At 40.5% G+C, this 72089-nt stretch overlaps 5 protein-coding genes across 5 annotated transcripts in view; 3 read left to right on the top strand and 2 right to left on the bottom strand.

The window, feature by feature from the left end:
* LOC109157868 (ribulose bisphosphate carboxylase/oxygenase activase 2, chloroplastic-like) overlaps positions 1-912 on the top strand; it is a 4089-nt gene extending 3177 nt beyond the window's left edge. The window contains exons 6-7 of the mRNA XM_019305716.1: positions 209-490; positions 574-912. Of these exons, the coding sequence (XP_019161261.1) occupies positions 209-490; positions 574-689 (398 nt within the window). The 3' untranslated portion in view covers positions 690-912. The remainder of the gene's footprint in view (positions 1-208; positions 491-573) is intronic.
* A 2705-nt stretch (positions 913-3617) lies between these two features.
* Positions 3618-4697, top strand: LOC109157755. The gene has a single exon (XM_019305594.1). It carries the CDS (start codon positions 3618-3620, stop codon positions 4695-4697), a length of 1080 nt encoding a protein of 359 aa, XP_019161139.1.
* A 15303-nt stretch (positions 4698-20000) lies between these two features.
* Positions 20001-22196, top strand: LOC109157728 (L-type lectin-domain containing receptor kinase IV.2-like). Its single transcript, XM_019305568.1, has one exon. It carries the CDS (start codon positions 20033-20035, stop codon positions 22043-22045), a length of 2013 nt encoding a protein of 670 aa, XP_019161113.1. The 5' UTR covers positions 20001-20032; the 3' UTR covers positions 22046-22196.
* A 29047-nt stretch (positions 22197-51243) lies between these two features.
* Positions 51244-52005, bottom strand: LOC109157754. The gene has a single exon (XM_019305592.1). The coding sequence runs from the start codon at positions 52003-52005 to the stop codon at positions 51244-51246; it is 762 nt and encodes a 253-aa protein (XP_019161137.1).
* A 19992-nt stretch (positions 52006-71997) lies between these two features.
* Positions 71998-72089, bottom strand: part of LOC109157753 — a 668-nt gene continuing 576 nt past the window's right edge. The window contains exon 2 of the mRNA XM_019305591.1: positions 71998-72089. This exon is cut by the window's right edge and continues 232 nt beyond it. Coding sequence (XP_019161136.1) covers positions 71998-72089 — 92 coding nt within the window.

Genomic DNA, 72089 nt, shown 5'->3' with positions numbered 1-72089 from the left:
ACTTATAGAAAATGTTATAGCGGTATAAGGAAATAAAATTGTGCATTTACTATTAGCTATAACTTTTGGCGTAGTGGCAAGGGCTTGATCCTAACAAAAAACATATGTGATTTGGTTGACTCAATATAATGTTGGGCATTTCCTAACAAAAACATATGGCTAATTGGTTGATTCAATATAATGTTGGTTTTATTTGAGTGGTCTGCAGATTTCTTTGGTGCCCTGAGAGCAAGAGTGTATGATGATGAAGTGAGGAAGTTCATAGCATCCATTGGTGTAGATGCCGTGAATGAAAGACTGCTGAACTCTAGGGACGGCCCACCCAAATTCGATCAGCCAAAGATGACAATTGAGAAGCTTCTTCAATATGGATACATGCTTGTACAAGAACAAGAGAATGTTAAGAGAGTTCAATTAGCCGACAAGTACCTCAAAGAGGCTGCCCTTGGAGATGCAAACGAAGATTCAATCAAGAATGGAAACTTCTATGGTAATTAATAATCCATCATTTTAACATCTGTTGTGAAGAGATTGTTTGTTTCTTAAAAGTTGTTTGCTGGTCGGATAATGCAGGACAAGGAGCCCAGAGTGGTAATCTTAAGGTTCCTGAAGGCTGCACTGATCCTCAAGCAAAAAACTTTGATCCAACGGCTAGGAGCGATGATGGAACCTGCACGTACCAGGTTTAAGGTTACGACATCTGCGAAATCGTGTGTTAGAACCCAAGATGTCAGACTGAAATACTACTCAGCGGACACATGCAAGAGTATAATGTTTTGTGTCAATTGTATCATCTATCGGTTACTTTTCATAACAATTACTCTCCAGGTGTGGGACCTAGAAGCTAAAGATTTGTCTTTTATGGACAAAATTAAAGAATACAATGAAAGGGTTGGGTTGGGTTTGCCGAAATTATTAGTGCCATCGTCTTATATTTTTCAATTCGTTTGCACTTTTGAGGGCAAAAAGTGGCAAAATCTTGCAATGTTGAGGGTCCATTGTGTAACTTTGGACAAAAATGACGAATCAAAAATAAATAAGAACATAACTAAAGGACTAAAAACATTAATATTCATTAATTATGTGCACGCGATCTAATGTAGAGTGATGGATAAGAATTTAGAATTGTGAGGTCGTTTATTGCAATTGAGCTTACGAAATTAGGAGTTAATTTCATTGACTGATTGATTTAGTTATGAAATATTTTAGTAAAATACTGAAGTTTATACCATGTGCCACCAATTGGTTTTAAGGGGTGATATTGTTGGAAAAATAGGCTAATAAAGTGAAAACTCAATAACTGCTGTGCCGTGGTATAATCACTGACATAGAAGCGAATTCTTCGCTACCGGTGCAGGCTCACAACAACGGCGTCGAACTCGAAAGTTAACACAACAATCCCTGTCTCCATGCACCTAGAGCCGGGATTGGAACATACACAACATTCTCAGAGTGGAAAGGGGACAAACGAGTTAACAAGACAATGTTTGTCTTTGTGTCTGAACTCAAGAATACCTCACTTAAATAGTAGAAGCCAAATGATTATGGCCACTTACTAACTAACAAATATTGACTACTCACCAAACTTGTGGTGAATATTAATCAAGACTAAATCACCAGGGTAATGAGGTCCACAAAAATTATCCATTAACTTGCATTTTCCCAACATATGGATGTATACATATGTATGTAGTAAGCGTGTACAAGTAATTAGTCCATTAAGTCCAATTTGGAATACTAATTGGACCAAATTTGGGGCATAGTTAATTGGCCAAAATTGAGAAAATTATGTCAACATAATATACTCCATGTAGCAATTCCTCAGAGGATAAGATTGATTTATCCTTTGAATTTGTTTTCAAATGTTTGAAACTTTCTTATCCAAATGCAGTTGGCATTTTAACTTCTTAAATTGCCATGTTTTTTTTTTTTTTTTTTGAACAAAAAATTGCCATGTTTATTTGTTCCATGGTACTCAAAAAAAAAAAAAAAAAAAAAAAAAAAAAAAAGATCAGAAGCTCTTCATGCATGCATAAAACACACGGCAAAAACAAATTAGGATATGGTATATGGGAAATTAGTTTCCTTATTTCCTAAATATGAAATGGCTAAAGGAGAATATGTTTTCTTATTTCCTAGTTTTGCCGATATCGTTCAAATTAAAGTCTTAGTACTTCTATCATGGTCAAAATTAATTATTAGAAAGGATGCTATTTTTGAATGACACCTCGTACTCTCGTAGTCTTTCATGGACTACAATACATTATCACAAGCTAGCATTAAGATATATTATCAGTACGATCTGTTCACATGCAATTAAGAAGGTGGTTCCATCCCGTCGTCGTTGCGATCGTGACTTTCCGATCGTGATTGTGGGCAAGAGATCGTGGCTTCCTCTCTTAGCGGTGGCTGAGGGAGTGTCTCCCTGGTAGATCTAGGGTCTATATATCAATGGCGTTGATAGTTATGCATTCAGGTACCCAAAATCGTGATTCTCTGGCTTACGTAAATTTAGTGTGGTTGCTGTGTTTCATTCTGATCATCATGGCATCGGATCCGGTTCCTGCGATGAATTTCATTGAAGGCCGATGGGCTGATTTGTCTCTAGCGGATGAAGAGTGTGGCGGACTGGAAGCGCCGGATACTCAGATCACGGGTGAGGTTGGCCAACAATTGGAACTGGTTGGTCGCTTCCTCACGGACAGGCCGGTGAAATTCGAACACATGCAACAGGTATTGGCGTCGGTCTGGAGACCAGTTATGGGAATGCACGTGGATCTGTTGGACGAGAATCTGTTCCTATTCAATTTTCCCCATCCTAAGGACATGCAGCGGGTCCTTGATGACGGTCCATGGTCCTACGAAAATAATCTTCTCATCTGTACGCAGCTCAAGCCAGGCATGAGACCGGAGGAGGCTGATCTAAACGCCGTTCCTTGTTGGATCCAAATTCACGGACTGCCAACCGTTTATGCCTCGCAGGAATTCATCGCCCAGATTGGCAATCATGTGGGCAGATTTCTGACGATCGATCCTAACAATTTTGGTGGATCGTGGAAAAGCTATCTTTGGATTCGGGTCTTGCTAGACGTCAATACGCCACTCAAACAGCGTATGAAGCTGTTCAAAAGGGATGGTACATCCCAGTGGATAACGTTCAGGTACGAAAGGATCAATATGTTTTGTTTTTGCTGTGGACTTTTGGGACACACAGACAAGTTTTGCAAGAAGGTGTATGAAGAGGGTGTGGAACCGGATGCTTTCCCATACGGGGCTTGGATGAAAGCAGGACCGAGGAGACAAGTTAGGCCGGTAGGAGTGCGATGGTTGCTGCCATCGAGATCCGCGGCTATGGTGGCCAAGTCTGGGACGATTTCCCGGTCCTTGATTCTAGCAGAGGTGGAAGAGGGTGGCGGGCTGCAAGGTGAACTGAAAAGGCGGAGGGAGAATGAAGAGGAGGTTGGCAGCAATGGGGGGAAGGATGTGATTATGGAGGAACAAGTGAAAGCTAGTTTATCGGCTGGACTGGGGCCTCAGTCCTGCCCGGATCAATGAGCACTTTGAGTTGGAACTGCCGGGGTTTGGGGGGCACCCGGACAGTTCGAGAGTTAACGGGCATGGTGTCCCGTTTGCAACCCAACTTCGTTTTCTTGATGGAAACGAAGACGAATGCGACTCAGATTGAGAAATTGAGGGTGAGTTGGGGTTTTGAAGGGAAGTTGAGTGTAGATAGTGATGGTAGGAGCGGAGGCTTGGCGTTGCTATGGCGAATTCCCGGGACGGCGAATCTGTTAAGCTACTCTGCAAATCATGTTGACTTTGAGATTATTCTGCCAGGGATTCCTATGTGGCGTCTAACTGGATTTTACGGGAATCCGGACCAAGCTCAACGTCTGGAAACCTGGGACTTACTGAGACAGTTGCGAGATCGGTCAAATCTCCCGTGGGTGATTCTTGGGGACTTCAACGACATCACGTGTCAAGCAGAAAAGCGCGGTGTGAGGGGGCAACCGGAACGACTGATCGATGGCTTTACCGAAGCCTTGCATGACTGCTCCCTAGTAGACTTGGGTATGCTGGGATCCCGGTTTACTTGGGAACGCGGTCGCGGCACAGACAGGTGGGTCGAAGAGAGGCTCGACCGCGTAGTGGCTACTATGGAGTGGCTGGACCTTTATGAGGGAGCTGAGGTTCATAATATTATCACACTGGAATCGGACCATAATGCTCTTATGTTACAATTGGAGCCGAGGCCGCTGCAACATAACGCTAAAACTTTCCGTTTCGAGTCGGCTTGGGTACTGGAGGAAGGATGTGGCAGAGTGGTTGACACGGCTTGGCGACAAACTGTGGGTCTTGATTTCCAGGAGCGTATAGCTATATGTGCGCAGCAATTGGGGCGGTGGGGAGGTGAGTATAAGCGAAGATTCGGACGGCGTATTTCGAGTTTACGCAGAACTTTAGACCGTTTCCGCGATGATAGAGGTCAGGATACTGTGCGACAGTACTTGGAAGCCGAAGAGGAGCTAAAATCTTTATTATGTCAAGAAGAAATTTTCTGGCGACAGCGTTCTAAGAAAATGTGGCTTAAGCATGGTGACTCCAACACCAAATACTTCCACAAAATGGCCTCATCCAGGAAGCGACGTAACACCCTGGAACGATTGAAAGACCAACACGGATCTTGGCAGGATTGAGAGCGCATGAGGACCGAAATAATGAGGTATTACAATTATATTTTTCAGTTCGATTACCCCTCAGCTAGTATGTTTGACTGGGTTAATCGTAGAGTATCCGATTGACATGAATACGTTATTGCGGCAACCATTCATAGTGGCTGACGTTAAGGTAGCTCTTTTTGCTATAGCCCCGGACAAAGCGCCGGGACCTGACGGAATGACGCCCTCCTTTTTTCAACATTTCTGGTCTATAGTGGGTCATGATCTGTCAATGTTCGTCCTACAGTGCATTAATACGGGATCCTTTCCGCTGGGACTTAACGATTCTAATATCGTTTTGATTCCGAAGAAATTAAGCCCGGAGAGGGTTACGAACCTTCGTCCAATTGCACTCTGCAATGTGGCCTACAAGGTTATAGCGAAAGTTCTGGCTAATAGACTCAAAGGGGTCCTAGATTCGGTGGTATCGCTTTCACAAAGCACGTTTGTCCCCGATAGGTTACTTACGGACAATATTATTGTGGCCGGGGAAGTTGGTCATTTTCTTCGCAGAAAAACGACCGGTGTTAAGGGTTGGGCGGCCCTTAAGCTTGATATGGCCAAAGCCTACGATAGAATGGAGTGGCCATATCTGGAAGGAATGCTGACTGCTTTTGGCTTTGATCAGAACTGGATTAATCTTTTGATGCTGTGTGTTTCTACGGTCAGGTATTCCATACAGGTAAACGGAGAAGGAATAGGGGTAGTATGTCCTACCCGGGGTATTCGTCAGGGGGACCCGCTATCTCCGTATCTCTTCATAATTTGTGCAGAAGGTTTGTCCATCCTTCTTCAACAGGCAGAGGGGAGTGGCAATATTCACGGCGTACGTATTGCACGAGGGGCCCCTCCGGTGTCCCATCTGTTTTTCGCAGACGATAGTCTGCTCTTTTTCCGGGCTTCGAATGAGGAGGCGCAATCGGTTAAGGAGTTTCTAGATTGTTACAGCTCAGTCTCAGGACAGTTAATCAATTACGACAAGTCAAGTGTCATGTTCAGTGCGAACACTAAAGCGGAGGTGAGAGAACAGGTGTCTGCGTGTATAGGCGTTCGGGAAACGACAGATTTCGGCAAGTATCTTGGATTGCCGTCGGTCCTTGGGCGTAATAAATCCGCTACTTTTCAGTATATAGAAGATACGGTCCGGGCAAGGTTGAGTTCGTGGGATCAACGCTTACTCTCCAAAGCAGGTAAAGAAATAATGCTTAAAAGCGTTGCACAGGCCCTCCCTATATTTACTATGTCTGTTTTCTTGCTGCCAGTTCGGCTTTGTGACAGATTGGAAAAATTGTTTAATCGTTATTGGTGGGGTGGAGGCAATTCGAATAATAAAGGAGTGCATTGGATGAGTTGGAGCCGATTAAGTGTCCCGAAATATCACGGTGGGCTAGGATTTCGAAGATTACATGAATTCAATGTCGCGTTGCTAGCTAAACAAGGATGGAGACTACTGACGACACCGCAGTCACTGGTTAGTCAATTACTGAAAGCTAAATATTTCCCGAATTGTGATTTCACTGATGCCGTACTGGGTAATAACCCGAGTTACATGTGGCGTAGTATCCTGGCGGGTCAACATGTTTTGAAGGCGGGTTTGGCTCGCCGAATTGGGAATGGCAGGGACACGAAAATTTGGGATTGGCCTTGGTTGGCCGATCGCGTTAACACTACTCTTACTACTGTGCCTTTGGATCACTTACGTGACGAGAGAGTCAGCGAGTTGTTGAACGAGGATGGACAGTGGGATGCCGATCTCATTTGGGACCTGTTTAATGCCGATGATGTGCGCAGAATCCTAGCCACTCCAACGGCCGCCCACGTATCTGATTCGTGGCGCTGGGTGGGGGATACTCATGGGCTCTATTCGGTGAAACACGGCTACAAGTTATTGACGGCACAGTCTACGTTGAATAGCAATCCTGACAACTTTGACACATGGGACAAATTATGGAAGTTGCCAGTTCCTCCCAAGGTACGTCATTTGTTATGGCGGTGTGTCCGAGGCATTCTCCCGGTGCGAGAGAATCTTAAATTAAAACATGTTTGGATTGGGGGTGGTTGCCCACTCTGTATCAGTGATGTGGAAACGGCGGAACATTTGATTGGTGAATGTTGTTTCGCAAAACAGGTCTGGGCGAGTGATGCAAGTTGGCAGGGTGAGTCGATTCAGACTTTCATAGCTTCAAAGATCAAGGATGCGCGTGAAGAGACGGTGGTCCGTATGGCGGCAGTAATCTGGGTGGTTTGGATGGTGCGGAACGATATGGTGTGGCGAAACAAATCATGGACCGTGGAAGCAGCGCACCGTCAGATTGATTTGTGGATTCAGTCGTGGAAGGTAGCCTATAAGCGGGAACACACTTCTGGCAATTTAAGTGATGAAGTTGCGTCATGGGATCCTCCTCCACGGTGCTGGGTAAAGTGTAACGTCGATGCTGCTCTCACGTCGTCAGGGGCGGGATTTGGGGCTGTGCTCCGGGATCATGTTGGGCGTTTCGTGGCGGCAAGGAGTGGTCGTTTAAACTGCGATCGTGATCCGTTAATGGCAGAGGCATGCGCGGCTAGAGAGGCGTTATTGTGGCTTCGTAATAATGGTCGTAATCATGTGATTATCGAATCTGATTGTTTGGTTTTTTGTAATGCGTTCAATTCTTCCAAATTAGATTTATCTTGTGTAGGGTTAGTAGTGAAGCAATGTACACAAATTGCTAGGGACATTGGGGACGTTGTCGTTCGCCATGTCAGGAGATCAGCGAATCGTGTGGCTCATGCCCTTGCACGGGTAACCGATTCTATGACTGACTCAGAGTCGTGGTCTGATGTACCACCTGATTGTATTTCTGGCCTTTTGGTTTAGTAATGATATTTACGTTGTTTGTTTCAAAAAAAAAAAAAAAAAGTCTTAGTACTTCTTCGTAGAACATACATTGACAAATGTTATCCTCTCGTATTTACTCTCGTAATTGAATTTGTTAAGCAGTCAAATTCAATTATTACACCCTTCATAGTATTTCAAAAATTCTTATCTAAAAAGTTATGAACTTGGCCAAACAGTTAGGGCCATATTATTATACTCCGTACTAAACTAAAACAGTCAAACTCAATATCTCTAGTTAATAATTTATAAACTAACATTAAGTTAAAATTATTAATTATTATTAAAAATGCAAATTATCCAATTGGTGAATAATTTATAATTATATATTTCTGAAAAAAAATTTATAATCATATATTTAAATATATTATATGGAATTATTTTTATCTTTAACTTATTAACGTATAATATACCTTTGATGTTACGGAACATGTTATAATTTCGCCTCCTTAGAGTCTTCGACTTAATACTCAAAATTTCGAGTCGCTATGTTGTGCATGGTGCACACGGACGCAAAAACGACATCGTTTTAACGTCGACTTAAAAAAAAATCATAATTGCATAGCTACACATCCATAATTTCATAACTATACATCCAGAATTGCATAACTATACATCTAGAATTGCATAACTACAGATCCATAACTTCATTACTATACATCCAGAATAGCATAACTACACATCCATAACTTCATAACTATAAATCCAGAATTGCATAACTTCATAACTATACATTCAGAATTGCATAACTACACATCCATAATTTCATAACTATAAATCCAGAATTGCATAACTATACATCCATAATTTCATAACTATATATACATTCAAAAGTTATGCACAACATAATGTTGTTGACGGGAATCCAAACTGATTTTTTTTTTTTAAAGTTGGATGCACGTTTTTAGTCAAAACGACGTCGTTTTTGCATCCGTGTGCACCATGCATGGTGCACACGGATGCACAGCATAATTTGCCCAAAATTTCCAATCGTTATGCCGCATGGAACCGTGTTCACCATTCATGGTGAACACGGTCCCAAATGGTAACGGTGCCTATGGGCACCGTTATCTTCCACCAATCTTTCTTTTGTTTTTGTTTTTCTTTTTTTTTTTTTTTTTTTTTTTTTTTTTTTTTTTTTAAATTAACAGTGCGACTTTTCTTCTTCATATTCACATTTTGCGATTTCACTTTCTCTTCGTGCAAGTTTCTTCAACACTCATAAATTATGAATGTGCAGGCATGGATTTATGAATGTGCAGTTATGAAATTATGAATTTTCTTTTATAAGATTTATAATTTTCTGTTATGAAATTATAATTTTCTATTATGAGATTATGAATGTACAGAAAATTCATAATTACATAACTGTAAATTCATAATCTCATAACAGAAAATTCATAATTTAATAAATGTTTTTCTTTTATGAGATTATGAATTTTCTGTTATGAAATTATGAATTTTCTATTATGAGATTATGAATTTTCTGTTATGAGATTATGAATGTACAGAAAATTCATAATTACATAACTGTAAATTCATAATCTCATAACAGAAAATTCATAATTTAATAAATGTAAATTCATAATCTGAATATAGAATGTAAAACGCCGTTAACAGCACATTAACTATTTTTTTTGGTAAAAATGATGCCGTTTGAGACCGTGTTCACCAAGCATGGTGAACACGTTTCTACGGCATAATTTGCGAAAATTTCAGGTTAGGCTACTGTCCTTGACGAATCCGAAATGCAAGTCTTTGAGACTTTGACCACATGACAGTTTCCTCGACACTAATTAGTGAGAAGTTGTTAAACGCAAATTATGCTGTGGCACCATGTATGAAGGGACGGAACCAGGACGGAATAGCGCGGGGGGCCAACTATGATTGAAGTATTAAATCAAATACATCGATATCCCGTTAACATATATCTCAAAATAATCATTACATTACAAATTTAATAAAATAATTTAGAATAAATCATTTATAATTGAATCTATATTAAATTATTTTGCAATATGCTTTTCAATGCACATGGCTTTGTATGGTTGAAAGAATGAAAACATTCACGCATGTTTTAAAAGACTATTGATGATTTATTGGAAAACCCTATTCACAACATAACATAATAGCAATTGTTTTCTCAAATACATATACTACAAAATTGTTACATTATAATGCATTTTAAATTAAATACAAAATTTATCACACAACTACAAATTTACATAATTAACCAAACAAATGTACCTTGATATCCATGATTTAGAATCAAACAAAACAATTATTTAAGATAAACAATAGAATATGAAACAAAAATTAACCAAAAAAGTAATTAGAAACAAAAAAAAAAAAAATTAATTTGAAAAATATGCATAGATTTTGTTAATGACAAATTATCTTATTATAATGTATATGCCGCATATATGCATGGTTCTAGAGACAGAAACTAGTAAGTATGTTAAATGAGGTTTAATTTGAATGTGAGTCAACAATATATAGGGAATACATCATTTGAAATAGGAGAGAACTGAAAAAGTCGAGAAGATGAAGAAATTTATAACTTTACCTCTAAGATTAATTAAGTGGAGGGGGGCCAAATATTTTGAAAAAACAACAAAATTTTAAAAGTTTATATAATATTTTTTAAAATTTTTTTATACATATATAATATTAAAAAAATTTAGAGTGGGGGAGGAAGGCCCCCCTAAATATGCATTTGCCTCCGTCCCTGCATGTATGGTGCACACGGTTGCAAAAACGACATCATTTTGACTAAAAACGCGCATCTCACTTTAAAAAAAAAATAAAAAAATTCAGGTTTGATTCCCGGTAATAGCATTTTTTTGTGCATAATTTGAATTATATCCACAAATTCATAACTATATATCCACAAATTCATAACTATATATCCACAGCGAATGAATAACACAAAATCCAGAATGAATGAACTAAATATCCACAATAAATTAACTAAATATCCACAATGAATGAACTAAAAATCCACAATGAATGAACAATATAATGCTGTTGAGGGGAATCGAAACTGAATTTTTTAATTTAAATGGGACGCACGTTTTTAGTCAAAACGACATCGTTCTGTAACCGTGTGCACCATGTACAGCATAACTATTGATTGTTAAAGGCATTATGCAAGGCAGAAAGTGTGGTGATTAGATTAGCATCAAATTAACTAAAAGCCCAACAACCTCACTTAGCTTTGTCGAAACTCAAAAGAATAGTCATCCCAAAACAAAGCAAATGTGAAATGACTTTCTTTTCCCATATGCTTTTCCGTTTAATTTGTGAACAGAAAGACCACCCGGTCAAGCTAGAATTTAATTTGTACGGAGAATAATTTTAATTAAAAATTTTGATCTCGATATTTGTAGACAATTTAATTCACATAATCTAGAACTTGATATAATGATTTATTGTAGTTGAAATTACTTGTCATTAACTAATTAATGAGATATATATGTGCTTAGGATCCAATGAGAACACGCCCCGAAGAAAAATTTAAAAATCAATCTCAGCTTTACATCTGTAAAAAAAACAGACGGATCATATCAAATTAAAAAAAAAAAAACAATTACGTTTTCGTAATTATCATCAACTTTACTTTGAAAACCTGAACATTTAATTATGTAATATGTAACAACTAAATATGCAAGCCTGGATAAATTTTAAAAAATCAATGAAAAAACTAAATTTTAAATCTTAACCATAAATGTAAAAACCTAAGCAGTAAAACCTGAACCACTAAACCAAATAAAATAAAATAAAAACTCAGTCATAAACTCTAAAATCGAAAGCCTAAGTGCAATATAATGTGCTTTCACATTTTTACAAGTGCAATCTTTTAATATGAAATGTACAAAATGTTAAAATTAAATGTGCAAACTAGGAAAATTCAGAGAAGTGTAGATTTTTAGTGTTCTAGTTTGCCTAGTAAAGTTGATAATAATTACGAAATTGTCATCGTATTTTTTTAAATCTGATCTGGTTCGTCCGTTTTTTCGAGATGTAAGGGTGAGAGTACAGTGGTTCTTAGTTTTCCTCTAAGGACTTGTTCTCATATGATATAATGCGCACACACACACACGTGCGCACATACACACACACACACACACACACACACACACACACATAGAGGCAAGATTCGATGTGACTACTGCTTTCAGTGCGATCGTGTGACTTTACACCACAATGTATGCACAAATGCATCATCACGTGTTCAGAAGTACACCAGAGTTTGGTGCATTTACAAATGCACCAAACCCTGGTGCATTTCTAGACATGTGTTGGTGCATTTGTGCATACGACGTGGTGTAAAGCCGCACGACCGCACGGGAAGCAATATATGAACCAACTTATATATATATATATATATATATATATATATATATATATATATATATATATATATATATATATATATATATATAATTAAGTTCTAGTGCGGGTAAGTGTCTCCCATGCGGTTGTGCAGGTGATTAATGTGCGTAAGTTTTGAACTTAAGGTGCATGAGACTTGTGCTTAAGGTGCGTGAGGTTTGTCCTTAATGTGCGTGAGTGTGTACTGAGTTTTGTGTTTAATGTGCGTGAGTTTTGTACTTAAGGTGCGTGAGTTTTGTACTTAACATGTGTGAGTGTGTACTTAACGTGAGTTGTTGTTGAAACTTTAAGGTGCAGAAGTTTTATGCTTATTAATGTGCGTGAGTTTTGTGCTTAAGGTGCGTGAGTCTTGTGCTTAAGGTGCATGAGTTTTGTACTTAATGTGCGTGAGCGTGTATTTAATGTGAGTTGTTGTTAAAACTTAAGGTGCGTGTGTTTTTGTGCTTAAGGTGCGTGAGTTTTGTGCTTAACATGCGTGAGGCTTGCGCTTAACATGCGTGAGACTTGTGCTTAACGTGCGTGTGGTTGTGTTCTTAAGGTGTTTTGTTTGTGTGCTTAATGTGCGTGTGTTTTGTACTTTAAGTGAATGCTTCAGATTAATGCTTAGCGTGCGTCCACCCGCACAACCAGACGGGAATCCCCACCCGCACCTGATCCCTTATATATATATATATATATATATATATATACATACTTGTTCAATTGTTTCCTGTGCGGTCGGTGCGGAGTCACTATTAGGTATGCAAAAATGCACCGCACCTAATGGTGCATTTCCGAACAATTTGTGGTGCATTTATGTTTATCTAATGGTGAGTGACAATACCGACGTACGGGAAACATTGTCCGCACGGGAACCTGACCCTATATATATATGTGTGTGTGTGTGTGTGTGTGTGTGAGAGAGAGAGAGAGAGAGAGAGAGAGAGAGAGAGATCAGGTGCGGTAATAGACTTCAGGTAAAAGATGAGGTTTAATCTCAGCACTTGATCTAATCAAAATCAATAGCTTAGATTGAAGAAAACTTAAAAAAAATCGCGATGGCAATTTTGTCATTTTCCGTATTGTTGAAAGTTAAGGTGCGTGATTTTTGTGCTTAAGGTGCGTGATTTCTGTGTGTTTAAGGTGCGTTTTTTGTTGAAACTTAATGTGCGTCAGTCTAAAGTTTTAAGTGCGTCTTTCCATAGCTTAAGGTGCGTCTTTGTAACACTTAAGGTGCACCATGTTTAACACTAAAGGTGCATCAATTTAATAGTTAATGTGCGTCATTTTAATACTTAAGGTGCGTCCTCCTACAACTTGAGGTGTGTCTTTATAACACTTAAAGTGCGTCACTTTTTCACTTTGCTTCTTTCAAGTTAGGACGCGACTTTTTTTATTTTAAAAAAATCATTAATTTAAACCGTTGATATAGATTTGATAACTGCTCAGATTTCACCCAAACTTTCACCCCATATGAAATCGTAAGGATGGGAGAAATACAAAAGCAAATAAACTAACTACAGCTATTTACAACTAACTCTTCAAAGTCGGGGAGGGCCAAAGTGGTCTTCAAACAAGAGCTATGGGGCGGGCAGGCAGACATACAGTGCATTTCCTTCCCATAACGTAGAGACATCTTTGCAAGGAAATCTGCCGCTGCTATGTAGTGACTAACTGACTTATAATAGTAATAATAGTATCGGAAAAAAAATGAAAATAAGAATTATTTTAAAAAATGATACCAGCTTTAGTTACTTTGCAAATTGATTCAAGTCTTCGCTCCGATACTTTCCAACAGTTGTCTTAAGAAATAATCTTTGCAAGTCTTCGTCTTTTTATTTATTTATTTATTTGAAGAAATCGATCATATATACGTGAAAGTGTGTATAACGACCACAACAACAACAATAATAATAATTGATGATTTTTAATGGATAGACTTACCATAAAATAGAGTTTATGTAGGATGGGTAAAAATGTAAAATAGTATTAAATTAATATAGCCTAAGATCCTTGGAATGAAGTATTTGGACTACAATGAAATAAATAATTACAAAATGATAAACATAGGTCCAATGGCTCAGTACACTAGCCAATTGTCTGACTAACTGACTAGTATAGAAGTCGGTTAGGGGTCGCTAACAAACAAGATAGACTGCACTACAGGCTAGGTGAAAAAGTCAAAGCAAAGAAGAGGTTGAAGGAGAGGTGCCTTATACTATTCCTAAGGCTGTAGGTCATGAGAAAACAAGTGGACTAGAGTGCTCACCATCCACTTAGGCATGATCACGGTTCGGTTCGAACCGAACTGTACACTGTTGAACTGGAATCGGAATCGAACCGTCCGTACGGTTCCGGTTCCGGTTCCTAATCGGAACTAATATAGTTCTGGTTAAGGTGCGAGATGAAGAGGAACCGGAACCGCCAGGTTCTAAATCGGAAAACATTAAAAATTATAGTTATTTTTTTATTTTTTTTTTAAAAATAAATCCAGTTAGAACCGGAACCGGAACCGGAACTTTACTATAAGGTTCCGGTTCCGGTTTGTCCATTTGCGGAACCAGAACCGACGGTTTCGAACCGGAACTGGAACCGCGGTCATGCCTACATCCACTACTGCACGTGTGTCTTGCTAGGTGCAAAGATTTCCTACCAAACCATCATCTACGCAACACATCGCAAGACACACCCGAGGACCACACATCAACCAACCTCATAGTTGACCCACCTCACCCGAATTGAATGTGCTATCCACCTATCAGATCGACCTGGCTACTCACCACGATCGACCATACCTAGTGAAAGTCGACTAGACGGTGGCGTATGGCCTTGCTGGCTGGGCGAGGGGTCGACGCAAACACCTTAATTACCCAAACTGGTCCGCGATTGGCTGGTACTAGTTTGCAGTGGCAAGTCGCCATACGGCACACCCTTAGCCAAATCAGGGGCCAGTGTTGAGGTGCCGACCGGCAAACCACCTTCACGTTCCTTGGTATTTTTCTAGCGTTTACTCCAGTCATGCTACCAAACACACCCTTAGACCATTTCCATGCTTGCCAAACACACCTTTACCTTGAATGCTTATATGTAGCCATCCTCGGTGGTAAGCTGCAATTAGTTGTGGTTGGCAGGGTAAACAACGACTGTTTGCATCTATGGTTGGGCGTAGGGACATTAGCGAGCGCCTCTACTTGCGCGACCAATTGAAAAATAACATCCACCATCTTGTTCACCAAAATTGACTCTATTTTTCCTCACATTTGCCAAAAAATCCTTAAGCACTTTCCTTTCATAGGCTTGTGCTATGACAATAGGGGTGTAAATAAGCAGAGCCGAGCTCGAATCTTGTTGGAGGATGAAACGTGCAAGAAGGAGGGCACTTAAGTAAATACTCAAGCCAAAGTAACTGGCTAGATATTTTTGCATATTTCCCATTCCTTTCCCGGCTTTGTATATAAACTCTTCATCTTCTCTGTAATGACTTACGCTTTTAATCATAATAACAATCTTTCTTCTTCATGTTCTGTACCTCTCGTTTCTCTCTGCTTCTCCGATGTAGTCCATATTCCGACATGGTATCAGAGCCGCGATCCTACACCACCGCCGCCGCCGTCTCTACCGTCGCCGGCGTGAAGCAGGAGACGCTGGCTACCACTCCGATCGCACAATCTCCAGCCGCACAATCTCTATTCATGCGATTCCTTACTGGTGTTGTTCCAGAGTTAGTTCCGCAGAGGAACTTGATCAACCGTGTTCGCGCATCGCCTAGCAATCCGCAAAGGATCGTTGTTATGCAGAGTAACAACAATGCCGTCGCTGGATCTCCAATCCGATCAGCAATAGCAACGATTCCACAGAGGAATCTGAGTTCGGAGAAGCAAAATTCCGTAGCCGTTCCGCAGCGGAAGGGAGGAGCTCCGTCGATTCCGATCAATCCGCAGAGGATTCCGATCAGTCCGGACGGCAATTTGGCCAATGTGCTTGATTCGCGCAGTGCGATTTTCAAGGACCGTAGTTTGAGCTTTCCTGAGAAGAATCAGTTGATGTGGTTCTTCAAGCTGGTGCAGGCGCATTGGGGGGGCGATGACACTCAAAGTAACAAGATATCCGAGGAATATCTGGAAAAGTCTGATCTGAAGAAGATGGAACACCAGCAGTCCTCCGACTCAGCCACAGTGGCGTCAAGTGCTCGTGCAAAGAGCAAAGAGAACGAGATTGAGAAAAAGGACGTTCAAATGGAGTCGTCTCAATGCTCGTGTGTGGAGTCCAGTTCTGGAGTTTTCGAAAGTGCGATCGAGATGAAGTTGTCTATAAACTATGAGGTTTTCGATGACTACTCGTCGGCATACTCTGAGCTTCAGTCGGATGTTCTCCAAGAGAGTTCCGATTTGGATTTCTCCGATTATAATCCGTCAATGTGTGAAGAACACAACAGTTGTGATAAAATTTCATTGGAGTTGGAAGGAGAGGTTGGAGAGCGCTACCGGATGTTATGGAAGAAAAATGTAGCTCTGCTGCTCTTTGCTTTGTGGCATTTCTTCCTGACATTTCGGACTCCAAGGCAGAGGGAAGGAACAAATACCTTGAGACACTGTTATCTGTTGCTGAGAAGCTCAAATCTGCGATCTGAATCCAATCGATCACCAGAGAGACAGAGAAGCAGATTAACAATGGCAGTTGCAGGGCCCGACCCGTTGTTTGGACTGAGAAACAAATTCTACTTGGGAGCATACCAAGCCGCCATCAACAACAGCGAAGTCCCTAATCTCTCCCCGGACAACGTCGTTGAGAGAGACGCTCTCGTCTTCAGATCCTACATTGCCCTCGGCAGCTACCAGCTCGTCATCAGTGAGATCGATGCCTCAGCCTCTACTCCTCTCCAAGCCGTCAAATTGCTCGCTATTTACCTTTCCGACCCCGAGGAGAAGGAAATGGTGATTTCAAGTCTCCATGAGTTGCTAGGGGATGACACACAAAACATTGATAACAATATGGATAACCTGCAGGGAATTGATGAAATAAACAACATAGATAAATTGAACAGCATGGAAAATGTGCAAGGCATGCTTGGTATCCATGATTTTGATAGTATGCAGGGCATAGATAATGCTGATGATGCAGATAATGTGCAGAACACTGATAACAATCCTGAGCTAGATAATGTGCAGGATGAGACTAACTCGCAGGATGCAGACACTGTACCTGAGTACTCACATCCTTCACAGAAGTTACAAGGCACACAGAATGATGTTGGAAGCAATCCCATCTTGCGCCTTATTGCTGGGATCATCTTCATGCATGAGCAGGATTACAATGAAGCTTTGAAGCATACAAATGCTGGAGGAACTATGGAATTGCATGCTTTGAATGTCCAGATCTTTATTAAGATGCATAGATCAGATTATGTAGGGAGCAATGTTATGGTTGCTTCAGTCCACCATCCTTGGTGGACTCAATGAGAAGCCTTGATGGTTGAAAAGAATTTCATCGCTCTTTTGTGTTTAAGTTGGGCATGTAGAATCTACACGCTCCAACTTACGGGGGGGTGTTGGAGGATGAAACGTGCAAGAAGGAGGGCACTTAAGTAAATACTCAAGCCAAAGTAACTGGCTAGATATTTTTGCATATTTCCCATTCCTTTCCCGGCTTTGTATATAAACTCTTCATCTTCTCTGTAATGACTTACGCTTTTAATCATAATAACAATCTTTCTTCTTCATGTTCTGTACCTCTCGTTTCTCTCTGCTTCTCCGATGTAGTCCATATTCCGACAAATCTGGATAGGCTCGAGCTTGTGCTCGTTAATGGAGGCTCGGCTCAAGTTCGAGCTCGAGCTCGGTAATTTTCGGGTTGCTCGAGCTCGGCTCGAGCAGCTTGATTGTTCGAGTTCGAACTTGAGCTCGAGTTCAAGCTCGATTTTGACATTGAATTTGACCTATTTAATACTTTTGATTTAAAATTCAAACTACTTTGTTCTACCCATACATAATTAATAGAAATCTTTTAGGGATTTTGAGTTTAAAATTTTAATTTCTAATTTTTCTTTTTATACATTATTATTATATTATATTATGTATAATATATATATATATATATATATATATATATATATATATATATATATATATATATGGCTCGCGAGCGGCTCGACAGTCACGAACCTAGAATATTTAGGCTCGGCTCGAGCTCGATTACTAAACGAGCCGTTCGAGCTCGGTTCGAGCTCGATTTTGACCGAACTCGATCAGAGCTTTGACCGAGCCGCTCGCAAGCGGCTCGCGAACTGCTCGGCTCTTTTACACCCCTATATGACACCTAGTACTTTACGTCTTATCGCACTTTGACCCCAAACTTCCTCCTCGACTTTATACTCCATCCCTCTAGAATTTACACCTCAGGCCCATAACTCTACTTTGTTCTCAGCAAGGCCGTCCCTGGGCAAGTCTGCCCCGGCCCCAAAATTTTAGGGGTCCCTTAATTAAAAAAAATATATAGTATGATAGTGTGTGTATATATATATATATATATATATATATATATATATATATATATATATATATATATATATATATATATATATATATATATATATATGCAGTTTAGGCTTCAAGGTCTTCAACGCGCAAAACTACAAATTAAACAAAGTCCAAAGCTGATGAAGACTACAAATTAAACAAAGCCAACCTTTCTTCAAAAAAATTAAGCCGACATACACAACAACGGCAAATTATTGTGTGGACCATGGTCCACACAATGTTACGTGGACCATAACAAAAAGTACATTTTTAATATACTAAATGTACATTATACAATATAATGTACACTCAGAACAAAAATAATATACATCCCTTGAATACAATGTACATTATTTTTGTACTGAATGTACATTATTTTACAGTAGACAAAATATGGTCCACACAATAATGATTGCACAATAACAAATACCTATTAAATATTACTATACTAGCCTAAATGCCTAAGAGAGATGAACAAATACCTTTTTTCTTGCATTTGTTTAGAAGCATCTCTTAAGAGAGATGAACAGTGTGGTGATATTGACAGAAATGAATTGTATATTGAGCTAAAATTGCTTAGAAGGATTTTATCAAAAGAAAATATAGGAGCAGTGAGTATACTGAATTCATTGAAACAGTTGGGTTGTTTTCCCAATGATTCTATTGCATATCGAATATTATTGACTATCCCAATTACTGTTGCCTCTGCAGAAAGGAGTTTTTCAAAGTTGAAATTGTTGAAATCGTACTTACGATCAAGTATGTTGCAAGAGAGACTCAATGAATTAGCTTTAATCTCTGTTAAAAATAACATTTTGGAAGAAGTTGATATCAAAAGTTTGGTGGATGATTTTGCGTCTAAATGTGCACGAGGCATGTCACTTTTTAAATGAAATTTTAGATGTATTTTTTTTTATATACAATATTTATATTTTAAATTTTTGAAAACAGCTTTTTGAACAAGTATTATTTATATATAAAAATTAGTTGAAAAAGGGGACCCAAATCAAAATATTTCACAGGATCTCAATTTTTATTGAAATGACCCTGGTTCTCCGTCCAATTTACACCACAAGTGTACTTTCTATTCTTCCAATTTAAGTATTAAAAACCTTGCCCATGAGCCTCACTATTTCTTAAAGGAAAATACTACCTGTACTCTCACTTCTTACTCCAACTTCTACTTCCTCTCACAAATTTATGATACAAACACTATTTCTTCGGACCCACATAATGAAAATATCTCATTCTTATTTGTTGAAATAAAAGTGAAGGGTAGAATTTGGAAGTATAGAATTCTACGAGTAAACTACATTAGACCCCACTACTTCATTACTTTTCCAAAAGAAGGTCGTCTCTTCGCAATAAAGCAAAGGAATGATGACTTAATTGTTTTTCCAGGTGCGTTATGCTTTTTCTGCCTTAGTTCAAACGGCAATTGTGTATCCATTTAACTATAATCGTCCGATGCATACGTCTCTGCCCCACTTAGCATAGATAAATACTATGAGTTTGCCAAGAATTAGGCACCAACCCAACCAGTCTTAGCAATGTTTGTCACCTGGCTACTCATCTCTGCTACTCTTTTAGGCTTCGTGACCGCCGACAATGGTGGATTCACATACAACGGCTTCCACTCCGCCAATCTGAGCCTAGACGGATCAGCAGAGGTTACCCCCAATGGCCTATTGAAGCTAACAAAACCCACTCGCCTGCTACAAGGCCACGCCTTCTATCCTTTCCCAATAGATTTCAAGACTTCCCCCAAAGATTCTGTTCTCTCTTTCTCCACAAACTTTGTGTTCGCTATTGTGCCCGAGAATTCCATGTTGAATGGCCATGGCATCACGTTTGCCATCACGCCGGCGAGAGGCGTTCCGGGTGCCCGACCGAGCATATATCTCGGCCTTTTCAATGACTCCAACAATGGGAACGATACCAACCATATCGTGGCGGTGGAGTTCGATACTCTCCAGAGTATCGAATTCAACGACATTGATGATAACCATGTAGGGATCGACATCAATGGCCTCACATCTTTGGTGTCCAAGTCGGCAGGCTATTACGAAAAGAGTGATTCGTTTCGGAATTTGAGTCTTGTGAGTGGAAAACCGACCAAAGTTTGGATAGAGTATGATGGCATGGCTAAGCAAATGAATGTCACAATTGCTCCCCTGAACTCCGGCAAGCCAAACCGGCCGATTTTGTCTTTGCGCCGTGACCTTTCGACGGTCCTACACGAGGCCATGTTCGTTGGTTTCACATCATCCACCGGGACACCGGCGATATCAACGCATTATATTCTGGGCTGGAGTTTCACCATGAATGGAACTTCTCAAGAAATTGACCCATCTAAGCTTCCCAGGCTTCCCCGCGTTGGGCCTAAGAAGAAATCCAAGCTTCTGGTGATTGGTTTGCCTATCATTTTCATAGTTTCAGTAGTGGTACTTGTTTTAGGATTGGGTTATTGTGCATTGAGGAAGAGGATGTTCAAAGAGTTGCTTGAGGACTGGGAGCTCGAGTATGGGCCTCATAGGTTCAAGTACAAAGAATTGTACACCGCAACCAATGGGTTTTCAGAGAAGGAGGTGCTGGGTGCAGGGGGGTTTGGTAGAGTCTACAAAGGAACACTGCATAGCTCAAGAAGAGAGATCGCTGTAAAGAAAGTTTCTCATGAAACAAGAAATGGGTTGAGGGCTTTCATTACTGAAGTTGTTAGTTTGGGGCAACTGTGCCATAGGAATTTAGTTCCTCTTCTGGGCTATTGTAGGCGTAAAGGAGAGTTGCTGTTGGTTTACGAGTACATGTCGAATGGAAGTCTAGACAAGTATTTGCACGGCGAACCAAAGTGTTCCCTGCCCTGGAGGCAAAGATTTCAAGTGATCAAAGGAGTCGCATCGGCGCTAGTTTATCTTCACGAAGAGTGGGAGCAGTTAGTGGTTCATAGAGATATAAAGGCGAGTAACGTGTTGTTAGATAGTGAATGGAATGGAAGGTTAGGAGATTTCGGGTTAGCAAAGTTGTATGACCATGGAACAGATCCTCAAACTACACATATAGTTGGAACTCTTGGGTACCTTGCCCCAGAACACATCAGAACAGGCAAGGGCACAACATACACGGATGTTTTCGCCTTCGGGGCATTCTTACTCGAAGTTGCATGTGGCAGAAGGCCTATAGAGCCGAAAGGGCCAAGCGAGAATTTCGTTTTGGTAGAATGGGTATTCTCTTGTTGGAGCAAAGGTGAGATTCTAAACGTTGTTGATCCTAAGCTGGGGATGGATTATGTTGTGGAAGAAGCTGACTTGGTTTTAAAGCTTGGGCTATTGTGTTCTCTATTGGAGCCAACATTTAGGCCAAGCATGAGACAAGTTGTGTTGTACTTGGAAGGCTCTATGGCTCCACCAGAGTTATCAGCCCTCAATCTCTCCACGGCAGGACTAACCATTCCTCAAAATAGCGGCTTTGATGGTTTTCTTGGGTCATCAGCTTCATTTTCTGGGTGCAAGTCATGCTCATATTGTACCTCAGTTGAAAACTCTGTTCTCTCTGGAGGTCGATGATTTGATAGAATTGTAGTATACTTTTTTTCTTGTTAGTCTAAAGTCTTGTGGTGTATTTTATATTTTGATGCAATCATTATACATCGATCATTGTCTACTTTACAACATATGATATTAACAATGTATTAAACTATTAATAAAACTAGTTGGGTTATAAATTTTTTGATACATTAAATTTTTGAGCTTAGGCTTGACTCATTATAATTCTTTCGACCCCTTCCCAAGGGCAACAATGAAGGAGGTACTCGCGAGTCGTCCAATCAGTTCTCAATTTTCACGCGTGTCTTTACATTCTGCGCATAAGGGGTCTTTTGTCTTCATTATCTCCGATAAGTTATTTAGACTTTAGGTCTCCCAATAACTTCTATATCTTCAGTTGGAATTGAACCCCATCCTATTGGGGGCTATAATTTGAAAAGACTATAACAGATTGAGTGTCCATTCTTATTTATTTCTCTTTTTTTTTTTTTTTTTTTTTTTTTTTAACTTCCAACTTAAAAATTATTTATTTACATTTTCAGCTAGTATTGTTAATTTTTTTTGAAAGCAACCAAATAGGCATGTATTAAAGACAAGTCGAAACAGCGTCAGGAGGGAGAGCATCCTAATACAAAGCAGAAGACTGTTCAAAAGCTGTAGAAGCTAAAGTGTGAGCTAATAAATTAACAGATCTAGGAATAAATTTAATAAAACAATAATCAATAGAAAATATGAATCATCTGCAATTGTCAATAGCATAGCTGACGTAAGATCGAATTGGGCATGCGCCCGATGACAAGTGATGCTTAGGCTCAAACAATCTGTGCAAAGCTCTACCGACTGCTCCCCGCGATCCCTTAGCTAAGACAAGGCTTCCTTGCATGCGAAGGCCTCGGCCATCAAAGGTGAGAAACAATCTGGGAGAAGAGCATTGAAGGCCGCAATGTAGCCTCCACTTTTGTCGAAGAGAACTGCTCCAACGGTAGCTTTGTTCGTGGTAGGGTGGTATCCGGCGTCGAAACGGCAGCTCCGAACTGTGGCAGTAGCTCTCGAGGCCGTTGCAACGGACGTGACAGCAGGAGTATCGTCGGCCGAGGATGGTTGCGGGCTGTCGTCCGGGTGAACTCGTCTCCACACTTGCATGTCGGCAGTACTAGTCGCCACAAGCTTTCTCGGCGTCGGTAAGCATGTATCCCAAACCGCACCGTTCCTTGCCCTCCAAATATAATATAGAAAAGCAGCTGTGTGCAATATTTCATTAGTGTCTAGAATATTCAACACTCCATCAAACCAAGTATGAAAAACATTTGTCACAACTCACAATATTGGGGATCGGAAGGTGGGAATCTTGCCAAATGGAGCGTGCAAAATCACATAAAACCAAAGCATCCATAGTGTCTTCATGGATGATACCACACATGGCACAAGTAGGATCAACCTCGACCCTCCTTATAATTTGTAGGCGCCAAAAACTTGATTGATATAATCTGCAAGCGCACAGAGTCAATCACAGTATAAATTCTTGGAGTATTCCAGGGTCGATCCCACGAAGAACACTATTAACTGTTATCCTAAATAATCAAATTGTTGATATGGAAAAATGCAAATAAATAGAACTAATGTAATTAAAAAGAATATTTATGAATTTTAAGCAAAGAAAATTCCAACCGAGAGAAGACTAGGGATTTGCGGTTCACCTATTAGGTAATTAACTAACTCTTCTATATATTGATTCTTATGATTATAGTGACAATTGCTCCGTATATATCCTAATACTCCGCCGAGCTGCTAGGTTGTATTCAATTAACTGTGATCATCCGTCGATATCTCACCAACATTAATTGAACCCATTAAGCAACAATCAAATATCACCACAAATACCTAAAGCTATGTCTAATTTAGGTCAATTGTGTTTATCTTATGAGTTCTAGGTTCATAATTCACCTGTCTGTGACACCCCAAAATCCAAATCCAATTAAGGGATTAATTGAGTAATTAATCCTATTTCAATTTGTAATTTAATTCCTTAAATTCCTGAAATTTAATAGTTGGGGATTAGTAATTGACTAGTCAACCCCAAAGTCAAAGTTGTACCTTGAGCTTTGTAAGGAGTTCCCTTGTTCCTTACACTTCCTTATGTTAGTAAGGGTATTCTTGACCTTTCACTTGTTGTTGGTAATGTAACCTAACCTAGTGAGACCACTTTCATTCTCTCCTTACACCTTTCTAAAAATCTAGCTCCACCTTCTCTCTAAAAGGTGAGTAGCTTTTCTTCCAAGCCAAGTTGGAACCTTGCCAAAACTTCAAGAGTTGCTTCCAAGATTCAACCTTTCTTATATTTGGGCATCTAGGAGGGTAAGATCTAAGTTCATCTTGTGTTTTTGGTTTTATCTAAGGTGTCTTTTCTTAGAGATAGGATCTTTATGATCTTTTGGTTTGTTCTTGAAGTGGGTTTGGAAAGTGAGCCTTGTGAGGAGCTTGTTGAGGTGTAAAGTGAAGTCTTTAGTCTACAAGAGGTAACCCATTCTCTACAAAACCTATTTTGCTTACTTATATGTGATTTCTTGGATTCTACTTGTGTTTTTGCTATGAAATGTGAGTGTTTATGCATTGTCTTGTGAAAATGCATATCTAGAGCTTGTGTTTAGGGTTCTTGTATTCCATTGCTTGGCTATTCCTCTGATTCAAGTCATTTTGTTGTATTTGGTGAGATTTGGCATGTTTTGGACTTGAATTTGAGCTTGGAGTTGAAAATCCGCGAAGTGTTTTGTTGTGGTACAGGTTTGTACCCGCGGGCGGAACGGCGGGTAGGAGGCCACCCGCCGCCCACCCGCGGGGTACATGTGGTGGAGGAGCCTGTACCCGCGGGCAGGACCACGGGTAGAGGCCTACCCGTGGGTCCACCCGCGGGTACACAATGTTGATTGTTGGGGGATTTGTTCCCCGTGATTCTTTTGACTCGGTATTTGGTCTTTTGACTTCCCGTTGTTCTTTTGTCGAACTATTTGAGTGTCTTCTTGATGTTTCGTATGTCTAGAACTATGTGGTAGGTATCCATGTAGGTCTTTGGTGTCTTGAATCGTGCTAAGTGTTCAACATTGTTTTTCGTTGAACCGTGATGAGTCTTGTGTGTTCTTCGGAACTACGTTTGGTTTACTCATTTGATAAGCATGCTAGTTCGGTGTTTAAATGCTAGCGTGTGTGTTGTTTGTACCTTCTTAATGGTTGATGATAACTTGTGTTATTCATCATTGTTGTTGTGGACTGTGATCCATTCCTTGATTGAGTATGGTTTCATATCTTCGTTGTGATCCGTTGATTGATTCTTGTTGAGGTGTGATGTCTGTGTGGCTTTACCTGGATTGCACGATTAGTGGTATGAGACACTAGTCACCAAGGTATTGCAGCGGTCCTCGTGGTGGCCGTGACGTGATTATGGAGTTGTAACCTGTGTGTCAGGTTCACGTATTTTCTTGGGAAGGCGTGTGTTACCGTGTGTGTGATCGGTACCCTCGTGTACTATGAAATTGGTGGTTTTGTTGGTGGTTTGTCGGCGGATGGGGACGACGGTCCTCGGAGGGAAAATGTTGGACTTGGTTGTACAGGGGTCCTGGAGGTAATGGTTGGAAGAAGAAATAAGGTTGGGGGTAGCCATAAGGTTGGAACCGGGCATAAGGAAGGCATATCAACTCGTGATGGGTGATGTCACGAGGGCTTGTGTAGCCATTGTGGTGAGTTCTTCTCTTGTGACGTGTGTAGTCACAAAGACATGTGTTTGCCTTGGCATGTGTTGCCGTTGGGTAAGTCTTATTCCTTTGCGTTGTGCTTGTCGGGTTTTGATCTATTGAGTGATGATAGATCATGCCTTGACTCTTCTTGTGAGTCATGTTGTTCTTTGTGGCTTGAGAGTGTTGAGTCTCGTGTTGACTATTGATCTTGGTTTTTGACTTATATACTTATGTATTCCGTTTCGGAAATGACTTTATAATTTATATCTTACTTATGTATGTTATTTCACATGTATTGGTGGGTTACCAGCATTATTCGCTGACGGGGACTCGTCCCATGTTTTATTGTGTTCTTTCAGGTGATGTCTAGGCGAGTGCTCAGTCTAGTGCCTGTTAGCATAGCTTCTCCCGTTGGTTTTATGGCCTGTGTGCCGCTCTAGTTGTAGATTGTTGAGACTTTTGGATAGTTGTAAACAATGCAGATATTGCCATAGCGTTCATCCTTGTTGGTGAACGTGGCATAACACCCCATGACTTGGATTTATGTTTATCTAGTTATCCTTTCAGTCTTCCGCTGTGTTTGTTGTTTAGTTCAGTTATCTGCATGTTTAAGGCTTTAAAATAGCTTATTTTTAGGGGGTGTTACATGTCAGTTCTTCTTATGAACCCTAATATTAGAATTATGCAATGGCCAGTCACACAATCAACAATTACAATACATAAAACAAATATAATCAAGTTCAATTATTAAATTGAAATTTAAAGAATCAACACATGAAAAATAGTCAATTAATCTAATCTAGGCTAATCCAAATCCCTAATTACAGTTCTAGCCAATAATCATCGAATGTTCAAGAAACATTATTCTGGAAATTTAAACAAGAAATAAAGTAGAAAAGGAAAATAATTCAAGCCTAAGAGATGATAGCTGCAATTGAAGTTCGAAAATTTATTGCGATGGAGTCTCGGATTTTCTCACTGATGATCTATGCACCGAAGACGCTGCTGCCGCTCCCAAGCTTTTATTTTCCCCTATTCTTTTTCTTTCTGCTTTCGTCTATTGCCGTCTCTCCAATCATAAGCCAAAAACAACGCTTTTTTTTTTTTTTTTTTTTTTTTTTTTTTTTTTTTTTTTTTTTTTTTGTTTCCGCCGAACCCATCAGATATATAACAAAAGCAACCTTAATCTCTATCTTTTTTCTTTCTTTATTTCACTTGTTACGCAACCCTGTAAAGAAAACAAAAACAATATTAAGTAAAAAGCCAAACCATTATTATAACTTACTAACAGAATTTAATTAAACCAAGTAATAAAATATATTATAGTTAAAACAAAATACTATTTATATTAATAAAACTGTAACATTAGTCTAATACTTATTAAAACCAATCTAAACTAGTAACATATAAATAATATAATATTTATTATAAAATCGATCCTAAAACTTAATTTATTTATGCAACTCACTAACTAAAATTAGTCTAAATAATACCTAGAAATTAAGCTTATCAAACTTCCCCACACTCAGTGCTTTGCTTGTCCCCAAGCAAAATTATGTAATGAAATCAAACTACCAACCATAACCATGTCAATTAGGCATTCAATTCAAGGAGATGGTAAACACATAATACTTCATGAGAGTTCAAAGTCATATGCACACAAGACAATAGAGAATAGTAGTCATCACGGTTGTTCACTCAATCCCTCATAAATATATGTATAAAAAAGGTACACACCATCCTCTATTGAGAGTGCACTTGCCAAAGGCTTGCTTGTCCACCAAAACTCCACTACCAAAATTATATGAAGAACACTAGTCAAAAGGTCTTTATTTCTGGGTTGTAATGGGGCCAAGGGTATGTGGTTTAAGAAAGAAAGGATATAAGGAAATACAAATAAAGTCCAAGGAATCAGTAGAGCCATAATTTCACCATACCAAGAGCAAGAACTTATATTCTACCAATAAAACGAACTCTACCAAAACAAGCAATCACTACTTCATTCTCCTTCATCCTTTTTGCTGATAAACTCTCAAAACAACTTCCAAAACCTTAATCTCTTTTCCATCTTTTTTTTTTCCATCTTTTTTATTTTTTCTCTGTTTTTTTTCAATTTTTTTCTCTTTTTTTTCTCCTTTTTTTTCCTTTCTGGTAAAACTGAATAGATAGCTCATCATTTCCACATCACCCTCAATAGTACTGTAACACCCCGAAATTTTGAAACTTTTAAATTAAAGCTTATATAACAAAGGTAAATTCTCATTAAATCCCAAAAGTAAGCATAAGAGTACGGGGTGCTATGCCACACCTGAGTTAGAGAGCTCAGGTGCACAGGAAAACAAACTAAAATCCTCAAAGTAATGTCGGTACGTAAGCATGGCACGCAGGCCGAAAGGGAAACTAACTACTCTGCGCTTCAGATCTCTAGCGCACTCCGGTGTCTACTCATCTGCGCCTGAAAGCCAAATATATCTGTTCAGTGAGAGATGCTGGTAACCCACTCCAACGCGTTGAAATACATTATAGATAGATATATATAGATATACGAAAATCATTTTGAAGCAGGAAGATATATACTTAAGAGACACTAGTTTTAAAACCAGGAACGGACTCAGCAAATAGGGTAAGCACACAAGCAATAATAACAGTTAAGGAGAATCATCGTAAAGAGTACGCAACTAAGGTCACAGTCTATTTCCACATATCATCATTCAATCATCATTTGTGACACTCAATCACACTGCACTGGCGCCACGGGACCAATCGCATACCCCGAACATGAGGGTTAATGCGTATAGCATTAACACGGCCCCGCAGCACCCTACCTCATACCGCGGCATGAAGGGAGTTGATCGCAACCAACCCATAGAGGACCGCTGACGAACTCAACGTCGGACCACGACCCGACACACCGCTGACGCGCACAGTCGGTGGACCGTGATCACCTTTACAAGGGGGGACTTACGACCCTACACACCGTTGATGCGTACAGTCGGTGGACCGTAGCGGATCAAGCCCGACACACCGCTGAGCTGGACTCAGTCGGTGGGCAAAGATCCTTGGAGACTACGGGCCTACACACCGCTGTCCCATCACTCGGTGGATCGCAGCCAGCCGTAGCCCTACACACCGCCTGATTACTCAGGTCGGTGGACTACAGCCTTCCTCGGCTTGTTGGCCCTACACACCGCCTGGCGCGTCCAGGTCGGTGGGTCATATCACCAAGGCCCATGTGGACCTGAAGTCCTATATAATCTTTATATACCTGACCAATCTCAACCAGCCTGGTAAACAGTAGGGATGGTTCTCAACCCATTCAACTGCCCGTATAGTGGACCGCAGCCCTATATAATATTTATATACCTGACCGATCTTAACCGGCCTGGTTAACAGTTGGGATGGTTCTCAGCCCATTCAACTGCTCGTATAGCCAACTTGATCGCAACCAAGTTGGGGAATCATGCATCATATAACACACAATAGCACGTAATAACACATTGAGAAGGGGAAGACATATAATTAAGCTTACGTGTGATTATTCACATACTAAGAATAGTCCTAAGGGGTTCATACAACTTCCACCTAGGTCAACGGGTCACCAATTCAACTAGCATGCAATTCCTAAAACTCTTTTATCCCACGAACGACACCCGAAACATCAAACTAGACTCAAGCACGACAAACGGGGTCCATTGGGACGCCACGGGGAATGGGGAACATCAAACGGGGAAGTCGGGGACCCGGGGTGGGTAACGGACCAGCGGGTAGCCGGTGGGTGGAGGGTCACCCGCCGGAGATCACTGCCCGGCAGCGGGTTGCCGGCGGGCGGACGCCTGCCCGGCGCCTGCCCGCTGCTCGGCGGTGATCATCGGGCAGCGGGTAGGTAGCGGGTACCCCGACCCCCACCTACCCCCCACTGATTCTTTCATCATAATTTCGTCCCGGGATCCTCTATGGAACCCGAAACCATGCTTACACCATTATCTTTAATAAACCATAGTTTCTCATCAGGGAACTCATCATTTATGGATTCCTCAACATCAGATTTTTCCATATGTTCCAACCTTGACAAGTGGTCAGCCACTAAGTTTTCAGTTCCTTTCTTATCTCTAATTTCCAAGTCAAATTCTTGCAATAACAAAACCCAACGGATCAATCTAGGTTTGGAATCCTTTTTATGAAACAAATATTTAATGGCTGAATGATCTGTGTAGACAATTACCTTTGATCCAACAAGATAAGAACGAAATTTGTCAAGAGCAAAAACAATGGCTAAAAATTCTTTTTCAGTAGTTGCATAATTATTTTCAGCATCATTTAATACTTTGCTTGCATAACTGTAACACCCCGTGTTACGATCCCTAAAATCAATTAAATCATTTAATCAATTACCCAAAAGAAAAAATTAAATCAAAATAATTAATTAGGAAAGGCCCACCATAGTCCACGGGCCCTTATCCCTAAACCCAATCCTTAGTCCCAAAAGGAATAGAATTAGCAAGCCTATAATATTAGTTCCTAACTAGGACTCCTAAATATATAAATAGGGGACTTAAGAGGCACCTAGAACCCCCCCACCACAATAACGTCTCACCACCCAAAGAGCTCCAAGAATTCCCTTAGAAGAAATCAAGAAAGCAAGAAAGCTTAAAGAAAGACCATTCATAGCCAAGGAATTAATTAAGGCTAAGAGGTAACCCATGTCTCAACAAAACCTATTTTCATAGCTATGATTCCCCTCTTAGGATTTCCCCATGTTATTGTGTATTGATGATTTGTGATATTATTATTGATGATTGGTGGGATGATTCCATGGGTGATCTTGATGATGAAAGGTTCTTGATAATCATGGTGTTCTTGATGATTATATGACGTTCTTGATGATTATATGATGTTCTTGATGATTGTAGGATGTTCTTGATGTTATGTGATATTCTTACCGAATCTTGATATTAGAAGATGAATTGTGTCCTTGTTGATTTAAAAATGATTAGAACCCTAGGTTGTATCGTATGGAATTATTCTTGGTATATTGGGTGGGAATTCGCATGATTGGGTGTTTATTATGTTTAGAAAAGCATGATAGGTTATGTGCCGTTTGTTTCCTGATTTTGATCCGTTAATTGTCTACGTGTGTTATCAATTGCGTTTGAAAGTGTCTAAGCATGGTTTCGGGTTCCACAAAGGTTCCCGGGGCGTTTTTGATGAAAAAGAGTCAGTGGGAGGTAGGTGGGGGTAGGGGACCCGCCACCTACCCGCGGCCAAGTTGGGCAACGCCGGCAACGGGCAGCTGCCCGCCGGGCACCCGCTGCCCGGAACAGTAGAACGCCGGCGGGCAGCCGGCGGGTGACCCCCACCCCCCGGCTACCCGCTGGTTTATACCCCACATCGGGATCCCGGCTTCCCCGTTTGATGTTCCCCCGATCCCCGTGGTGTCCCAACGGACTCCGTCTATCGTGCCTATGTCTAGTTTGATTTTCGGTTACCGTTCGTAGGTCGTATGAGTCTTATATATTGCATGCTAGTTGAATTGGTATCCCGTTGACCTAGGTGAAAGAAGTATGAACCCCTTAGGACTATTCTTAGAATGTGAAGGATCACGCATAGGTTTTGTTATACGTTTTCTCCCCCTTCCCAATGTGTTAATGTGGGTTGCATGTGCTTGCTATGTGTTATGTGTGCATGTTACCCCGATTTGGTTGAGATCAATCGAGCTATACGGGCAGTCGGGTGGGCTGAGAACCATACCGGCTGTTAACCAGGCTGGTAGAGACCGGTCAGGTATATAAATATTATATAGGACTAAGGTCCACTATACGGGCAGTTGAATGGGTTGAGAACCATCCCAACTGTTAACCAGGCTGGTAGAGACCGGTCAGGTATATAAATATTATATAGGACAAAGGTCCACTATACGAGCAGTTGAATGGGTTGAGAACCATCCCAACTGTTAACCAGGCTGGTAAAGACCGGTCAGGTATATAAATATTATATAGAGCTGCGGCTCATCGGTCGGTTGCGATCGATCCCTCCGTAGTGTGAGACGGGGCAGGGTGCTGCGGGGCCGTGTCAGAGCTATATGTGCTGACCCTCATGTATGGGCATGAGATTGGTCCTGTGGCGCCAACAAAGTGTGCTATATGATGAGATAAGAAGGGTTGATGTTGTGACTGTTATAGGGCTCTTGCTAGTAATGCTTAATTGTGATTATTGGTTGTGCTTATCTATGACTGTTTCCTGTGTGAGAATTGTATATGCTTGGTTATGACTATAGACGGTGTGTACCCCTATTTGTCGAGTCGGTTCCCTGATTTCAAAGCTAGAGTCTCGTAGGATATATCATCATGCTTCGAAATGACTTTTCGTATATCTATGTATATATGTATATGTATTGTATTTCAACGCGTTGGAGTGGGTTACCAGCATCTCTCGCTGAACAGATATATTTGGCTTTCAGGCACAGAAGAGTAAGTCACTGGAGCGCGCTAGAACTTGGAGCGTAGAAGTAGATAGTTTCCCTTTCGGCCTGCGTGCCATGTTTATGCGTTTACATTATTGAGGATATTGGTAGTTAGCCTGTGCACCTGAGTTCTCTAGCTCAGGTGTGGCATAGCACCCCGTACGCTTGTATTATGTTTTGGGATTTAATGAGATTTTGCCTTTGTTTTATAAGTTTTAAAATGTTTCGAAATTTCAGGGTGTTACAATAACAAATCACATGCAACTTTTTATTTCTTCTTTGTCCCAAAACAGCACCTAATGCAAAATCACTAGCATCACACATAAGTTCAAAAGGTAAAGTCCAATCAGGTGCAACCATAATAGGGGCTGAAATTAAAGCTTGTTTAAGGCTATTGAAAGCCTTTGAACATGCATCATTAAACACAAAAGGGACATGTTTAACCAACAAATTACAAAGAGGTTTGGCAATCTTAGCAAAATCTTTAATGAACCTCCTATAAAAACCAGCATGGCCCAGGAAACTTCTAATAGTTCTTACCGAAGAAGGGGAGGTAACTTTTCAATAACCTCAACTTTAGAACGGTCTACCTCTATCCCTTTAGCTGAAACTTTATGACCTAACACAATACCTTCAGGTACCATAAAATGGCATTTTTCCCAGTTAAGCACAAGATTTGTCTCTTCACAACGCTGTAAAACACGCCTCAAGTTAGCTAGACAAGTATCAAAAGAGGAACCAACTACTGAAAAATCATCCATAAAATCTCAATTATATCCTCAACCATATCAGAAAAGATTGCCATCATACATCGTTGAAATGTAGCAGGTGCATTGCATAAACCAAATGACATCCTTCTATATGCAAAAGTACCATATGGACAAATAAATGTAGTTTTTTCCTGGTCCTCAGAAGCAATGGGAATTTGAAAATAACCTGAATAGCCATCTAAAAAACAATAGTATGCATAACCAGCTAACCGTTCTAACATCTGGTCAACAAAAGGTAAAGGAAAATGGTCTTTACAGGTAGTTGCATTTAGCTTCCTATAGTCTATACATACCCTCCAACCTGTGACAGTTCTAGTAGGAATCAACTCATCTTTATCATTTTTAACAACAGTGATACCACCCTTTTTAGGAACAACCTGTACAGGACCAACCCATGCACTATCAGAAATGGGATAGATAATACCTGCATCTAGAAGCTTGTGAATTTCAGCACGTACCACTTCTTTCATGTTAGGATTAAGGCGCCTTTGACTTTCCACCCTTGGGCTATGATTTTCTTCCATCAATATCCTGTGCATACAAATTGAGGGACTAATCCCCTTAACATAAGCAATAGACCACCCTAAGGCAATCTTAAATTGCCTCAATATTCTCATCAGTTTTTCTTCTTCTGTAGGAAGCAAATCAGCATAAACAATCACAGGAAAAGTATCATTTACACCCAAGAAAACATATTTCAAATGTGATGGAAGTGGCTTAAGTTCAAGTTGAGGTGGTGTTTCATTAGAAGGGAGTGGAAAAGGGTTGCCACTACCTAAATCTTCATATTTCTTACTAAGATGTGTAGGCAAATAACCTTGACCTTCTAACCTCATCAAAGACTCAACAAAATTAGATTCTTTTTCTTCCATTTTTATACTAAGTGCAAGACATGCTTCCAACGGCTTACTAAATGAATGCTTAACAAATGTTTTTTTTGCAAGGTCATCAATAACATCAACAACAAGACATGATTCATCAAAAGATGGGAACTTAACAACTTTAGAGATAGAGAATTCCTCTTTTTCTGTTCCTACTCAAAAAATCAATTTGCCTAAAGGCATATCTATTATTACTCCTCCTGTTAACAAAAAGGGTCTACCAAGTATAAGAGATATATCTGTATCACTACCCATATCAAGAATCATAAAATCAGTAGGAAAATCAAATTTACCAACTTTTACCAAGATATCCTCCAATACTCCAAGCAGGTACTTGACTGATCTGTAACACCCCGAAATTTTGAAACTTTTAAAGCTTATATAATAAAGGCAATTTCTCATAAAATCCCAAACAGAGTAATACTAATCACAAGTGTACGGGGTGCTATGCCACATCTGAGCTGGAGAACTCAGATGCACAGGCTAAACTCACTAATATCCTCAATACATTATTATGGCACGCAGGCCGAAAGGAAAGACTATCTATCTAATCCACGATCTTCTAGCGCGCTCTGGGATTTACTCGTCTGTGCCTGAAAGCCAAATATATCTGTTCAGCGAGAGATGTTGGTAACCCACTCCAACGCGTTGAAATACATTATAGATAGATATATACAGATATAAGAAAAGTCATTTTGAAGCAGGAAGATATATCCTAGGAAACTCTAGATTCAAAACCGGAATAGACTCGACAAATAGGGACCAGCACATTCAACAGTTATAACCAAGCATGTAAAGATACTAGCATATATCCTATGGGATAGGTACATTCAACAGTTGTAACCAAGCATGTAAAGATACTAGCATATATCCTATGGTCACGGGTTCACTTCATCTCATTTATATCATCATTTAACTCATCACACAAGCACACTTTGTTGGCGCCACAGGACCAATTGCATGCCCATACATGAGGGTCAGCGCATATAGCTCTGACATGGCCCCGCAGCACCCTGCCTCGTATCGCAACACGAAGGGGTCGATCGCAACCGACTGATGAACCGCAGCTCATCATAATGGTTGATCGCAACCAAACAGTGGATTGCAGCCCAAGAGTAGTCATATGACCGCAGTCAGGAATATGAACCGCAACTCATGTAAAACGTTTGATCGCAACCAAACGGTGGACCGCAGCCCAAGAGTGTAATTCTGACCGCAGCTAGCTTCTGAACCGCAGCTCAGGAATAACCAATTTGATCACAACCAAATTGGGGTATCATGCACACATAACACATAGCAAGCACATGCAACCCACATTAACACATTGGGAAAAGGGGAGAAAACGTATAACGAAACCTATGCGTGGTCATCCACAAACTAGGAATAATCCTAAGGGGTTCATACTTCTTTCACCTAGGCCGACGGGATACCAATTCAACTAGCATGCGATACATAAGACTCATTTATCCTACGAACGGTACCCGAAACATCAAACTAGACTTAGGCACGATAAACGGAGTCCGTTGGGACACCACGAGGGTCGGGGAAACGTCAAACGGAGGAAACCACCATCCCGATGTGGGAAAACCAGCGGGTGGCCGGCGGGTGGAGGACCACCCGCCGGCGGCGAGAAACCGGGCAGCGGGTTCCCGGTGGGCAATCGCTTGCCCGCTGCCGGCGACGCCCGAATGGGGCAGCGGGTAGGTGGTGGGTTTCCCCTACCCCCACCTACCCCCACTGACTCTTTATCACAGTAAACGTCCCGGGGTCCTTTGTGGAACCCGAAACCATGCTTAGACACTTTTAAACGCAATTGATGACACCACGTAGACAATTAACGGATCAAAAGCAAGAACCACATAGCACATATCCTATCATGACTTGTAAACATAATCAACACCCGAACATGCGAAATCCCACCCAATTATATCAAGAACAACACAATATGAAATTCCCAATTTTTAACCTAGGGCTCTAATCATATTCAAATCAATAAAATCATAGTTCTTCTTTTAATCATCAAAACATCAAGATTCATCAAGAACATCACATAATCATCATGAACCTCTTATCATCATCAGGATCATCAAGATCACACATAAAATCATCTCACAATCATCAAGAACATATCATCAATATCATAAACGATTCATCAAGACACAAGTATAGAGAGGAGGCCAAAGGAGATAATTATAGCAAGGAAAATAGGTTTTGTTGAGACATGGGTTACCTCTTAGCATTAATTAATTTCCTTGGCTATGAAGGGTCTTTCTTTAAGATTCCTTCTTTCTTGATTTCTCCTAGGGGAATTCTTGGAACTTCTTGTGTGGTGAGAAATTATTTGTGGTGTGACTTCTAGGTGCCTCCTATGTCCTTATATATATATATATATATATATATATATATATATATATATATATATATATATATATATATATATATATATATATATATATATATATATATATATATATATATATATAGGGTGTGAATGGTATGGGTTTACTAATCCTATTCCTTATAGGACTAAGGACTTGTTTTAGGGATAAGGGTCCATGGTCCATAGTGGACTATATTAATTAATTAAAGAGAATCCTAATCATAATGTGAATAGTAAAAGGCCTACTTCCTTTATTCCGAATAGATAAATAGGTCTAGGATTCCTAATTAGAATCTGACTAGTAAAAAGTTTACTTTCTTTATTCCTAATAGGCTTAAAACTCTAGTTTAGGCAAGGTCCACGATTCATGGTGGACCTTATTAATTATTTAGAGGGAAACCTAACCAAGTTAAATCATATTTAATTATTATTAACGGGATTAATTAAATAATTAATCCGGGATTGAAGGCCGTAACACGGGGTGTTACACTCTCCCCACCTTACGAGAAGCTTCGTCCCCGAAGCTTAGAAATCATTACAGGGATAACGAGTCAAAAGTAGTACGGTGGTCATATAGGGAGATTGTATTCTATGGGGAGAATATATAATTGTATATCTATGTGTACTGGGTTTTTGGGAACGATTGGGTTAAATGGATAAAGAGAGCGGGTTTCAAACTTGAGGACAAAGTGAATTTAGGAATTAGGATCAAAGTGTTCAAGGTTTGCAACTTTAGGAGGTGAGGTTGCTACCTTGTATGGAATTGTTAAAATAGGGAATCAAGAATGGGGTTTGAAGGGTAGAAAAGGTTTTGCAATAAGGAGGGGCTCGGTTGTCCAAGGGAGGGAAAGGGATTCGGTTAGGATGGGTTAAGGGTTCTCGATTCAAGTGACTATTCTGGTTTGATGCTTTGATCACGACGTATTAATGAACTGATGATCCTTCTCCTTCGGTATTGGCACTTGCTTTACTTTAAGATCCTTGTTGGGCCTTGCTTCCCAAGATTAAGTTTCATCCTTCTTTTTTTATCTTGAGGGAATCTCTTGCGACGATTTAATACTTTCTTCTTTAATGCGTCCAAGGTCTTGACCAAGTTTGGTCAACCAAGCCAATCTTTTAGGGCGCACTTCCCAAATTCTTCCCAAAGTCTCTTGGGAGTCGATAAACTTTGGGTTGACTTTCTCTTCTTATTGAATTTCATCTCCTCTTTAGTGAATGAAATTCTTAGTAAGACTTCATGTCTCCCCCGAGGTTCGGCTTGTTGTGCCCTTTTGTGATTACTTTTAATGATGAAGGTGCCCTTGCATGTTCTTTTTCTCCTTGAAGTGCAGTGGGTTACCTAATCTCGTTGTGGAATGACTCGGTGACTTTACGAGTCATCTCATTTCCTTGTGGGTCCTTAATAACCCTTGAGGCCTTGGCGCAAATGTGCTCTTTTACTTTTCTTTTTCCTAGCACCACGGGCTACGTCGTTCTTGATTTCATATAACTTGTAAGGAGCCCTCTGATTTGCTTGAACGATATCCATGGTTTGAGGGAGTCCCGGTCCATCCATAGCATTTTGACTTTTAAGGCCTTTGTGAGTCCTTAGCACGAGTTCCCAACTCGCCTCCTTGGTTTGCACAATCCTTCACTCCAATCATCCCTAGTCGGTTGCATCGTAGAGTCCAACTTCAACTCCTCATGTAATGCAATTGGTCGTGCTTTTCCGACGGTGTCTCGCGTGTCAAGGTCTTTTACCGAGGAGGCCATGTTTGGGCAACCCATGGTTCCTTTCCCAAAACTCGCGTTCATCGATCGAGGCACACAAGTGCACCATGAATCAATAAAACGAGGAGTTAAGAAATCAGCACATTGTACTAGTGGGCGCGAGGTGGGCTGTCGTCCGCCTGCCAAGCTCTTGTCAGGGCCTCGTCAAGGTCCCGCCAAGGACCTGTTAGGGTCCCATCAAGGTCCCGTTGGGGACCCGCGGGAAGGTGACTAGGAAGAGTGAATTCCTTCGGGAAAAATCCCAAGAATGCACAGATTCACGTCCTGACAAGCCCCATGCCTATGTGCATAATAAAGGGATTCGAATACATAGGATGACCCATCGTACAGTGTTATTCATCCTTAAGCACGAGTTCTAGATGAGTCAAGACTCTCGTATGTCCTTTCCGCTCAGTAGGTCGGGTCCAGTTTCCAATTAGCAACCTCGTCATCTTCACCGGGTAGATGGTTATAAGCCAACTTTGTCTTTTCCTTGCTTGATTAATGATAAGCCTTCTTGGTTTTTCTTGGAGTTCGGCTTGTCGCTTGCTCTTTGTTTAATCCTTTGGTGATCAAGTGCTTGGTGATGCATTTCTCTTCCTTGGAATGTATTTGATTGACTGCCCTCGACGTCGCATGGTGTTTTGGCGATTTTTTGTGTCACATGCACTTCTTACGGTGCCTTAAAACCATCAAGGTCCTTGTTCCAAGGTAAGACCTTTATTGCAGGGAAGCTTTAGTTGTATGGTACTTCCCACGCGTCTGTTGCCTCTTCTTGTCATATCGAGCCCTTTTCGACAATTCGCGCTAACGATTTGTTTATGTACTACTTTACTTCCTTGCATTTAATTGGCGTTCCCGGTTCTCTTTACAAGTGGTCTCCCACTTCTGTTACTTCTTCTTTCGGGTTTGCTCCTGAATTTCCCATTTGTAGAAGTTGGATTCGATAGAGGTAGGCAGGACTGGTGTAGGCTTCGCTAGGGGATCAGGGTTTGCTAACAATTAGGGCCTTCTGGGTTTCGTAGTTGGTGGTCTGTCACAGACTTCTTTATCTTGGTTGTTTCTGTAGGATCTAATTCAGGCGCGAAACGAGCCGGCTGGAGGAATTGTTTGTGGTATTCCCTGACGGTGGCCATCCCTTGTTTTAGGTGGAGAATTTCCTCGTACATGGTTGCCCTTACAGGTGCGGGGTGGAATCGTCCTCGTAGCCGTGCTCCTAGGCACTCCCAGTTGTACTCCCGGTTGTTGCCCATAAGTGGGTTCTTCGTGGATTTACCAAAGATCGGCCTCGTGTCTGAAGTGGGACGAGGCTATCTCTACGCGACGTTCCTATGGGCATTCCACTAACCCGAGGATTTTGTTGAAGGTTTGGATCCATTCTTCGAGGAGTGTGGGGTCCTTGACTGACTTCTTGTTGGTGCCATGCTGCTGGTTTTCGGGGCTATTTATTGTAATGATGAGTCAGTGTGTTGCACCCTTACCTTGGTGTGGTAAGCGTAGGGGAAGTTTTTTTTTTTTTTTTTTTTAAATTAGGGAGGGATAAAGTGAGGGGAGGTTATGTGTCAGTTTCACAATCTCACCGCGCGTCCTAAGATTCCTGAGTCCTATGTTCCTAAATACTTAGAGTTCAAGCCTATTGTCCTAAAGTATGATTTTAAGAGTCTTATCCTAGGGTCAAACTTAGGCTCTGATACCAACTGTAACACCCCGAAATTTTGAAACTTTTAAAGCTTATATAATAAAGGTAATTTCTCATAAAATCCCAAACAGAGTAATACTAATCACAAGTGTACGGGGTGCTATGCCACATCTGAGCTGGAGAACTCAGATGCACAAGCTAAACTAACTAATATCCTCAATACATTATTATGGCACGCAAGCCGAAATGAAAGACAATCTATCTAATCCACTGTAACACCCCGAAATTTTTAAACTTTTGAAGCTTATATAATAAAGGTAAGTTCTCATTAAATCCCAAAACATAATATAAAGAGTACGGGGTGCTATGCCACACCTGAACTAGAGAACTCAGGTGCACAGGCTAACTAACTAATATCCTCAATAATGTAAATATATAAGCGTGACACGCAGGCCGAAAGGGAAACTATCTACTTCTACGCTTCAAGACTCTAGCGCGCTCCAGTGTCTACTCCTCTGTGCCTGAAAGCCAAATATATCTGTTCAGCGAGACATGCTGGTAACCCACTCTAACGCGTTGAAATACAATACATATAGAGATATATATAGATATACGAAAACCATTTTGAACATGAAGATATATCCTACGAACTCTAGCTTTTAAAACAGGGGTAGACTCGACAGATAGAGCTAAGCACAGACGACAGTTATACCAAGCATATACAGTTTACAACAGGCAAGACAGGTAAAGATAAGCACAATAAATTATCATAACCCAACATATACGATTCCCAGTGTAGATCCCATAGTCACATCCCCAAGACACTCATAACAACAACTCATCCATACTTCATCACATAGCACACTTTGTTGGCGCCACAGGACCAATCGCATGCCCATACATGAGGGTCAGCGCATATAGCTCTGACACGGCCCGCAGCACCCTGCCCCGTATCGCAACACGGAGGGGTCGATCGCAACCGACCGATGAACCGCAGCTCATCATAGTTTGATCGCAACCAAACAGTGGACCGCAGCCCAAGAGTATGTCATCTGACCGCAGCCAGGAAATATGAACCGCAGCTCATGTAGAAACGTTTGATCGCAACCAAACGGTGGACCACAGCCCAAGAGTGTAAATCTGACCGCAGCCAGCTTCTGAACCGCAGCCAAGGAACAACCAATCCGATCGCAACCGAATTGGGGTATCATGCACACATAACACATAGCAAGCACATGCAACCCACATTAACACATTAGGAAGGGGGAGAAAACGTATAACAAAACCTATGCGTGATCCTTCACATACTAAGAATAATCCTAAGGGGTTCATACTTCTTTCACCTAGGTCAACGGGATACCAATTCAATTAGCATGCAATATATAAGACTCATACAACCTGCGAACGGTACCCGAAATATCAAACTAGACATAGGCACGACAGACGGAGTCCGTTGCGACACCACGGGGTTCGGGGGAACATCAAACGGGGAAGCCAAAATCCCAAATTGGGTATTTTTTCCAGCGGTTAGCCGGTGGGTGAGAGTTCACCCGCCGGCTGCTCGCCGGCGGCAGCCTTTTCGGGCAGCGGGTGCCCGGCGGGCAGCTGCCCGCCCGCCGGCTGCCGACTGCCGGCGACGCCATCTTTAGCCGCGGGTAGGTGGCGGGTCCCCTACCCCCACCTACCCCCCACTGACTCTTTCATCACCAAAAACGCCCCGGGAACCTTTGTGGAACCCAGAACCATGCTTAGACACTTTTATACACAATTGACAACAGCACGTAGACAATTAACGGATCAAAACGAGAAACATACGGCACATAACCTATCATGCTTTTCTAAACATAATTAACACCCAAACATGCGATTTCCCACCCAATACACCAAGAATAATATCATACGATACAACCTAGGGTTCTAATCACTTTTAAATCAACAAGGACACAATTCATCTTCTAATATCAAGATTCGGTAAGAATATCACATAAACATCAAGAACATCCTACAATCATCAAGAACATCATATAATCATCAAGAACGTCATATAATCATCAAGAACACCATAATTATCAAGAACCTCTCATCATCAAGATCACCCATGGAATCATCACACCAATCATCAATAATAATATCACAAATCATCAATACACAATAATATGGGGAAATCCTAAGAGGGGAATCATAGCTATGAAAATAGGTTTTGTTGAGACATGGGTTACCTCTTAGCCTTAATTGATTCCTTGGCTATGAAGGGTCTTTCTTTAAGCTTTCTTCTTTCTTGATTTTTCCTAGGGGAATTCTTGGAATTCTTGGTGTGGTGAGAGATTATTGTGGTGGGAGTTCTAGGTGCCTCCTTATGTTCCCTATTTATATATCTAAGAGTCTTACTTAGGGCCTAATTACTATAGGTTTGCTAACTCTATTCCTTTTAGGACTAAGGATTGGGTTTAGGGATAAGGGCCCTTGGACTATGGTGGGTCTTTCCTAATTAATTATTGTGATTTAATTCTTTCTTTTGGGTAATTGGTTAAATGATTAATTTGTTTTTAGGGATCGTAACACGGGGTGTTACACTCTCCCCCCCTTAACAGGAAGCTTCGTCCCCGAAGCTTGGTCCTTGTCGAGTGACTTCTTCTTAGTTACCTGGTGTGGAAAGTTAGGGGTAGCGTTCCTTCATTGTGTCCTTGAGTTCCCATGTCGCTTCCTCGGTCTCTTGGTTGGTCCAGAGGACTTTCACCATTTCTATCGCTCGACGTCGGGTGGTTCTTGTCTTGGTGTCCAGGATTCTCACGGGTTTTTCTTTGTATACTAGTGACTCGTCGAGTTCCACGACCTCGGGTTGAAGCACGTGGCTTGGGTCGTGCACGTATTTCTTTAGCTGGGATATGTGGAATACGTTGTGTACTCGTTCTAGTTCAACGGGTAGAGCGAGGCGATAGGCTAGGTTCCCAACTCTTTCTATGATTTCATAGGGGCTGATAAATCGTGGGCTGAGTTTCCCTTTTCTTCCGAATCTCATCACACCCCGTGTGGGCGAGATTCTCAACCAGACCTTGTCCCCGGTGTTGAATTCGGCTTGTTTTCTCCTTAGGTCGGCGTAGGACTTCTGGCGGTCCTGGGCAGCCTTCATCCTTTCCTGGATGTATTTGACCTTGGTTATGGTATCTTGTAGGTATTGGGGCCCTAGTGCTACTGGGTCGACCATGTCTTCCCAACATAAGGGGGTTCTACACTTTTGTCCGTATAACGCTTCGCAGGGCGCTATACGAATGCTTGCGTGGTAGCTGTTGTTGTATGAGAATTCAATAAGGTCTAGGTGTTCCTCCCATGTCCCTTGAAAATCTAACACACAGGCTCTTAACATGTCTTCGAGAGTCTGAATGGTTCTCTCGGTTTGGTCGTCAGTGGTGGGGTGGAAGGCGGTGCTCAGTTTTAGTTGTGTCCCCAAGACTAGTTGCAGCGATTTCCAGAATTGTGAGAGAAACCGGGAGTCTCTATCGGACACGATGTTCCGGGGGACTCCGTGGTACTTCACTACTCGGCTCAAGTAGGCTTGGGCCAGTTGTGTCATTGTCCATGTTTCCTTCATGGCAATGAATCGCGCCGTTTTGGTTAGTCGGTCCACTATGACCCAAATTTTATCCTTGCCGGTTTTTGTTGGGGGTAACCCTCCGACGAAGTCCATGGATATGGAATCCCACTTTCCTTGTGGTATCTCAAGGGGTTGTACGAGTCCCTTGGGTTTGCATCGTTCGGCCTTCACCCTTTGGAAATTCAGGCATTTGGCCACGAAATCTGCGATTTCCTTTTTCATGTTGGGCCACCAAAACGACCTTTTCACATCTTGGTATAGTTTGTCACCCCCTGGGTGAACTGAGTATGGGGAGTTGTGCCCTTCCTCCAAGATCTGTTGTTTCAGGTGGGGGTGTGTTGAGGGCACGCACCACCTACCTTGGTAACGGAGACTGCCGTCTTCGTGTATTTCGAAGGGCCATTCCTTCCCCTGGGTTAGGTCGAGACGGATTTTATCTAGTTCCGGATCCTGCTGTTGTCCTATTTTGATTTCCTTGAAGAGTGTAGGTATGATTTGCGTGTTGAATAAGTGGGCGTCGGGGTGGATTTGGTCTTGCTCTATTATTTCCAAATTCAGTCTCTGGAAGTCCTTGTACAGCTGGTCCGGTAGGATCCAGGTGGTGTTGAGGGAGTGGTTAGTCTTTCTGCTTAGGGCGTCTGCCACAACGTTAGCTTTCCCCTCGTGGTATTGGATGTCTAGATCGTAGTCCTTTATGAGTTCTAGCCACCTTCGTTGTCTCATGTTCAGCTCTTTCTGGGTGAAGATGTACTTTAGGCTCTTATGGTCCGTGTAAATCTTGCATTGCACCCCATATAAGTAATGCCTCCAAATTTTTAGTGCGAACACGATAGCGGCTAGTTCGAGGTCGTGGGTGGGGTAATTCTCTTCGTGGGTTTTGAGTTGCCTGGATGCGTATGCTATTACCCTGCCTTTTTGCATTAGCACGCACCCCAATCCCTTTTTGGACGCGTCACTGAAGACCTCGAACCCTTCCTCCCCGGAGGGGATGGCGAGCACGGGTGCCGTGGTTAGCTTATCCTTCAATTCTTGAAAGGCCGAGATGCAGTCGTTGTCCCATCGGAAGGGGGTTTCCTTTTTCATGAGTTTGTTGAGGGGTTGGGCTATCCTGGTGAAGTCGGGTACAAACCTCCTGTAGTAGCCAGCCAAGCCTAGGAAGCTTCGGACTTCTGAGAGTGAGCTCGGTGTGGTCCATTCCTTAACGGCACGGATTTTGGCGGGGTCCACCTTAATTCCTTCCTTGGTTATCACGTGGCCTAGGAAGGCCACACTGTCTTTCCAGAATTCGCATTTAGAGAACTTGGCATATAGTTGGTGTTCTCTTAGAGTTTGCAGGGTTATGCGGAGGTGTCTTTCATGTTATTTCTTGTTTCGGGAGTAGACTAGGATGTCGTCAATGAATACAATGACGAAGTCATCCAAGTGGGGTCGGGATACTCGGTTCATGAGGTCCATGAATATGGCGGGTGAGTTGGTGAGTCCGAAGGGCACTACTGTGAATTCATAGTGGCCGTAACGTGTCCGAAAGGCCGTTTTCTGAATGTCCGGTTTGGCCACTTGTATTTGGTGATATCCGGACCTTAGGTCAATTTTTGAGAATACCCCTGCCCCTTTTAGTTGGTCGAACAAGTCATCGATTCGGGGAAGGGGGTACCTATTCTTTATTGTGACTTGGTTAAGTTCCCGGTAGTCAATGCACAGGCGCATGCTTCCATCCTTCTTTTTAACAAATAGTACTGGGGCCCCCCATGGGGAAGTGCTGGGGCGGATGTACCCTTTAACTAGCAATTCCTGTAGTTGCGTTTTCAGTTCCTTCATTTCTTTTGGTGCCAACCTGTAGGGTGGTTTAGAGATCGGGGCAGCGCCAGGTATGAGGTCTATGGTGAACTCGACTTCTCTGGCTGGGGGTGCCCCGGGGATTTCGTCCGGAAAGACGTCGGTGAATTCGTTTACCACTGGAATGGTTTGTGGTTCGGGGGTTTTGGTGTTGAGGTCCTCAACCGAGCATAGGAAGGCCTCGCTTCCCTTGTTTAGGTATTTCTTCATTTTCATCATGTTCACCAATTTGATCCCTGATTCCTGGTGGGTCCCGCGGTGTGATACCCTTTTACCGTTTGGTCCCCGTAGGACCACTTTTTGTTCTCCGCATAGGATTTGTGCTTGGAACTTCCCTAGCCAGTCCATGCCCAAGATCACTTGTACCCCATCCAGTTTGAATCGTATTAAGTTGCTGGGAAATTCCACCCCTTGGATGGTAATCATTACGTTCTCGTACATGCGGTCGCATTTTATGATTTCGCCGGAGGCCACCTTGACCTGAAGTCGGACCTTGGTGCTGGTGTTGAGGCCGAGCCGAGTGGCAAACTCGATTGCTATAAACGAGTTGGTAGCCCCCGAGTCAAATAATATAGTGGCGGGGGTGGCGTGTACCAGGAAGGTTCCGGAGACTATGTTGCTGTCTCCGATCCTGGCTTTGCTTAGAGTAAGGATCCTTCCCTGAGTGGTTGGCGTGGTGACCTGGTGAGGTGAGACGGCCTTGGGGTTCTTAGGCCCTCGGGTGGGGTTTGTGTGATCCCCTTCCGGTTTCCTTTTGTACCCCAGGCGTGTCTCCCGGGGTTGGTTTGATACTTGTTGTAGTTGGGATGCCTTGGCATAGGCTTCCCCGAGGGTTCCTGGCTCTTGTGTGGCCAGGGCTTTTTGGTGTTCGGGATCAAGGCCTGTTATGAACTTCTTGATCTTGATCCTCTCGGCGGGTACTAGCTCGGGGATGAGGCGAGCCAGCCGGTGGAATTGTTGGTAGTATTCCGTGAATGGGGCTGCACCTTGTTTTAGGTGGAGGAACTCTTCATATATGGTGGCTCTTAGATGATTGGGGTAGAATTGTTCTCGTAGTCGTGTTTTTAGGGTTTCCCAGTTAAATTCGTGGTCTTGTTCACATGCGGGTCCCTCGTGGGCCCACCAGGCATCGGCCTCGTGCCTGAAGTAGAAGGAGGCTATTCCCACTTGGTGGTTTTCTGGACATTTGGTTGCCCTGAATATCTTGTCGAAAGTCCCGATCCATTCCTCGAGGGTCGTGGGGTCTTCGTTCCCCGAGAAGGTGGGTGGTTGGTGCGCCGAGACCTGGTGGTGAATTTCCAAGTTCTCGTTTGTTGATAAAGGTTGGGGAACGGTAGTACTCAGTGCCTGGGCAATTTGGGCCAGGCGTTGCAGATTCTGAGTCAAGAATTCCTGCGTGGGGAGTTCCGGTGTTCCTACCTGTCTTCCTTTCGATGCCATCCTGGTGTTCATAGGTCGATGTTATTTTGCATTCTTACCTTGACGCAATAAGCGGAGGGGGAGTTTCTTTAAGTTAGAGAGGAATAAAGTGAGGGGGTTATGTGTAGGTTTCACAATCTCACCACGCGTCCTAAGATTCCTGGTCCTATGTTCCTAAATACCTAGAGTTCCAGCCTAGTGTCCTAAAGTCCGGTCTTAAGAGTCTTATCCTAGGGTCAAACTTAGGCTCTGATACCAACTGTAACACCCCGAAATTTTTAAACTTTTGAAGCTTATATAATAAAGGTAAGTTCTCATTAAATCCCAAAACATAATATAAAGAGTACGGGGTGCTATGCCACACCTGAACTAGAGAACTTAGGTGCACAGGCTAACTAACTAATATCCTCAATAATGTAAATATATAAGCGTGGCATGCAGGCCGAAAGGGAAACTATCTACTTCTATGCTTCAAGACTCTAGCGCGCTCCAGTGTCTACTCCTCTGTGCCTGAAAGCCAAATATATCTGTTCAGCGAGAGATGCTGGTAACCCACTCCAACGCGTTGAAATACAATACATATAGAGATATATATAGATATATGAAAACCATTTTGAACATGAAGATATATCCTACGAACTCTAGCTTTTAAAACAGGGGTAGACTCGACAGATAGAGCTAAGCACAGACGACAGTTATACCAAGCATATACAGTTTACAACAGGCAAGACAGGTAAAGATAAGCACAATAAATTATCATAACCCAACATATACAATTCACAGTATAGATCCCATAGTCACATCCCCAATACACTCATAACAACAACTCATCCATACTTCATCACATAGCACACTTTGTTGGCGCCACAGGACCAATCACATGCCCATACATGAGGGTCAACGCATATAGCTCTGACACGGCCCCGCAGCACCCTGCCCCGTATCGCAACACGGAGGGGTCGATCGCAACCGACCGATGAACCGCAGCTCATCATAGTTTGATCGCAACCAAACAGTGGACCGCAGCCCAAGAGTATGTCATCTGACTGCAGCCAGGAAATACGAACCGCAGCCCAAGAGTGTAAATCTGACCGCAGCCAGCTTCTGAACCGCAGCCCAGGAATAACCAATCCGATCGCAACCGAATTGGGGTATCATGCACACATAACACATAGCAAGCACATGCAACCCACATTAACACATTAGGAAGGGGGAGAAAACGTATAACAAAACCTATGCGTGATCCTTCACCTACTAAGAATAATCCTAAGGGGTTCACACTTCTTTCACCTAGGTCAACGAGATACCAATTCAATTAGCATGCAATATATAAAACTCATACAACCTACGAACGATACCCGAAATATCAAACTAGACATAGGCACGATAGACGGAGTCCGTTGGGACACCACGGGGTTCGGGGGAACATCAAACGGGGAAGCCAAAATCCCAAATTGGGTATTTTTTCCAGCGGTTAGCCGGTGGGTGAGAGTTCACCCGCCGGCTGCCCGCCGGCGGATGCCTTTTCGGGCAGCGGGTGCCCGGCGGGCAGCTGCCCGCCCGCCGGCTGCCCGCTGCCGGCGACGCCATCTTTAGCTGCGGGTAGGTGGCGGGTCCCCTACCCCCACTGACTCTTTCATCACCAAAAACGCCCCGGGAACCTTTGTGGAACCCGGAACCATGCTTAGACACTTTTAAACACAATTGACAAAAACACGTAGACAATTAACGGATCAAAGCGAGGAACATACCGCACATAACCTATTATGCTTTTCTAAACATAATTAACACCCAAACATGCGATTTACCACCCAACACACCAAGAATAATATCATACGATACAACCTAGGGTTCTAATCACTTTTAAATCAACAAGGACACAATTCATCTTCTAATATCAAGATTCGGTAAGAATATCACATAAACATCAAGAACATCCTACAATCATCAAGAACATCATATAATCATCAAGAACGTCATATAATCATCAAGAACACCATAATTATCAAGAACCTCTCATCATCAAGATCACCCATGGAATCATCACACCAATCATCAATAATAATATCACAAATCATCAACACACAATAATATGGGGAAATCCTAAGAGGGGAATCATAGCTATGAAAATAGGTTTTGTTGAGACATGGGTTACCTCTTAGCCTTAATTGATTCCTTGGCTATGAAGGGTCTTTCTTTAAGCTTTCTTCTTTCTTGATTTCTCCTAGGGGAATTCTTGGAATTCTTGGTGTGGTGAGAGATTATTGTGGTGGGAGTTCTAGGTGCCTCCTTATGTTCCCTATTTATATATCTAAGAGTCTTACTTAGGGCCTAATTACTATAGGTTTGCTAACTCTATTCCTTTTAGGACTAAGGATTGGGTTTAGGGATAAGGGCCCATGGACTATGGTGGGCCTTTCCTAATTAATTATTGTGATTTAATTCTTTCTTTTGGGTAATTGGTTAAATGATTAATTGGTTTTTAGGGATCGTAACACGGGGTGTTACATCCACGATCTTCTAGCGCGCTCTGGGATCTACTCGTCTGTGCCTGAAAGCCAAATATATCTGTTCAGCGAGAGATGCTGGTAACCCACTCCAACGCGTTGAAATACATTATAGATAGATATATATAGATATAAGAAAAGTCATTTTCAAGAAGGAAGATATATCCTAGGAAACTCTAGTTTCAAAACCGGAATAGACTCGACAAATAGGGACTAGCACATTCAACAGTTATAACCAAGCATGTAAAGATACTAGCATATATCCTATGGGATAGGTACATTCAACAGTTGTAACCAAGCATGTAAAGATACTAGGATATATCCTATGGTCACAGATTCAATCATCTCATTTATATCATCATTCAACTCATCACACAAGCACACTTTGTTGGCGCCACAGGACCAATCGCATGCCCATACATGAGGGTCAGCGCATATAGCTCTGACATGGCCCCGCAGCACCCTGCCTCGTATCGCAACACGAAGGGGTCGATCGCAACCGACCGATGAACCGCAGCTCATCATAATGTTTGATCGCAACCAAACAGTGGACCGCAGCCCAAGAGTAGTCATCTGACCGCAGCAAGGAATATGAACCGCAGCTCATGTAAAACGTTTGATCGCAACCAAACGGTGGACCGCAGCCCAAGAGTGTAATTCTGACCGCAGCCAGCTTCTGAACCGCAGCTCAGAAATAACCAATTTGATCGCAACAAAATTGGGGTATCATGCACACATAACACATAGCAAGCACATGCAACCCACATTAAAACATTGGGAAAAGGGGAGAAAACGTATAACGAAACCTATGCGTGGTCATCCACAAACTAGGAATAATCCTAAGGGGTTCATACATCTTTCACCTAGGCCAACGGGATACCAATTCAACTAGCATGCGATAAATAAGACTCATTTATCCTACGAACGGTACCCGAAACATCAAACTAGACTAAGGCACGATAAACGGAGTCTGTTGGGACACCACGAGGGTCAGGGAAACATCAAACGGAGGAAACCACCATCCCGATGTGGGAAAACCAGCGGGTGGAGGACCACCCGCCGGCGGCGTGAAACCGGGCAGCGGGTGCCCGGCGGGCAATCGCTTGCCCGCCGGCTGCCCGCTGCCGGCGACGCCCGAATGGGGAAGCGGGTAGGTGGCGGGTTTCCCCTACCCCCACCTACCCCCCACTGACTCTTTATCACAGTAAACGTCCCGGGGTCCTTTGTGGAACCCGAAACCATGCTTAGACACTTTTAAACGCAATTGATGACACCACGTAGACAATTATCGGATCAAAAGCAAGAATCATATAGCACATATCCTATCATGACTTGTAAACATAATCAACACCTGAACATGCGATATCCCACCCAATTATATCAAGAACAACACAATATGAAATTCCCAATTTTTAACCTAGGGCTTTAATCATATTCAAATCAATAAAATCATAGTTCTTCTTTTAATCATCAAAACATCAAGATTCATCAAGAACATCACATAATCATCAAGAACCTCTTATCATCATCAGGATCATCAAGATCACACATAAAATCATCTCACAATCATCAAGAACATATCATCAATATCATGAACTATTCATCAAGACACAAGTATAGAGAGGAGGCCAAAGGAAATAATTATAGTAAGGAAAATAGGTTTTGTTGAGACATGGGTTACCTCTTAGCATTAATTAATTTCCTTGGCTATGAAGTGTCTTTCTTTAAGATTCCTTCTTTCATGATTTCTCCTAGGGGAATTCTTGGAACTTCTTGTGTGGTGAGAGATTATTTGTGGTGTGACTTCTAGGTGCCTCCTATGTCCTTATATATATATATATATATATATATATATATATATATATATATATATATATATATATATATATATATATATATATATATATATATATTTTTTTAAGAGTCCTAATTAGGGTGTGAATGGTATGGGTTTACTAATCATATTCCTTATAGGACTAAGGACTTGTTTTAGGGATAAGGGTCCATGGTCCATAGTAGACCATATTAATTAATTAAAGAGAATCCTAATCATAATCTGAATAGTAAAAGGCCTACTTCCTTTATTCCTAATAGATAAATAGGTGTAGGATTCCTAATTAGAATCTGACTAGTAAAAAGTTTACTTTCTTTATTCCTAATAGGCTTAAAACTCTAGTTTAGGCAAGGGTCCACAATTCATGGTGGACCTTATTAATTATTTAGAGGGAAACCTAACCAAGTTAAATCATATTTAATTATTAAAGGCCGTAACACGCAATTTGGATAGAGATTGTTGTTGGCTTCATTTCAGTTATTTCCAACTTCTTAAAAAGAGTTAAAGGCATAAGGTTAATACTGGCACCCAGATCACATAAGCATTTATCAATAACAGTATTACCAATAGTGCAAGGAATAAAAAAACTTCCTGGATCCATTAGCTTAGGAGGTAATTTGCTTTGTAGAATAGCACTACACTCCTCATTTAGGTGCACAGTAGCAAACTCTTCCAATTTCTTTTTATTAGACACAATTTCCTTAATGTACTTGGCATAAGATGGCATATTGGCAAGTGCTTCTACAAAAGGAATATTAATCTGCAATTTTTTAAAAACCTCCAAAAACCTCTTAAGGTTATTATCCTGGTTCCTCTTTTGTAACCTTTGTGGGTATGGAATGGGGGGTACATAAGGTTTTACTGTAGAGGAAGTGAGGTTTTGATCACTAGAATTCTCTTTAGGAACTTGCTCTTCTTCTTTATCACTCTCTTTTTCAACACTCGTGGGTTCTTTTTCTTTCATAACTTCATTCAATATCTTACCACTTCTCAAGGTGACAGCCATAGCTCCTTCCTTAGGGTTTATTTCAGTGGTACTAAGAAACTTACCTCGATCTTTTTCTGCAACCAATTTAGCCAACTGACCTACTTGCACTTCTAAATTATGAATGGATGCTTGGTTAGACTGAGCAACCTTATCAATCTTTGCATCCATTTTCTTCATCATCGTGTCCTGGCTAGCCATGTATTGCATGAACATCTCTTCCAATTAAGGCTTCTTCTCCTGAGCAGGAAGTTGAGACTGTTGTGGTGCAGGTGGCTGCTGGAAAGGTCTATATTGCTGATGCTGGAATCCTGATGGCCCTTGTTGCTGAAATCCAGGTGGTCCCATTGGTCTTGCATTACCTTGATCTCTCCATGAGAAGTTAGGATGGTTTCGCCAACCTGGATTATAGGTATGGGAAAATGGATCACTCCTTGGTTGTTGCCTACCCATATCGGATCCCATGTAATTAGCTTCCTCATAAGATGGTTGTGATGACTCTGCATTCATACAAATAGAAGAATTATAACCATATGCATTGCAAAAAGCACAAAATTCTCTATTCGAACTATCACGAGTCATCAACAAGTTAATCTGTTTAGTCAATTCAGCCATTTGTGTTATCAACTCAGATTGTGTGCTAATCTCGTGCATAGCAGCTATTCGACCTCTCACTGCCTTTTGTCGAGAATTAGTAGCTAAGCTCTCATAGATAACTTCTAATTCATCACTATTTTTATCACCTGTGTATCCACCTGCAACAATATCTACAAGAGACTGACAATTAGGAGTTAAACCATCATAAAAGAATTGTGTCAACAATAACAATGGGAATTGATGGTGTGGACATTGGGTCAAAAGCAATTTAAAACGATCACATGCCTCATGAAACAATTCACCCTCTCTTTGAGTAAAAGTGCATATTCTACTCCTATAGTCCATTGTCTTTTGAGATGAATAATATTTATTATTTAAACATGAAAGCATTGTAAACATCATCCCAAGTTCTTAAAGAACCCTCTGGTAAATTTAACAACCACTGCCTAGCATCACCCCTCATGCAATATGGAAAACATTTCATTCTAAGCTCTTCTTCAGATAAATTATTCAAAGGTAAAGTTTGTACCGTACTATAGAGCTGTCGCATGAAACCCAACGCATCTTCACTTCCCAAACCGTTAAAGGTAGGGAGCATATTCAGATGGAAAGTCTTCAATTCATAATTTCTAGCTGCATAAGATAATTGAATGCAAGAAGGATTAACAGATATTACCGGTCTTTGGATGTCTTGAAGACGTGGTTGAGCTGCTTGATTGTGAGGAGGTGGAACTATTGGTGGTATGGGGTCATCCTGTTGACCCACTCTATTGTTTTCAGCTATTTCAAGCCGCCTTCGTACCCTGTTATTTCTACAAGTACGCTCAATTTCAAGATCAATAGGAAATAATTCAGCGCTTGTATGCCTTAGTGATCACCTTAAGTTCATAAACAAACAAAATAAAAATAGAAAAAATAAATAAATAAAAATAAAATGATAATGAACCTAACAACAAAAATAAATTTAAAGAGAAAAACATAAGAAAACAGTTCAATAAAAGTTTCCCGGCAACGGCACCAAAAACTTGATTGATATAATCTGCAAGCGCACAGAATCAATCATAGTATAAATTCATGGAGTATTCCAGGGTCGATCCCACGAAGAACACTATTAACGTTTGGTTCGCTGGAAAATATTTGAAGGGAAATGGAATTGAAATTCCATGGAAAATAAATTCCAAGAAAATAGATTCCATTGTTTGGTTGGTGGAAAAGAAATTACTGGGAATATGAATTCCATTGTTTGGTTGAGTTTGGAATGGTAAGGAATAATGTGTATAATGACAAATATAACCCTACACAACAATAATAATATAATAATAATAATAAGAGTAATTAATAAAGAATGGTGAGGGTAAAATTGACATATTAGTTTTCCGTGGAAAACCTTTTCCATGGAAAACAAAATACCTAACAAAAGCTAGGAATTTGTTTTTCTTATACTCAAGGAAAACTTTTTCCAATGGAAAATGTTTTCCATCCAACCAAACAACATAAAACATCATTTTCCTTCACTTTTAGGAAAACATTTTCCATGGAAAATGTTTTCCATCCAACCAAACACCCCTTTAACTGTTATCCTAAATAATCAATTTGTTGATATGGAAAAACGCAAATAAATAGAACTAATGTAATTAAAAAGAATATTTATGAATTTTAAGCAAAGAAAATTCCAATCGAGAGAAGACTAGGGATTTGGGGTTCACCTATTAGCTAATTAACTAACTCTCCTATATATTGATTCTTATGATTATAGTGACAATTGCTCCATATATATCCTAATACTCCGTCGAGCTACAAGGTTGTATTCAATTAACTGTGATCATCCGTCGATATCTCACCAACATTAATTGAACCCATTAAATAACAATCAAATATCACCACAAATACCTAAAGCTATGTCTAATTTAGGTCAATTGTGTTTATCTTACGAGTTCTAGGTTCATAATTCACCTGTCAGTTCTTCTTATGAACCCTAATATTAGAATTATGCAATGGCCAGTCACACAATCAACAATTAAAATACATAAAACAAATATAATCAAGTTCAATTATTAAAATTGAAATTGAAAGAATCTAACACATGAAAAATAGTCAATTAATCTAATCTAGGCTAATCCAAATCCCTAATTACAGTTCTAGCCAATAATCATCGAATGTTTAAGAAACATTATTCTGGAAATTTAAACAAGAAATAAAATAGGAAAGGAAAATAATTCAAGTCTAAGAGATGATAGCTGCAATTGAAGCTCGAAAATTTATTGCGATGGAGTCTCGGATTTTCTCGCTGATGATCTATGCACCGAAGACGCTGCTGCCGCTCCCAAGCTTTTATTTTCCACTATTCTTTTTCTTTCTGCTTTCGTCTACTGCCGTCTCTCCAATCATAAGCCAAAAACAACGCTGTTAGGAATATATTGTATAAGTTTTGATGAACCAAATGTATTTTGTAGACCCCAATTTTATTTTATTTGAGTCAGTTCTGGTTCACCAAGAATAGTGCACCACTGCCATGAAGCCTACATGAAGTCTACGAAAAAGCAGTTTTTAAAGAAGAATAAATGAAAGCGGGATCATAGCTTAACAGATTTATGAAGCATTAAGTTACCAAAGGTTGAGATGGACGAGATGGTAGAAGACTTGTTGAAGCATGCTTAATGCCAGATGATCCACAGTTTGATTCTCATTAGAAGCAATTTTGGTGTAAAGATGAATTGCTATCGTGAAGTAGCAATATAAGGAGATGATGTCATCATGATAGTAATATCAGGATATACTATCATGAAAGAACAATTTTTATCATGATAGTTGAGAATTATCGGGTGATGACGTCACGACTATCGGGTAATGACATCACAATGTGATAAAGCTAGTAGAGAACACGTGGAGGAGATAAGTCAAAAGAATTTATGTCTTGGATTGTATCAATTGGATACCTAGCCAAGATGGAAGAAGCCTTGTCAAGTAAAGCAAATGGTCCACAGTTTGATTCCCACCTGAAGCGATTTTATGAATTCATGATATTGGTTCATGACACACAATGGAACGTGATACATGGTCCATGATACAAGGTGGAACATGATAGCTAGCTCATGATATGAAATAGAACATGATATATATGGTCCATGAAACAAGGTGGAACATAATATATATTCCATGATACAAGGTGGAACATGATATATATTCCATGATACAAGGTGGAACATGATATGCTATTGGGACATGACTTCATCAAAAGGAGCTATGACATCATGATAGAATTAGACAGAAACATTATTTTGAAGCTCTGTTTCTGCAGAAGAAGTCGAAGGAGAAGAAGAAGCTGATATACGAAGGAGATCTTTTTAATACTCAAGCAAGAATCAGCAGATAAATTATTTGATCAACTTGGCACATCAGATCAATAATTCAACAAAAGTCATGCCAGAGAAAATTCAAATTTGGAGGCTACCCATTCCAAAGAAAAGCTTTGTCAGATTAAAGGAGAGCAACGACAAGATTTCTCAAAATCTTCTGACAGACGGCGAAATGATTTTTGCAGACCAAGTTGGCAAAATTAATTGATCAACTACAATTCAAAATGGACGATCGAGATCGAAAGTTGATCAACGGGCAAATAGCTTTCATCTGCTATAAAATGCCCAAGCAGACTTGAAGACAAGGGGCGATCAACGAATCTAACAGAGATTCAGAAACGACTTGAACAAGAAAATTATCCAATCAATCATCAAGTGATATATTGAGCTATACACGATCAAATTCAAGTCTGAGTGAGAGAAAAATCTTTGTATTTTATTGTAAATCTTCTACTGAGTGTAGAAAAGGGGTAGAGTAACTAGGGAGAGTGAAAAACCCAGTTGGAGTGTAGCTTTGTGCGTAGCACTCGTGGTGTAGGAGTACAGCTTGGTGCGAAGTACTCGGGAAGGCGGAGTAACAAGAGGAGCTTGCGAAAAACCTTGGTGGAGTGTAGCTTTGTGCGAAGCACTCGGAGAAGTGTCGTTTCGTTGGGCACTTATTCACTATTGTATCTGGGTGATTGAAGAATAGTGAATTTCCTCCTTGAAGTGAAAGGAGAAGAGTGGACTAGGAGGATTACACCACCTCTGAACCACTATAAATCTCTCTCTCTATTTACTTACTGCTCATATATATTTCGTGCATGCCTATATTATTTGTGAACTAACCCGTTACGGTTTATTGCGTATCTTTATCTGTCTGGGTTTGATAGTTCCCTCGTTTGCATGCAAGTGAAATTTTATATACATCATCCTACATCTATATCAAGTGTTTCTAACGTGATGCATGTATAGAATCTCTCTTGAGCACGACACAATTTAAAGCATAACACTTTGCCGTTACAATTCCGCTGTGCACACTCTAAGTTGTTATACTTGTTTATGCTTGTTACTTAGAGTTGAAGTTACAAAGTGTAGTTTGCAGAAGTAGTTTGAAAAAGTTAGAGAAGTCTATTCACCCCCCCCCCCCTCTAGACTTCTCACCAACCTTTCGGGACCAACAAACGCCTTTTTTTTTTTTTTTTTTTTTTTTTTTTTTTGTTTCCGCCGAACCCATCAGATATACAACCAAAGCAACCTTAATCTCTATCTTTTTCTTTCTTTATTTCACTTGTTACGCAACCCTGTAAAGAAAACAAAAACAATATTAAGTAAAAAGCCAAACCATTGTTATAACCTACTAACAGAATTTAATTAAACCAAGTAATAATAAAATATTATAGTTAAAACAAAATACTATTTATATTAATAAAACTGTAACATTAGTCTAATACTTATTAAAACCAATCTAAACTAGTAACATATAAATAATATAATATTTATTATAAAATCGAACCTAAAACTTAATTTATTTATGCAACTCACTAATTAAAATTAGTCTAAATAATACCTAGAAATTAACCTTATCAATACGCAAGTTCTTGGTAGTGGGAAGGATATCACTTATGGCTCTCCAAAGAAAATTTTTCCATTTAGGGGGAATTTTGAGACCCCATAAGGTTAGCCACTTATCAAAGGTGCCCTCATTAACAGCATAATTACCAATAATGTTTCTATAGCCACTTTTAACAGAATAATATCCCTTGGGGGTCCCATACCAATACCAAGAATCCTCATAATCTGGTGAGATGGGGATCTTCAATATACAAGTGACATCCGCCGACAGAAAAATATCATTTTGAATAGACTGATCCCACGAACCGGTATCCTGATCAATCAGACCCACTATGTAACACCCCGTGTTACGACCTTTAATCCCGAATTAATTATTTAATTAATCCCGTTAATAATAATTAAAATGGATTTAATTTGGTTAGGATTCCCTTTAATTAATTAATATGGTCCACCATGGACCATGGACCCTTATCCCTAAACCAAGCCCCTTAGTCCTATAAGGAATAGAATTAGTAAACCCATACCATTCAGACCCTAATTAGGACTCCTATATATATATATATATATATATATATATATATATATATATATATATATATATATATATATATATGAGGACATAGAAGGCACCTAGAACTCACACTACAAATAATCCCTCACCACACAAGAAAGTTCCAAGAACTCCCTTAGGAGAAATCAAGAGAGGAATCTTAAAGAAAGACCCTTCATAGCCAAGGAAATTAATTAAGGCTAATAGGTAACCCATGTCTCAACAAAACGTATTTTCTTAGCTATGATCTCCCTCTAGGCATCCCTCTACATTCTTGTGTATTGATGATTCATCTATGATATTGATGGTGTGATCTTGATAATTGATGTTATGATTTCTTGGGTAATCTTTATAATCTTGATGATGGAAAAAGATTCTTGATGATTGTGTGATATTCTTGATAAACCTAGATTCCTAATGATTGTGCGATGTTCTTGATATGGGATACTCTCATTAGTATCGGTGAAGGCGATGAACAAGAAAAAGACAACAAGCTAACCATTGCCATGAAAAGGTTTGAAGATTTCAAAATGCTACCGAACGAAAGCATCACCGGCATGGAAGCTCGATTGATCAAAATACTTGGAGAAATCACGAATCTGGGAAAGACCATTACCCAGAAGGAAATATCGCTCAAAGTGTTACGCGGGCTACCTACAAATTGGGATATGAAGGTGACCGCAATGCGAGATCATAGAGATCTAAGGACATTATCTACGGATAAACTCTTTAGTGATCTAAAGGCGTATGAGTTCGAGATGAAGACACGAGTTGAAGAAGAACGCGATGAACGAACATCCGCATTAATGGCCGATCAACCGTCTACATCAAGGTCAGTAGTAAATAATGATTTTTTATCTGACGAACAATTTTCCTTATTTGTTAGGAAATTCAAGAAGTTCATGCGAAAGAACAAAGGATCACCACAAGGAAATTCTTTTCGAGAAAATAGAAGATCAAGAAGGGAACCGGTCGAAGATAACACAAATGTGTGTTACAATTGTAGAAAGCCTGGACATTTTATGGCCGAATGTCCACATCCCAAGGTGAACAAAAATTCGAATACTTCTAACTCTCCACAGGTTGAGTACAAGTCGAAAGAAAAGAAATTCAAAAAGGACAAACGGAAGGCACTAATAAGCGATCCGTTAGAAGCAAGTGAATCCGAAGAATCATCTAGTGACGAGAGTGATTCATCTCAAGAAGATACGGCGCTACTATGTCTAGTGGGCAAAACATCCGAACATGAGGAATGCTATATGGCGCGTGAAACCGACGAAGAGGAAGTTTGGTATTTCGATAGCGGTTGCTCTCGACATATGACCGGCAATAAAGCTAGTCTAGTTGAGTTCAAAAGTATCGAAGGACCAAAAGTAGTTTTCGGTGGAAACGATCGATATGGAATGACAAACGGAACCGGCGCAATTGTGAAAAATGGTCTACGAATTGATGACGTATCTTATGTCGAAGGATTAAAATTTAACTTGTTTAGTACAAGTCAATTTTGCGACAAAGGATATCTCGTAGAATTTTACAAAGGCAAATGTCAAGTCAAGGACGAATCTACGAATGAAGTCGTACTAGCCGGATCAAGAAAGAAAAACATGTATGTTGTAGATTGGAGTACAACGAAGAAATCCGTATGCTTGATGGCAAATAATTCGAATGAAGCTTGTTGGGAATGGCACAGAAGGCTAAATCATTTGAATTTCAAAACCATCAACAAGCTTGCAAGAAATAATATAGTCGAAGGACTACCCAACATTGTGTTCAAGAAAAATCAAATTTGTGATGCATGCCAGAAAGGAAAACAAATCAAGCATCATTCAAAGTCAAAGCTCAAGAGTCAACATCAAGACCCTTAAGTCTACTGCACATGGATTTATTTGGTCCAGTAGACCCAGTAAGTATAAGTGGTAAGAAATATACCTTGGTTGTTGTTGATGATTTTTCTAGGTACACATGGACAATATTCATCAAGAAAAAGGATGAAGTCTTATCAAAGTTGCCAGAGCTATTGAAGCTACTGCAAGTCGAAAAAGACATGAAGATTGCAACAATACGAACCGATCGAGGAACAGAGTTCGTGAACAGAGTGATTCAATCTTACTGCAATTCACAAGGAATCTTACATCAATTATGTGCCGCACGAACGCCGCAACAAAATGGTGTAGCTGAAAGAAGAAATCGAACACTGAAGGAAGCCGCACGAGTCATGATATCAGCCGCCGGACTACCAAAAAGATTTTGGGCAGAAGCAATTAACACGGCGTGCTATACTCAAAATCGAAGTCTAATCCACAAGTCTTATAACAAAACACCATATGAATTATGGAAAGGGAGAAAACCCAATCTCACCTACTTTCATACATTTGGTTGTAAATGTTTTGTACTTGTTAATGGAAAGTCCCAACTAAAGACTTTTGACGAACGTGCAAACGAAGGAACATTCTTGGGATATTCATCCACCAGCAAGGCATATAGAATATTCAACAAATCAACCATGGTGGTAGAAGAATCGATTCACGTTGTGTTTGATGAAAATCACGACAAAAATGGCAAAGAAGGTGAAGGTAATCGTGATTCAATCATTTCTAACGATATGTTGGAAGATAATGTGTTGCAGGAAGTAGAAGAATCAAGTGATATGGGTACTCACCAAATTGAGGCAATATCCTATGTGATACCCGAAATATCACGCACACCTACAACCGAAATTGCACCCAGAATTCAAGAAGAAGGAACTCCAGTAGATGAACCCGAAGATGCACCCATCAACAATTCACAACAAGAGGAATCACAACAAGTTTTCCAACAAGAAGGAAACTCTGAGAATCCAACAAGTTTCCAACCAAATCGAAAATGGCTAAGAAGTCACACACATGACTTAGTCATCGGAAATCCAAGTGACGGAGTAAAGACGCAATCATCTACTAGGAACCAACAACAAGATGCAATGTTCTCATGCTTTCTATCACAACTGGAGCCAAAAGAAATTGACGAAGCATTAGCTGATCCAAGTTGGATAGATGCCATGCAAGAGGAATTAGATCAATTCAAGCGCAACGACGTATGGAAACTTGTTCCAAGACCAACGCACCAAAATGTAATCGGCACCAAATGGGTCTTTAGGAACAAAGCGAACGAAGATGGCGTCATTGTTAGGAATAAAGCAAGATTAGTCGCAAAGGGGTATTCACAAGAAGAAGGCATTGATTTTGATGAGACATTCGCCCCCGTCGCACGACTCGAAGCAATCCGGATATTCCTAGCATACGCAGCGCACAAGAATTTCATCGTATATCAAATGGACGTAAAGAGCGCATTTCTTAATGGCTTACTTGAAGAAGAAGTTTACGTCGAACAACCACCCGGTTTTGAGGTAAAAGACGTTGGTGATCAAGTCTACAAATTAAAGAAGGCATTGTATGGGTTAAAGCAAGCTCCACGAGCTTGGTACGACACCTTGTCAATGTTCTTAATTAATTGTGGATTCACCAAAGGTCTAGTCGATAAAACCCTCTTTAGAATTCAAGAAAATAATCACATTTTATTAGTACAAATTTATGTTGATGATATTATCTTTGGAAGTACTGATAAATCTTTATGTGAGAAATTTTCTAAGCTTATGCAGAACAGGTTCGAGATGAGTATGATGGGAGAATTAAATTACTTTTTGGGACTGCAAGTCAAGCAACTTGAAGAAGGAATTTTCATAAATCAAGCCAAGTATACAAGAGATCTTATCAAGAAGTTTGGCATAGATGGAAAATCCTCAGTCAAAATTCCCATGAGTACATCTCAAAAATTGGATAAAGATGATGAAGGAAAAGACGTCGATCAAACGATGTATCGAGGGATGATTGGATCGTTACTATACTTAACCGCAAGCAGACCAGACATATCCTACTCGGTTGGCGTATGTGCAAGATTCCAATCAAAGCCCAAAGAAAGTCATCTGATTGCAACCAAGAAGATAATTCGATATCTCAAAGGAACAATCAATGTGGGATTATGGTATCCCAAAGAAGGAGATTTTACACTAACTGGTTATTCAGATGCAGATTTTGCAGGGTGTAAAATAGACCGAAAAAGTACCTCAGGGACATGCCAGTTCTTAGGGGGAAGATTGGTATCTTGGTTCAGGAAGAAACAAAACTCCATAGCTACGAGCACTGCCGAGGCCGAATATATTGCAGCTGGGAGTTGTTGTGCACAAATTTTGTGGATGAAGCAACAATTGTTGGATTATGGGATTAAATGCGAAAATGTTAGTATTTTATGTGATAATACTAGCGCAATTGCAATAACCCAAAATCCTGTGCTCCACTCGCGAACCAAACACATCGACATCCGACATCACTTCATATGAGACCACATCGAGAAGAAAGATTTGAAGATCGATCATGTTCCCACAGAAAATCAAATTGCCGACATTCTCACAAAACCGTTGTGTGAATCTCGTTTTGCAACTCTAAGGCACGAAATGGGAATGATCGAAATGAGCTAAGTATTTCGAAACTTTTAAATTCGAAAAACTTGTGTACGTGATTTGCATGAAATTGCATGAAGTTTGTTACCTATGTGTTCAACGTGACTTAATTTAATTAATGTGTTACAATTTATTTGTGTACATGTTAGTAATTTTATCTTACGAACTTAGGTACGTAGAAATTGGTTATTTGTTTTTAATTGCTAAAAGGGATATAAAAGTTAGGGGGAATGCATCATGATAGTAAGGGATTATATGACTTAGGGGGAATGTATTGCTAAGCTATGCTAAAAGTTGATAACAGTGCATGCAAATTGAGTTGTCAGACTGAATGGTCATCAGCTTTAATTTTAATTTTCACCTGCTTAAGTCAATCTGATGAAATTTCTTAGAAATGTATCTAGCTTCATTTTTGATCTTATCTGTTTAAATTGATTTTATTGGACGATCAATTTTAATTCTCAGATTTATCAGATGTCGAAATTAAATTGTTAGCATGAAAAGATTTATTGCTCTAACAATTTTGTGTCGAAGAAATTTTTGCTCCATGAACATCTACAGGTGGCAGCGAATTAAAGCTTAATTTTTGGCGCTATGTACCCACAAATGGAGTATTAAAATCTGAGTTGGCAAATTTAAATCAGTGAAAGTTCGAAGTTGCCCTCAATTGTTCTACAATCTCTTTCTATCCACTAAAGGGCAAAATGGTAATTTTGCTAGGCATTTATTTTGCCTCCAAGAGACAAAGAAGAAAAAAGTTCATCTTCTTCCTCTCTCTCTCACCGCCGACGCATGCAAGAAGAAGAAGCAAAACTTGAAAATCTCTCAATTCAATCAAACCCATCCCAAATTTCCCACAAAAATCCATTCTACACCCAAATACCCATTACCCACCCTCACCATTGTCCTTGAAACCTCTCACAACCAAAAACCCATTTCCTTCTACCCATTTTTTTTCGGACTGCCGAAACCCCTACCCGAAACCCATCTCAAAATTCTCTATTTTTTGTTCTATCAAGATGGAAGGAGCTCAAAACCCAATTGGAGCAGAAGGATCGAGGAAACTCACTCGGGTGATTCGAGGAATGATCATGGACCTTGAGGACTACAACAAGTTCATCCAAAACCAAGACTTGGGGGTAAAAATCTTAACCTCTCTTGAAAGTAGTGGGTTATTGAAATTTTGCTCTTTCAAGTATGATGGTTTCTATTTGAATGAAGTAGTAGAATTTTATAGACACGCATTTGTCGAACATGGTGTTATAAATTCTACTGTTGGAGGAGTTGTGTTAAAAATTGAGTTAGATGATGTGAGAACTCATTTTGGATTGGAGGAAAAATTGTTGAAAGTGGAAGATCACGGCTTTGATTTAAATGATTTTTGGAGTGAAATTAGACACGAAACCGCACAAGTCGAGACGTGTACTAATGGCTATAAGGTTATGTTGAAGCACGAATATGGAATGCTACTTGATATAGTGCATAAAACTATTGAGTGCAAATATTCTAGTATGAATTATTTTACTAAGAAAAATTTGCCTTTGATGCATGCCATTGTGAATGTTGTTGCCGTAGATTGGGGACGGTTTATATATGGCCGAATGGTTGATCAAATTAGGCTAGCAAAACCATTGGTGAATGGATGGTTTCCTAATGACATTGGCTACGGTTTTGTTGTTGGGGAGTTGTTGAAGTTGAAAGGTGTTGCCCTATCCAAACCAAAACCCATACAAAACCAAAATTACCTTTTTCGAACCCCAATCCCGGTTGATCCTTCCCTAGCCAATATCCGAAAACGAAAACCGGCAAATGCATCAACCCATTCCATAGCCAAAAAGCCTCCTTCTAACCGAGCTACTAGTCACGGGGAATCTAATACCCATGGGAGAAGTAGTGATGATGCTTGTAGCCACCAAATTGTCACCATACCCGCACCCATAGCCCACACCCCAAACCCGAATGAAGAGGTGGTTTTACTAAGTAAAGTTGGAAGTGTAGATGACATTCCAACTTATGGGGCAAGTAGTGAGTTGATGAAAGAGTATGACCGTGTGAGAGTTTGGAGAAATTGGAGGTTAAGTGATCATAAATCGGTTGCTACAACAATAGGACCGGATACTCTAGAGTTGGAGGAGTTTGCTTTACAATGGATTGGAACAAGAAATCTTGCTACCGCGACTAGGCTTTCGGTGATTAATGAGTGCTTTATTAAGAAAGTTGCTATTAGTCGGGGCAAGGAAGTGGCTCAAGAAGTTCACGAAAATGCCGTTGAGACAATAGATGGATTTGCTCGTGATGATATTACCCGAGCATTGGTCATTTCAAGAGAAGAAGTGCACGGCACACATGGGGAAGCATCACATTTGAAGGAGACCGAAGGTGGAAGCTTGCAAGAATTGGACCCATTTCCTTCGAATATTGGGGATGACAACCTTAGTTTTGATGCTATTTCACCCCACACGGCTACGGATGTGACGAATTCGGTGAATGAAAATTTGGAAGCAAATGTTGGTGATGAAAGCCGAATGGAGGAACAAGAAAATGTGCTACAAATTGAAGTGTCACCTTTACCACTAAGCCGTGCCGAACCGATTCCTATTGCCATTACCGAACCACTCATTCCTACAATTGACGAGCCCTTGTGTCTTGAGGATGCACCATACGTGGAACCACCGGAATCATCCATGCCGAGACAACCACAAGAAGAGTCACACAAGGAGGTACATTCTTCATCCATTAATATTGATACTTTGAAAGATAATATTATTGGGGATGTACGAAAGGAAATTCAAGAGTTGAGAAGAGATGTCTTTCAAGAGTTTGAGAAAGTCCAAAATCAATTTGGTAATGTTAATACCAAATTAGATGACTTTCACAAGGAAGCTTATGAAATGGCCGAATCCTTGTTACTTGGACAAGGATCAATCCAAGGTGATATGGCCACAATGTCTACTAAGCAAGAAGAGCGTAATAGGGAAGTCTTGAAGATGTTCCTTGACTTAGGGAAGAAAGGAACGGAGTGTGAATCGAGGCTACGATTGGTAGAGAACCAATTGAAGGCTCTACTACATCAAGTTGGAGTGAACAATGATCTTTTAATTGGAGTCCAAAAGAGCCAAGACAAAGCTTCGGCGAGTTTCCAACATTATGTGTATGCTGCCGAAAAGGGGGAAAGAGCTAGAGGAGCTCCAAGTCATTTGGTGAACCATTTGATTGGACCGTCGTCACAACGGCCACTAGTTGAGCTTGTTAGACCTCCAGGAGCACCGAAAGGAGTAACACCCACACCGAGAGCTCAAGGCCGAGGAAAAAGGAGAATAATGGATTATTTGATGACCCCTCAAAGCATGGATTTTCCTAGCCAACAAGGATGCCAAAGATCAACACCTTCAAGATCAATTTATGAAGAAAACAAGTTGAAGCTTATACGAGAGTTGGAGACATTCTTTGGGCACACAAGCAACGAAATGGTGGATGGAAGATCATTTGAAGAATGCGTTGCTTGGTACCAAGCCGGAGTGTTACGGGGTGACAATGTTCAAGAAGCTTATGGAAATTATGTTACCGAGCAAGTCACCGCACCATACCAACTCGAAGGAAAGAAATGAGACTTCAAGGAATTAAGGGCACACGTGAATGCCTTAATTGGCAAGAGGTAAAATTTTGAAGCCTCAATTTTTGGTGTACATAATAGCTAGCTTGTTCGAATTATGCTTTTTGGAACATTATATAAATTGCTAGCATTTGGTTTATTTCTTTACTTTGTCTAGTATGTTAATTGCTTTAAAGTCTCAAGATTTTAAATTGGACTTAGTAATTGCACGTGAGGCGTAAAATTGAGAAAATAAAATTGAAAGGGGGAAGAAAAATTAAAAGATAAAAATCAATACGCAACCCCGCGTTATAGTCTCAATATACGTTTAGGACCGTCCAAAATTAAAATCTCTAGGTCTTAAATGTGTTAAACCCGTCAAATGGCTAGTCGCAATAAAATTGGACAAAAAGATTATTTTTCAAAAATTTGACATAGCCAAATGACTTGGGTATAAGTTTCGGCATCATCAAAAAGGGGGAAATTGTTAGGAATATATTGTATAAGTTTTGATGAGCCAAATGTATTTTGTAGACCCCAATTTTATTTTATTTGAGTTAGTTCTGGTTCACCAAGAATAGTGCACCACTGCCATGAAGCCTACATGAAGTCTACGAAAAAGCAGTTTTTAAAGAAGAATAAATGAAAGCGGGATCATAGCTTAACAGATTTATGAAGCATTAAGTTACCAAAGGTTGAGATGGACAAGATGGTAGAAGACTTGTTGAAGCATGCCTAATGCCAGATGATCCACAGTTTGATTCTCATTAGAAGCAATTTTGGTGTAAAGATGAATTGCTATCGTGAAGTAGCAATATAAGGAGATGATGTCATCATGATAGTAATATCAGGATATACTATCATGAAAGAACAATTTTTATCGTGATAGTTGAGAATTATCGGGTGATGACGTCACGACTATCGGGTAATGACATCACAATGTGATAAAGCTAGTAGAGAACACGTGGAGGAGATAAGTCAAAAGAATTTATGTCTTGGATTGTATCAATTGGATACTTAGCCGAGATGGAAGAAGCCTTGTCAAGTAAAGTAAATGGTCCATAGTTTGATTCCCACTCAAAGCACTTTTATGAATTCATGATATTGGTTCATGACACACAATGGAACGTGATACATGGTCCATGATACAAGGTGGAACATGATAGCTAGCTCATGATATGAAATAGAACATGATATATATTCCATGATACAAGGTGGAACATGATATGCTATTGGGACATGACTTCATCAAAAGGAGCTATGACATCATGATAGAATTAGACAGAAACATTATTTTGAAGCTCTGTTTCTACAGAAGAAGTCGAAGGAGAAGAAGAAGCTGATATACGAAGGAGATCTTTTTAATACTCAAGCAAGAATCAGCAGATAAATTATTTGATCAACTTGGCACATCAGATCAATAATTCAACAAAAGTCATGCCAGAGAAAATTCAAATTTGGAGGCTACCCATTCCAAAGAAAAGCTTTGTCAGATTAAAGGAGAGCAACGGCAAGATTTCTCAAAATCTTCTGACAGACGGCGAAATGATTTTTGCAGACCAAGTTGGCAAAATTAATTGATCAACTACAATTCAAAATGGACGATCGAGATCGAAAGTTGATCAACGGGCAAATAGCTTTCATCTGCTATAAAATGCCCAAGCAGACTTGAAGACAAGGGGCGATCAACGAATCTAACAGAGATTCAGAAACGACTTGAACAAGAAAATTATCCAATCAATCATCAAGTGATATATTGAGCTATACACGATCAAATTCAAGTCTGAGTGAGAGAAAAATCTTTGTATTTCATTGTAAATCTTCTACTGAGTGTAGAAAAGGGGTAGAGTAACTAGGGAGAGTGAAAAACCCAGTTGGAGTGTAGCTTTGTGCGTAGCACTCGTGGTGTAGGAGTACAGCTTGGTGCGAAGTACTCGGGAAGGCGGAGTAACAAGAGGAGCTTGCGAAAAACCTTGGTGGAGTGTAGCTTTGTGCGAAGCACTCGGAGAAGTGTCGTTTCGTTGGGCACTTATTCACTATTGTATCTGGGTGATTGAAGAATAGTGAATTTCCTCCTTGAAGTGAAAGGAGAAGAGTGGACTAGGAGGATTACACCACCTCTGAACCACTATAAATCTCTCTCTCTATTTACTTACTGCTCATATATATTTCGTGCATGCCTATATTATTTGTGAACTAACCCGTTACGGTTTATTGCGTATCTTTATCTGTCTGGGTTTGATAGTTCCCTCGTTTGCATGCAAGTGAAATTTTATATACATCATCCTACATCTATATCAAGTGTTTCTAACGTGATGCATGTATAGAATCTCTCTTGAGCACGACACAATTTAAAGCATAACACTTTGCCGTTACAATTCCGCTGTGCACACTCTAAGTTGTTATACTTGTTTATGCTTGTTACTTAGAGTTGAAGTTACAAAGTGTAGTTTGCAGAAGTAGTTTGAAAAAGTTAGAGAAGTCTATTCACCCCCCCCCCCCCCCCCTCTAGACTTCTCACCAACCTTTCGGGACCAACAAACGCCTTTTTTTTTTTTTTTTTTTTTTTTTTTGTTTCCGCCGAACCCATCAGATATATAACCAAAGCAACCTTAATCTCTATCTTTTTTCTTTCTTTATTTCACTTGTTACGCAACCCTGTAAAGAAAACAAAAACAATATTAAGTAAAAAGCCAAACCATTATTATAACCTACTAACAGAATTTAATTAAACCAAGTAATAATAAAATATTATAGTTAAAACAAAATACTATTTATATTAATAAAACTGTAACATTAGTCTAATACTTATTAAAACCAATCTAAACTAGTAACATATAAATAATATAATATTTATTATAAAATCGAACCTAAAACTTAATTTATTTATGCAACTCACTAATTAAAATTAGTCTAAATAATACGTAGAAATTAACCTTATCAATACGCAAGTTCTTGGTAGTGGGAAGGATATCACTTATGGCTCTCCAAAGAAAATTTTTCCATTTAGGGGGAATTTTGAGACCCCATAAGGTTAGCCACTTATCAAAGGTGCCCTCATTAACAGCATAATTACCAATAATGTTTCTATAGCCACTTTTAACAGAATAATATCCCTTGGGGGTCCCATACCAATACCAAGAATCCTCATAATCTGGTGAGATGGGGATCTTCAATATACAAGTGACATCCGCCGACAGAAAAATATCATTTTGAATAGACTGATCCCACGAACCGGTATCCTGATCAATCAGACCCACTATGTAACACCCCGTGTTACGACCTTTAATCCCGAATTAATTATTTAATTAATCCCGTTAATAATAATTAAAATGGATTTAATTTGGTTAGGATTCCCTTTAATTAATTAATATGGTCCACCATGGACCATGGACCCTTATCCCTAAACCAAGCCCCTTAGTCCTATAAGGAATAGAATTAGTAAACCCATACCATTCAGACCCTAATTAGGACTCCTATATATATATATATATATATATATATATATATATATATATATATATATATATATGAGGACATAGAAGGCACCTAGAACTCACACTACAAATAATCCCTCACCACACAAGAAAGTTCCAAGAACTCCCTTAGGAGAAATCAAGAAAGGAGGAATCTTAAAGAAAGACCCTTCATAGCCAAGGAAATTAATTAAGGCTAATAGGTAACCCATGTCTCAACAAAACGTATTTTCTTAGCTATGATCTCCCTCTAGGCATCCCTCTACATTCTTGTGTATTGATGATTCATCTATGATATTGATGGTGTGATCTTGATAATTGATGTTATGATTTCTTGGGTAATCTTTATAATCTTGATGATGGAAAAAGATTCTTGATGATTGTGTGATATTCTTGATAAACCTAGATTCCTAATGATTGTGCGATGTTCTTGATAAATTGGATCGGTTCTTGATGTTAAAGGATGAATTACGTTCTTGATGATTTAAATATAATTAGAGCCCTAGGATGTATCGTGAAACTCGTGTGGTGTTATTCTTGATATATTGGGTGGGAATTTGCATGTTTGGGTGTTAATTATGTTTAGAAAGCATGATAAGATATGTGCCGTATGTTTCTTGCTTTTGATCCGTTAATTGTCTACGTGTTGTCATCAATTGCGTTTAAAGGTGTCTAAGCATGGTTTCGGCTTCCACAAAGGTTCCCGGGGCGTTACTTGTGAAAAAGAGTCAGTGGGGAGTAGGGGACCCGCCACCTACCCGCGGCAATAATGGACGTCGCCCGCTGGCTGCCCGCCGCCCGGAAATTTGTCGCCGGCGGGCAGCCGGCGGGTGACCCTTCACCCACCGGCTACCCGCTGGAAATAGTCCCACTTCGGGATCCCGGCTTCCTCGTTTGTTGTTCCCCCGACCCCCGTGGTGTCCCAACGGACTCCGTCTATCGTGCCTATGTCTAGTTTGATGTTCGGGTACCATTCGTAGGATGAATGAGTCTTATATATTACATGCTAGTTGAATTGGTACCCCGTTGACCTAGGTGTAAGAAGTATGAACCCCTTAGGATTATTCTTAGCATGTGGATGATCACGCATAGGTTTCGTTATACGATTTCTCCCCCTTCCCAATGTGTCAATGTGGGTTGCATGTGTTTGCTATGTGTTATGTGTGCATGATACCCCAATTTGGTTGCGATCAAATTGGTTATTCCTGAGCTGCGGTTCAGAAGCTGGCTGCGGTCAGATTTACACTCTCGGGCTGCGGTCCACCGTTTGGTTGCGATCAAACATTTTACATGAGCTGCGGTTCATATTCCTGGCTGCGGTCAGATGACTACTCTTGGGCTACGGTCCACTGTTTGGTTGCGATCAAACATTATGATGAGCTGCGGTTCATCGGTCGGTTGCGATCGACCCCTCCGTGTTGCGATACGGGGCAGGGTGCTGCGGGGCCGTGTCAGAGCTATATGCGCTGACCCTCATGTATGGGCATGCGATTGGTCCTGTGGCGCCAACAAAGTGTGCTATGTGATGAGATATGGATGGTTTGATGTTACGAATGTTATGAAAGTGTGACCATAGGATATATGCTAGTAAACCGTATATGCTTGGTTATGACTATTGGCTGTGCTTATCTCTATCTGTCGAGTCTATTCCCTATGCTTGTGAATTATATGACTGTTGACTGTGCTTATCCCTATCTGTCGAGTCTATTCCCTGTTTTAAAAGCTATAGTCTCTTAGGATATATCTTCATGCTTCGAAATGGTTTTTCTTATATCTATATATATGCCTATATGTATTGTATTTCAACGCGTTGGAGTGGGTTACCAGCATCTCTCGCTGAACAGATATATTTGACTTTCAGGCACAGAGGGGTAGACACTGGAACGCGCTAGAGTCTTGGAGCGTAGAAATAGATAGTTTCTCTTTCGACCTGCGTGCCACACTTATGCATTTGCATTATTGAGAATATTAGTTAGTTAGCCTGTGCACCTGAGTCCTCTAGCTCAGGTGTGGCATAGCACCCCATACTCTTTATATTATGTTTTGGGGTTTAATGAGAATTTACCTTTATTATATAAGTCTTAAAAGTTGAAAAATTTCTGGGTGTTACACACTACGCTAGAACCAGGCAACCAGCCAACTGAGGGGTATCTCAGATTTTATCATTGGGTCTTGTCCATTTTGGAGCCAAGGATGCTCCTAAATCAGCGTGGAATCCCCTTTCCCAATTCTGTGTCTCACCCCACTACAAATCAACCCCTGGACTGCCGTAATACTGCGTCAACAAAAACTGAGATTATTTCCTAAACATGCTTCAAAGAATGAACCCTTAGGAAAGTACCTAGCCTTGAAGACACGTGTCACTAAAGAATCTGGCTTAGTAAGAAAGTGCCATGCCTGTTTCCTAAACATCCCAGGCCCCCGTACTTCTTTGGGATGCACAATCTATCCCAAGCCTTCCAATGAATACCTCGTTCCGTCCCGGATCCCCAACAATAACGGTTCATGGTCCGCTCAATAGTTGTACAAACAGACAAAGGAAGCAAGAAAACACTCATTGAAAAAGTAGGCATAGACTAAACCACACTTTTCAACATAATTTCCTTGCCTGCCTGCGATAGAAGTTTCTTACTCAAAGATCTAATCCTTTGCCTGATCTTGTCCTCAA

Source organism: Ipomoea nil, unplaced genomic scaffold (genome assembly GCF_001879475.1).
Source record: "Ipomoea nil cultivar Tokyo-kokei standard unplaced genomic scaffold, Asagao_1.1 scaffold2792, whole genome shotgun sequence".
In the NCBI taxonomy this organism is placed as follows: domain Eukaryota; kingdom Viridiplantae; phylum Streptophyta; class Magnoliopsida; order Solanales; family Convolvulaceae; genus Ipomoea; species Ipomoea nil.
This window is presented reverse-complemented; position numbering and strand designations above follow the sequence as displayed.

Coding starts and splice junctions, on each gene's coding strand:
- LOC109157755 (XM_019305594.1), top strand. CDS start 3,618: ATGGTGTCCCGTTTGCAACCCAACTTCGTTTTCTTGATGGAAACGAAG.
- LOC109157728 (XM_019305568.1), top strand. CDS start 20,033: ATGTTTGTCACCTGGCTACTCATCTCTGCTACTCTTTTAGGCTTCGTG.
- LOC109157754 (XM_019305592.1), bottom strand. CDS start 52,005: ATGGCTAGCCAGGACACGATGATGAAGAAAATGGATGCAAAGATTGAT.